General features: G+C 40.0%; 3 protein-coding genes across 3 annotated transcripts in view; 1 reads left to right on the forward strand and 2 right to left on the reverse strand.

Moving 5' to 3' along the window:
- Positions 1-7,923, reverse strand: part of fam110b (family with sequence similarity 110 member B) — a 36,082-nt gene extending 28,159 nt beyond the window's left edge. Inside the window, exon 1 of the mRNA XM_078264922.1 lies at positions 7,829-7,923. The gene's annotated coding sequence lies outside the window, so the exon portion shown is untranslated. The remainder of the gene's footprint in view (positions 1-7,828) is intronic.
- A 19,197-nt stretch (positions 7,924-27,120) lies between these two features.
- On the forward strand, positions 27,121-36,760 carry LOC144527059 (tissue factor-like). Its single transcript, XM_078264923.1, has 7 exons — positions 27,121-27,350; positions 29,037-29,151; positions 30,893-30,982; positions 32,405-32,511; positions 33,186-33,364; positions 33,789-33,954; positions 35,981-36,760. Exons 1-7 carry the CDS (start codon positions 27,284-27,286, stop codon positions 36,112-36,114), a joined length of 858 nt encoding a protein of 285 aa, XP_078121049.1. The 5' UTR covers positions 27,121-27,283; the 3' UTR covers positions 36,115-36,760.
- Positions 36,761-37,987: 1,227 nt separating this feature from the next.
- Positions 37,988-57,816, reverse strand: LOC144527063 (uncharacterized). The gene is made up of 10 exons (XM_078264926.1): positions 57,611-57,816; positions 54,350-54,511; positions 52,637-52,834; positions 50,965-51,123; positions 49,772-49,852; positions 48,837-48,993; positions 48,167-48,211; positions 47,225-47,692; positions 45,055-46,577; positions 37,988-43,563 (listed from the first exon to the last, which is right to left on the reverse strand). The coding sequence occupies exons 1-10, from the start codon at positions 57,809-57,811 to the stop codon at positions 43,516-43,518; spliced, it is 3,042 nt and encodes a 1,013-aa protein (XP_078121052.1). The 5' UTR covers positions 57,812-57,816; the 3' UTR covers positions 37,988-43,515.
- Between the last annotated feature and the right edge of the window lie 14,273 nt (positions 57,817-72,089).

Genomic DNA, 72,089 nt, shown 5'->3' on the forward strand with positions numbered 1-72,089 from the left:
TTTTATCTTTTGGATGTTGTCCTCACTGGTGTGTATTTGTCTGTGTGCATGGGCCTGTGTTGTTTGTCCCCGTCTGGTTTGGACCTGATCTGGGTTGGTTTGCGGGTGGGTAAGGGACTTGAGGGGAATTGACATACGTTCTCAACTATGCTTTGTTCACCATGGCCTCCGCTGTATGGCATTTATTGTGAAATTCAAATAAAAAGAGTTGAAAAAAAAGAAGGAAAAAAAAAAAAAAGTACTTCATCACATTACTGCAAATAATTTGAAAGTCTTGCTCCTTAATTTGTAAAAATGCCCACAATGGCCTAATACACCAAGAGATATGAAAGGGATGGATACCAGGGTTTTGCCTACCATTATAAGGCTTGGCACCTAAGCCGTTTTGTTGGCATAACCTAAGCCGAATGAATTTAAAATCCATGTGAGCATCCTTATTTATTATGAACAAACCATTTATAACTATGTGAACAAATGCTTTACTGATGATGAATTATGTATGAACACTAAATTAATAATGATGAACAAACCATTAACTAATAGGCTTATTTACTATGAACAAACCATTTATAACTGTGTGAACAAATCCTTTACTCATGATGAACTATGTATGAACAATTAATAAGTAATCATGAACAAACCATTAACTAATAGTTAACTAATGCTTAATAAATTATGGATAGTTATTATAAAGTGCTACCCTCAGATCTAATGACTGTAGTTCCCAGTGGACTCTTTTAGCAAGTTTAGTCTTTAAGCTTTTTGAGTGTTATTATCTGCTCTAGCTTCTAATGTTTTAGACACACATACAGTATAGTTATAATAATGGTCTAAAATTATGTAAAATTGCATTTTATTTTTTATTTTTATTGAAAAACGTTAGAAAAATGTTTCTTGATGGAGGACCCCTAAACCCCCCACTAAATACATGCACCTAAGTCTTCCACAAACCATCCAGGAAAACACTGGATACCATGGTATGGATGATACGGCAGACTCTCTGATAGAAGACACATTTATATTGTATCACAGTATATAAAAATCATATCACACAACCCTAGCTGACAAAAAAAATGTTCCCCCATGTTATCATACATAATTGATATTTAAATAGAATGAAAGAATGAAATGAAATATAATAAAGGGACTGTTGTCATCATCAACAACTATAGCCTGGCAGGCTAAAATGTACTTTTATATTACAGGAGATAAAGATGAGGTTATGTTCTGTATTATCGTAAAAAAAAATAATAATATCTGTTTTTAAGCAAACAATTGATTTCAGGTAAGTGATACTAGTAAAGCAAAGTGTTTTCTTTGAAAGAATACTGTAATTTTGCATTGCCTTTTGTATAGAAGGTATGGCCTGTCACACATTATGTCAGTTTATTTAGTCTGATTTGTAACTCGGTAAATACAGAGGCCATAACACAGAACCTCTGTGCAAGCAGCAGGAAGACCCAACTGTGCTCCTTCCAAAAACCATCTGCATGTCATAGACCTCACATCTCTAGTTCCCTGCAATGCAGACAGCATCACATGGAGCTTGGACCAACTAATGCACCAGTTCACTGTTGATTAGAAGATGTTTTTCAACAATCCATTCCTCCTAAAATCCAATCTCCAGGAAACACGACAGTGCAGTTGCTTACGTAAACGATGGCAGAGATTGTCTGAAGTCTAAAAATCGGATCCTCTCTGCAGCCTCAGTACCCTCACTGTACAGCAGATGTCACTGAAAAAAATAATTGCTCTTATGCAACGTTATTATCCCGCCACATAAACGGCACTAACACGCTCTGCTGAACTCATACATTTCAGTGATCCCTGTCTGGAAGTCACAGCTTGTGGATGATCCAGCAGCATCCATCACCGCTGAGGTTAGGATTTTGCCAGCCATGTTTAGGTGGATCAAAACACAGACACTGCATTCACTGTCCCATGTGTCCACGCAGAAAAGGCTTCTATGAGCTTATTTACAGGCTTCCGAAAGCGGTTGTCTCCTACTAATGTTTTCACATTGTGGCAAAGTAGTAATGATAGCTTTGTGGATGTTCGCTTACCGCTGTCTGCTAATGACTGGAACGGAACAAAAAAACCCAATCTAAGATACAGATAATAAGATACTGGATTTAGCGCTGTGACGCCATCTGCACAGGTTGCTGATGGAGGCTACTTTGTAATTTGCCAAAACGTGTCATAATGACAAATGACGGTTCAGCCGATTTGCATAAAATCACTCCGGTTTAAGCTCATACACCAGATCAGATCAGAAAAACAAAAATCAACCCAACTATTAACAGGCATTTTGTTTTCATTTCCTATGAATACATCAGAAGATTGTATCAAAAGTTACATTGCACCACTTTAAAGTCATAGAATGGAAGCTAAATGCCCGAGCATCACACGAGCAGAGATGCTGTTGACCTGATGTAATGTAGGCCAGTGGCTTTGAAGACTGAGAGGGGGGGGGGCGTAGCTTTTCTTATGTCTCAAACAATGACTATTTGCAGCATTTGTTGATTAATTAATCTCAAGGAAGGAGAATTACTGTAACCATTTGGTGCCCCACTTCAGTGTCGAACAGAACGATGACAACATACGCCTTTGTTTTCAGGGTTGGCAAAGTAGAAAGGTTTAAAATCTCTAATCTGGTTGGGCCAGCCATCTGGAAGACCACCCCCCTCTACATACACACACACACACACACACACACACACACACACACACACTTTTATCGAAATCGCAGGCGCAATATTTGTTAAAGGCAAAACTGGTGTCTAACCATTCTGAATGAAGTTTTGTGGGCCAGCAGAGACGTCCCAGCCTACAATCCTATCCTACAGACTAAAGGAAAACATCTTTGTTTGGTACATATTCTTGCAGAAATCACACTACATGACTATAGTACATTTGTATTTGTGTTTCAATGAAAATGATGATCCAAAAAATGAATCATTCCCTCCAATATTGCAATCGCAACATCAGTCAAAATAATTTGACATTTTCCTCATATCGTGCAACACGCACGCACACACACCAATAGCCTCTACCTTACAGTAACAGTTGCTAAGGCCCAAACAACTCAGTGATGTTAGTAATATGACTGAATAATGTTTTTTGCAGAGCACAGAGGTACCAAGCTCCATCTGGTGTGGTAGGGTGGAAGGTGGTAGGTGGATGTACTGAAGCACAGCAGAGTTTCTTTTTTTTCTTATATTTTTTATTTTACATAAACAGCGTAAAGATATTTCAAACATACGTCTCATTATTCCTATTCCAGATCCTTCACACTAGGACACCGCAGACAAGAAATGCCATAAACATATTAAAATAAAACAAACTAAATAAAGACACAAAACTACAAAACATACAAATCAAACAACATCATAAATGCACTCAGATAACACTTTTGTCGCAATTAATGTAAACATTTATAAAATCAAATTCTCTATGAGACTGCCACATCTTCAAAAAGTCTGAGGACTATCGCTGGGGGTTTGGAAGCCTTCCATTTTAAAGCTATGCATTTCCTAGCTGCCTTCAAAGCAAGATCTATGTACATACTTTCATATTTATTCCACTTGTCAGACATATTGGTTCTCAAAAGACAAACGAGGTGAAAGGGGAACCGATACATTTAAACACTGAGATATCCACTTGGTAACAAATTTCCAAAATAACAAAAGTTGTTCACATGACCAAAGTAGAGAGTTTCTTAAGGAGCAACAGATGAAAGTGCCTCATCATCACAGACAGAAGACCTCTAGAAAGACATCATTTGGATGGGGGGAAATCGACTTCAGTGGACCACCCCAACAAAGTCTATACTGTACATGGGGAGCTGTGTGCTTTATTACCCAGCCAAGTATAACATATAATAATAGTCAATATATATTTCCCTCCGATACTGCATAGATTTGATCAAATCCCTCTCAAGTGTTCCTGGACACTGCAGCCCTGGGCCTTACGCCGAAGCTCCAGTCAGAGCCAGGAAAAACCCTGAGTGTCGGTGTTTGCATAGACTCAATTATCCAGCATTACTCATCAAGACTGCAGACAGAAGCAGTGCACTGTCAGCATTCAAGGTTCTCACTGTGGCCCTGATGTAAAATTCCATTACTTTTCCTCGACTCTGTAACTAGGTCGAAGGGCCTCAATAACCAAACAACTCTGCAGATCAGACGGCAAGGCAAGGTAATGTCACTCCCATCTGAGTGCAAACAACATGGAAAACTGAAGAAATGGTGCTGTTGTGCAATCGACTGCGCAGAAGGATTGAGAAAGAATTCAGAAAGAGTTCATTTCATTCAAGTTTTCTTTACAGACTGCCAAAGAGTGAAGAGAAGACAGGCTTGAAGAACTTAACCAGGTTTTCTGAGCTAGGTTATACGAAAAAAAAGCATGTATTTAAAAAACTAAACAAAATGTGGCTAAATAAATCCTGCTTTTAAAAGTAGGACCTCTTTATGCTTTTACACTTTTGTTTAATTTAACGTATTTAACGAATGCTGGATCAAATATTTGGTTCAAGTTTCTTGACCAGTCACCATGACAGAATTACTGACTGGGCAAAGTGGGCAACTGCCCTGGGGCCCCAAAACTCCAGTGGCTTCAAAAGCTCCAGGCTTACTGTCTGTCAACTGGTTTGTGCTGATTTCATTGAACATTTGTTTAGAAGTATGCAGCACTACAGCACAATTAACTGATATGATAAGGCGGGTAAGGCCTCTATTATATAAAGGCATAATATGATAAGATGGGTCCTCAATTATTATCATGAGGCCTCTCTCGTATAGAGGCCCTGTGTCAAAATGTATTTTTCATTATTTCAGTTTTGTGCTTAGGTGTTGAATATTCCTGAATCTAAGCCTATGTGTTTAAATACATTGTTATACAGCAAATCCGGCGACAGGTAGTTTTCCAGAAAAGAAAAATGTAGGCCTACACAAGAAACAGAATGTGGAAGGAGCTTGGTTAGTAGCACCCCCCCCCCCACCCCACCCTTACAGCAACCCTGGGACCCCCAGCAGGTTAATCTAGCCATGCTGAGCAAAAACATGTTTTGGATACACACTGTGCACTCTCCATAATTTACCCAAAGTTGTCACTGACTGGAAAGGTGCATTACAAAATGATATGTTTTCCAGAACATGTAGGGAGCAAGCAACATGAAAAAGTGATGCACATGAAAAGTTTGGAAAAAAATGGGGGTTTTTTTTGTCAAAAACGTAGGGGTGTGTTATCGCCCCGAACGGTTATATAGACGTTTTGCTGCGGGTTGTCTGTGTCTATGGTTTGTTGGCACTGGGCGCCCTGAATGCGTTGAACGCCCCCTGAAGGTTTATGGTCACTGGGTTGTTCCCTGCGTGAGGTGCGCGAGCCAGAAAATTACCTGCTTTCTGTTTCAACACAGTCAGGAAGAAGGGCCGAGCAGGTTCGCATCCGTATGATTCTTCATGCACAGACCAGAAGGGAGTCAAATGGCCTTAAATATGTGGTCAGAGAGAGCCACCACATTGGGAAAAGAAGAAACATTTTGCAGGAGAGTGCGGAAAAACATGAGAGATCGTTTTGTCAAAGCTAGAAACCGGCCTCATGGAAAGAGTGTTGGTAACATCGAGGGGCAGACAGTAATTACGACTTTGAGATAAACAACAGTCAAGTAAATAATTAGAGTACAGAAATGCTATGTTTTGGGTACATCTTTGTTTACAATGTGTTTCCTACTGTTGCCAGGCAGCCTGCTTTCCGTTAACTTCCGCTGTCTTCTTCTTCTCTCCTACTTCTTGCTTACTGACAGATTATTTTGTTTTTACGCCCCCCCCCTGGGGTTTTCGGAGAAATGCGATGAGCATAAACGTTTCTGTGCATGCACGCCATTCAGGAGGCCCGTACGATGGGTGTCAAGCGCAAGTATAAACACAGCTTGAAGCAGATGCCCCGTGGCCGGAGCTGATCGCAAGCCACTCTAAAAGGGTCCGTTATGACCAAACGTAGCAACGCTCTGAAACCCATTGCGCCCTATTTTAACGATTTAAGCGTACGGCGTGAAGCGCCTGGCGCAGGTGCGTTTAGGGTGTGTACAAATCTACTTTTGCTTTTAATGGCGGAAAAAAGGGCCCGAAAAAATGGGCGCACAGATGGGCGCAGGTGCTGGACGGGAAATTGACAAAGTTGTGTTGGTCTTAAAGGTCCCATGGCATGAAAATTGTCACTTTATGAGGTTTTTTTAACATTAATATGCGTTCCCCCAGCCTGCCTATGGTCCCCCAGTGGCTAGAAATGGTGATAGGTGTAAACCGAGCCCTGGGTATCCTGCTCTGCCTTTGAGTAAATGAAAGCTCAGATGGGCCGATCTGGAATCTCCTCCTTATGACGTCATAAGGAGGAAGGTTACCTCCCCTTTCTCTGCTTTGCCCGCCCAGAGAATTTTGCGCGCCCATGAGAAAGAGCGAGACATCATGGCTTGCAAACAAGCGAAGCATGGCAGTTGGTCAAGGCCACACCCCCCCCCTCCTCTCCTCCTCAATAGCATTTAAAGCTACAGACACAGAAATGGCACGTCCTAAGTAAAGCTCATTGTGGGACTGGCTCTAGTGGCTGTAATTCTGCACCAAGGCTGAATTTTGGGAAAGATACAGTATTAGTGGATCACTAGGGCCTAAATAAAAGCATCCAAAAAGCAGCATGTCATGGGACCTTTAAACTAGCAAAGACACTTGCGTCGGGCTTTGCGCTACGCTGCATCGCATGCAAGATAGGGCCCATTATTTCAATGGCTTGCGCCGCACCACAATGTTTGTTTTTTTTGCTGCGTAAAGCGAGCTGTAGATGTGGCTTACCCATCGGCAAGTGCAGGTCAAACTGCATTTGGTCTAAAAGGCTCTTAAAGGACAGATTTCTGTAGTGATACATATATTTTGTAGGCTACATAAAAGGTTTACGCCTAAAAAGTAATTAGTTTTTCCCGTTTTCCCATTAATATATTTCTCGGGAAACAGGAAATAGTTTACTTAGCGTACACAAAGTAAGTTATCTATACAAGAAATAATTTTGGTATTGAAACTTAGATATCATATTGGGACCAATAGGGCTTTGGAAACATTTCAAAACTATATCCAGCACTGGCCACAACCAAATACAAAAAAATAACTGTCACATCAAGACTAAAAAGTAGGATGTACACAGGATTATATAAAAACTTAAGACAAAAAAAGTCAAAAAAGCACTTAATATGTCAGACACCCCTTTAAATTGCAAACATGAATTCCTTACACAAGAGAATCAATTGCCACAGTTCACCAGTTGGTAAGTGCAGATTGCACGTGCCAGGGGCTGCACACGAGCAGTTGACACAAACACCAACTACACCTGCGTGCAAGCGTGCGTGCGTGCGTTCGTGTGCGCTCGCGCGCGCTGGTGGTGGTGGTGGTGCAATGAAATGCCAGACCCCCACCGAGACAGCAGCACAACCATGGATGTATTAAAGTACGGAATGTCTGTGTGTTCCTGAGCTGGAAGCTACCTCTGTAACGCCACACCAAAAACTCAAACAGCGGTTTATACAACACAATGCCACACACAAAACACTTAGGCTACATTACCTCTTCAGCTAAACAGACAAACGCTGAAATAAAATGAATTTGTCTATGCTGGTGCCTTTATGACAGCATGCCTAACAATAGCCCTCTTTTCGACATGACTTGAAATGAAGAAGAAAAAACGGCTCCTGCGTATCGTCAACGGCTTCAGTCGCGTTTCAGTCATTTTAGATATGACAGGCAGCCAGGTTAGCATCACAACTAAGCTAGTACGCCGACCTTACCTGGATATCCAGCTCCAGAAAACAAAGGATGCTGCTGCGGTTTCTCTACATTAGGTTGATGCGTCTATTCGGCCTGACAGCATCCTGTTCCTAGCCAGCAGCAGCAGCCAGGTCAGACTGCACGGCAATAAAACTGGAGCTTCCGGTCACAACTTTCACAATAATGGCCGATTTCTGACTAAAATGTACTTAAATCTTGATTATGATAACTTCGCCGACGTTTATATGGGGAAAGATGTTGCTAACATAACAGACCAAAAGCCTGCCTTTGTTCTTTCCTATGTCAAACAAAAAGGGAAAATATATGTTCATTTCGAACCAGATATAATTAAGTGAGACACAAACAAGTGTTCATAGTTGTTTGTTGTTTCAATGTAAGAACACAGAAAAATGTGTTGCCACCTCTAATGAATACAATGTAACAGTAGAGTCAAATTATGCTGTAATTATAAATCTGTCTATATATATATATATATATATATATATATATATATATATATATATATATATATATATATATATATACACACACACATACAATAGTAACCTTCAAACAGGTTCCAAAATGTATGCAAAGTAAAATAATAATATTTATAAATAAAAAATGTTGTCTGAAAATAAGGGAGTCAACGATCGAGAATTTAGGGTATAGAGTGAATGGAAATATGGGCACGTCTGATACACAGCAGCAGTCGTTTAGTAGCAGACTGTTTTACAGTATATGGTTGCCTACCAAAAAGCTCATGATTTTATTTCGAAGGTAAAAATCACATATTTTCCGGTTATAATTCCACTAATGCTGGCTACCTTGACACAGCTGCCAGCAGCTCAGTCTCTGCAATGAGACAGATAGATGCAGCTGACCGGGAGGACATACTCGGCCTGACTGCTCTGTACTGCATTTTACATCGACTGTAAGCATTTACACTCTGATGTCTACATTTTCAATGCAATTTCCTTTTGTATATCCCTATTACCCTTTGTATTTTTTATTAACTTTTAGTACATCTAATTGTTAGTCGGTCAGTTCTCCCCTTTGAACATGAATGGAGCGGTCCAGCCATTAAAGGGCCAGTGCGTGTCTTGTCTTTGACAGCTCGTCAGACCACATTGACAGCTTCAAACGTATCATAGCATATTCTGTTTACTGGCTGTGAAGACACCAAATAAACAAAGCCTTTATGTTATTTTTTTTCTTTTCACATTTTTAATCAAGAGCATACATTTTGGCTGTGTTTGTATTTTCATGTCATGTTTTGGGCGTGATGAGGACCAAGAGAGAAATGTGTTATTCAAATTATATTACATTTTGTCAAAGGGTATTTACTTTTCCTCTGGGGTTGTTTTTCATGGTTTGCGCGAGGCCCTAATGCTCCAATTAAAGTGTTCTCCAGGTGTAGTATTGCACACAAAATTGGTGGACTTACACAAGACAAGATATCCCAATTTTTTGTCCCCAATATAGGTCAAGCTAGGAAAAACAAGCTCCATCCAATTCAACAGTGCATGACGCAGCTCATTAGCCCTCCCTGTGTGGTACACGCCCGCATCTTTCAAAACTCCACCATCAGTTTGTAATGAAGACCTTCTAGAAATTTCAGTTGTGTGGAGGTACAACCGCACCAGCCATGACAGGTAAGCAGAATGGAACGGCATCCCAGGTGTGCAGTAAAGATAGGCAGTCTGGAGGAGAGGCAGTGAAACTGCATTTTATTATATATATGAGCCGCCCAGCTGGGTGATTTGATATGAAATGTGGTGAAAAATAGGAATCTCATCTGATCAAGAGCGCTTAAACACAGCGAGTTTGTACTTTCCTTTTGGAAATTGATGCACGAAACAAGGACACAAGCTACCACTCAGATGTGTGCTGGCTCGGTTGTAGGACAGTTCTGGAGTGGTTTTATTCTCTGAGATCTAAAACTTTTTTTAAAGAAAAAGCTCACAGCCTTGTTGAAGTGAGAAAAACCCAATCGATGCTATGGCAAGGTTCCATTTGGTTCTTTCAACTGCACAACAATGCTCAACTTTTCCCTGTGCCTGCAAGAATGAATTTGGCCTAAATATAGGCCTAATTTGTTGTAGGCCATAGCTCCATGTTTTCCCCAAGAAAAAAGCACCCACAAAAACTCTTCCCTAAAAATCTTAAACACCTAAACTGGCCAGGGTGGTTTCCACAGACGGAGAGGAGGAAACACGTTGAGAGTCCGTAAGTGTGTGCTCGCTTCACTGAAAGACAGTGCTGTTTCCCTGCCATGACACACACACCCATACACACCCTTACAAAGCTTCTGAGGCGCTATGTTGTCATGTGGGCAAACCCCCACACTGTTACCTAGCAACGGTGAAAAACCAGGCTACAGAGACAGCGTCCTTGTCATCACAGACTCTCACACAAAATCAGGATGTGGATGGTTGTTTTGGAAACAAAGTGTAAAAGCCTGTGAGGCCGAGGTGGATGTATCTCCAGACAGACACTGCTGCTACTACAGGCCAGGCCACATCAGGACAAGGGGCCAGGAGCTTATTTATTCATCTTAAAACTTTGCCATATCGCATGCACAGACACAGGATCTTGCTCTGATATAATCCTACAGGCTTCCCACATGACGCGCAAGAGACAAAAGACAGGGCCAGCCCAAGCCTTTTTTGGCCCAGAGCAGAATTTGATCCTTTCGTTTACCCTCTCCTGTCCTCACTGACGACTACTGTGTATATCATCTGTGTAAAAACCAAAACACTGTACCAGCTAATCATTCTCATGCTTGGTTTATTATTCTTATTCCTATTATTGTGAATTATACTGAAAACACTGCACGGCATTAGGAATGTAGTGCACCAATAAGTAGTCTATTTTGACACAACAAGCTAGAGCAGTGGTTCCCAAAATGATCATATCAAGGACCCTTAAACTGATACAAATTAGACCAGGGACCCATTCGTCCCAGGGTCCCCAATCTGATCCATGTCTTACTTATGGATGGAATTATAGTGAAAATAAGTTATTCCCCTTTTTGCTGGGGACTCCCTGGAACCCCCTCAAGGAACGCTGGGGGTCCCCAGACCCCACTTTGGGAACCACTGAGCATAATCATAGAGTATAAACCAAAAGACATTTACCACTCTAATAAGGTGCAGTTTATAAAGAGATAGCAGTTTGACAAAATAATTGTAATACAAGCCCTTATACTCTGCTTCTGACTGGCTAGTAGTCCTTACCTAGCTACTGCGCATGTGTGACTCCCAACAAAGATGGAACAGAAGTGTGATGCCTCACTCGGTAGCTAAAACAGAGAGCTCAACACACAGGGTGAAAAGAGGAGCTGCAGCAATGTGCAGTACAACAAAAATATGGTGTTTTATGAAAATTAAACCATGTAAACCTATTCTGATATAACCTATAAATACAATTATGAACCTGAAAATGAGCATAATCTGAGAACTTTAACATAACCCTGTGTCTTTAGCTGCATGCTACCAGCCGGTAAGCTACGCTGTGTCTGTTTTTTTTTTTTCTTCTTCAGACGTGCGCAAGTAGACGGGGGTGGAGAGAGAAAAAATGACTGAGGGAATCGCCGATCCTGCTTTTGATTTCGACAGTCGATTTGAAATCTAAATCGTGACGCCCCTATAGTGGCTGGTAAGCAAAGGCTTAGGCATAATTGACAATCTGGCTCGGAATGAGTGGAAATGGGCTGGTTATACTGCACGGCTGGTGAGGGGAAGTTGAAACAGGTGAGCAGTTGGAAGTGAGAGACGAGGCAGGTGACTTGGGACAGGTAGGAGAGTCTGAGGACATCTGGTGGATGGATGGAAAATGGCAACGCAGGGGCCTGGGGAAGTGGCAGGACACAGAGATTTTGACACAGACAGCTGATGTTGTCTGTTTCTGGTGTTCATTCAGCTTCTTGTCCAGAGTCCTTGCTGTTTCATTGACATACTGTTCCCCCTAGCTGTCACATGTGATATCATGATGATGTCATACACCACTCCAGTCCTCCTCTCTTAGCAGGGGTCCTGTATTTAGGTGCACAGTACCAGCAGAGATCTTAAGGTGTTGAGATGGTTTATGGCATAGGCCCAAGTGCTGACTGCTTGTGACTTGAAGACTTGTAAAGGAGTCCCACTGGGATGTTCCTGGTGGTCTCTGCCGAGTTAGCAGTGTCAGTCCTGATCTTAAGTCAGGGTTGGATTCTTATCATCAACTCCCTAAACCTGCTGCCCCTCCCTTTCTATCCTCGTCCTCATTGATAAGATGCTGTGTTCTGTTTAAGGACCACTCAACTTAACAATTAACCACCTCAAGTTGTAACTTTGGCTTTAGTAATGTTAATAATAAAAATGCACTGATGTTTTTATATTAGTAATAAGCAATAAGAACAACTATTTGGTTGCCTGGTGGTGACAAATCCCTCTGGCTGTTTAAGGCTCTCCTCTAATAAGATACCTGCCCTGTCTTTTTAGCTACGTACTATAGCATCAGGACTGTAAAAAAGGCCATAATAACACATAATAACAAAATCTGTAAATCTGCAGATCTCCAACTCAGCTCTAAATTCAAGGAAACAATAGCAACAGCAGGGCTTCTTATAGATTTAAAAGAGTACATGTTAATTCATATTAAATGACTTGCATGTATGTATTCAGGGAGCTCAGTTTGTGCTGATGGAATCACACGGATGACTGAAGCTGGTCCTCTGTCAATGACTTTAGGGAACAGGAACAGTGATCAATTCCATTACATATATGATTGGTGTTGGTAATGGGTCATTGACTGTTCAATAATGTCTACTTTATTACATCCTGACAGCTCTCTGACAAGCACAATAACAATCTCTACTGACAAAATACTGACAACCTCATGTTTAACTCCATGGTGTTGCCCACATACAGTATCAACATCACACAAAACAGCAGAAGTGTTGTAAAATCAGTTATTTAAGAAAGGCATAACACCATTCTATATAGAAGGATAAAGGCCTGAAAATGTATTCAAAATGAATTAGCCAGCATCTCCATTATGGGTACATATTTACATTAAAACTCCTGCTTTAAGGCTGCTTTTGTAATTGAGTTTTTGGACACTTTGGGGCAGCGCAACAAACTGAAAACACACTCCTGGACAGATATGTATGTATATGTATGAGATATGGTGCCCATTTGGGCTATAGGTTTTTGAAAGAACCGCAAAACAAAATAATGGACTTAGCTTGAAACGTTGACATTTACGTATGGTACCAGTGTTGTGTGTTTGTTTGATTTTTACCTGATGATGGTCTGAGGTTCAGACTGAAATATCTTAAAAAATATTGGATAGGTTGCCACAAAATGTTTCAGACCTCTGTGGTCATGATGAATACAATTTTAAATTCCAGTTCTGTAGGTCAGAACAATGTTTGACTGTACAGCATGACCACCGGTGTGTCAGTGATGTTTTTCATTTGAAATAAAAAGCAAGACCCATATTTTAGCATTTTTACACTGGTTATAATATGTTATAATATAATATTACCCAGAGTTTTTTAATATTACAGGCAATTTGATTTGAGTGGCAAGATTATAACAACAAGATTAATCAAAATAGGTCAAGGCTGTTTCACAGAATGGACTAGTATGATTTTGAATGTGTACTTACCTGTGTGTGTATGTTTTGTGTTTGAGTCTGTGTGTGTGTGTGTGTGTGTGTGTGTGTGTGTGTGTGTGTGTGTGTGTGTGTGTGTGTGTGTTTCTTAGAGAGACAAACACAGAGAGACAGAGATGGCTCATACATCTCGACTGCTCCTCCATAAATGTTTCTTGTTGCCGGGGGATATAGCTCAAGATTAATGTGGTGGCAGGGTTTTATGGTAGCCATGGAAACCAAAGGCTACTGGCACACTTACCCGATTGAAGAAGGCACACAGGGTTACTGTGTATGTGTGTGTTTGAGAAAAAGAGACAGAGAGGCTATAAGCCTGACTGAAGCTGAAATGTAACAACACATTAAGTAGCATTGACCTGTGAGTGTTAATTGGCACCCTGACACAGATCCTTGCACTCGCCACCCAATCAGGTGGTAGCAAACACACGCTATAAAAAAACAGCACACCCGCCTTTTATCTCCTTTTTGAACTCAGCAACGGGAATTGAACAGGGGCCAGCCGGGCCTGTAGTTAGAGGGCTACACATATGCCAGTGTTCCCCTTTATGCAGTAAACAGCTGCTGCTAAATGATAAAAATCTCCCCGAACGAGCAAAGAGAGAAAGAGCAAACCAAAACAATTTACTAAAATAGGCTAAAAAGCTGCATAGATCCTCACTGCAATGACACCTTTCACATTACACAAAGTGATTTGATCATTTGTTTATATACAGTAAAAAGACTGATTAGTGCAGCTGGAAACATTTTTAATTCGCATTCAATACTCAATGCAAGTTCAAGGTACTTTCGGGGGTCAGCAGCAGTTTTGTCAATTGTGATTGGTTGAGCAGATGTGCTGTCACATCAAAACTAGAACGACTACAACAAACATATAACATATAACAACGTCTATATAGACAACGTTCCACTCCAACGCCAGAAATTCCACAGAATGTCCCTCATTTCGGCCAGATGGCCGTCACCTTCCGCTTTCTTTGTGTTGGCGTTCTAACCTCCGGTGGATTTCTGAGGACTATGGTTAACTGCTCCTCAGATCTCTGCAGGGTAAATTCAGACAGCTAGCTAGACTATCTGTCCAATCTGAGTTTTCTGTTGCACAACTAAAACAACTTTTGAACGTACACATGTTCCACCAAAACAAGTTCCTTCCCGAGGCTATTTTGCAGAGGCGCCATTGCTCCGTACTGCACCTAGCGCCGCCCAAGATGATTTGATCGGTTTAAAGAAATGGCAATAAACCAGAGCACGTTTTTCTCCCATCCCGGAATGCTGTGTGGACTAGCCAGACCCTCCTCCGCAGGGCTGTGGAGGAAGGTCTGGCAAAGCGAGACTATAACAAACACAACAGTAACCACCAGCAGGACAACCAACACAAAAAGGAACAGTGGTGAACGCTTGTTTGACAACCCGGGAGAAAGTGAGAAACCAAAAGGTGGACCAGATGTTTACAGAGATACAACTAAACAACTAAATTCTCTATAACTAAAGATTATATTACATTACACGCAGCGCCAATAGGATGAAATGGTACGCACTTCCTGTCTCCTAAATGGGCATGGCCTCATTTAAAAGTGTAGTGAACGTCGTGTGGATGGATGAAAAGTTATATTTGCATAATTTATTAATACTTAAAAAAATATTTATACAGCTATAATGAGTATTTAGCATTATGACATTTTTTGTTAGGGCGTTCGCGAACGTTAGCTTATCCGTGTTGCCAGATCTGGCGAGAGTTTGTTCCTTAGACAGAAACAAGTTTTGAACATTTTCTCCTGATTTGTCCGTCTGAAAAAGGCCATTATAGTGTCAGAATGTTGTGCAAATATGTGGCTTGTTAAAAATGGGATCAATATTTACTTTGCTGACTATGGGTCGAAAGAACTGGTCATAATCTGTGTTCACGTTCACTTCACCCATTGGAATCAACACACTCAGGACCTGAGAGACGAAACCCAACGTGACACAGATACAGGAAATGACTGTGAGTTGGGGCGTCTCGGTTCTAAACCGTCTCTGACACATCACACAGTCATGCAGTGCAGGGGAAATTAAAACAATGAAACAAGATCATAGAAAAATAAAGCATCACAATGTGTTCATTGGAGCAAACCAAAACAATACCAAGTGGTTTGGGACGCGGGGCATTGTCTTAGGCAACTGAGCAATTTGAGTGTATCCGATAATGTGACTGTATGATTCACATAATAATTCAACGAGCAGCCACAAGAGTGTAGCAAACACAGAGAAACAGTCTCACATGCTCGGTAGATCAGAACTAAAAACATGAGATGGCAGATTCTGCCCATCTTTTTTCAAAAAGTGGACCTATTTGCAGTTTTTCCCTCATTTTGTATTCATTTATCAAGTTCAAAGTGCAGATTTTGGTGACGTTTTATGCACTAATTAGTCTTCACGAGGACACTTTTTGATGCACCAGAAATATTTACTACAAAGTTGTCAAATTGCTAAGCTAGATCATGTAGCTCCCTTTTTCAATCCAAACACACACACACACACACACACACACACACACACACACACACACACACACACACACACACACACACAAACAGTTCACAAGTTTGAAGACGACACTAACAAACTCGTTTATTACAAAAAAACAAAAAAAAACAGTAAAAAAGACCTTGTCCACCCCTGTCTACGGGCCTGTTGAGCTAGTTTTTTTTACTAACAAATGCAGATGGAAATGAGCCTCATTCTGTTTTTCTAAATGGTAGTACGACGAGTTGACTCTTCCAGTCTTTAATCTGTGTTTAATGATTTGTATGCTCTTTATTAAACCACTCATAAATATTGGTCTCAGAAGTTTGATGAATAGTGTATGGGCCCCGAGCTTCAACAGTAATGAGAAAGTAGCTCCAACTGAAACTTTGGTGTTTTAAGATGGTAATGTGCACGCCACCATACCATGTCACAGTGCGATCTGCACAAATATTCAGTGGCTTTAAACAGAGAGGAGTGTTTTTTTATGTAAGTGTAACATAGTCTGGAGGCATCTTCCTCACACACATTTTTCACAAAGACATCATGTTATTCTTGTGTTGTGGAGCAGATGTCTGATGTTGAAGTTGGACTGGAGCGTTGTTTAGACAAGATGAGCTTTCATAACATCCTGACTATCTTGGGAGTGTGTTACTGTTGGATTTTTTTCTTGTTCCATTTCCCCCCCTCTGATATGCAGAGAATCATCAGAAAAGGAAGACCAAGGCCAACATCTAATGTATGCGCCACTGAATGTCTTCATTCAAGAGTAAGTAGCTCTTCATACTCTTCATCCTGCACATACACTTATTCTTACTACTCTTATAATGTTACTGCTTCTGCACTAGAATGGTACTGCTACCACACTGCACATAGCTGTACATACTGTACATACTGTATGTGTCTATATGGTTCATACTGAACATCCATATTTATTCTGTTTTTCTTATAATATATTTTGCTAATACACTGCATATATCTATATTATTCTTAATACTATTATAATGTTACTGCTACTACATTGCATCTGTACATGTTGTTCATACATTGTTCATATTACATAGCCATATTTTGTCTGCTCTTATACGGTAACTGCTAATACACTGTATACATTTATATTACTCTAAACCACCTTCTGTAAATCAACTGTATACTACTGTCTACACTGCACTATATTTCTTGTCCTGTCTATACTTTGTATATCACATTGCACTTTTCTGCTTTTTTGCACTTCTGGTTAGATGCAAACTGCATTTCGTTGTCTTTGTACTTGTACTCTGCACAATGACAATAAATCTAATCTAATCTAATCAAAGTGTTGACACGTTTACATTTTGAAACAGTGAAACCATTATACATATTGTAAAGTGAGATTGATTTGGAGAACAGCACTTACAGATAATTATGTGAAACAAAAAAATACACTGTAAAAACTTTACATTCATCATATATATTTACATACACAGGAAGTAGATATGAGCACAGGAAGCATAGTGAGTTAATTTGTTAAAAATCTATTTTTCTATTGGCAGTTTGCATTTCACGATGAATTTAATTTAGAGACGGGTGTCTTTCATTTAGTGTTTCCCAACCAGGGGGTTATGATAAATCTGAGGGGCCACAAGATTTCTAATAGGAAGGAAGTATTTCTCAGGAAAATACTGCACACTTACTGTAAACAGCTTAAGGCCTCTGAAAAATCTTGAAAAGAAGCAATCTGAGAAGAAATAAAAAGCTCATTTGTCGATCTGTGTAGGAATCAAGTCCAGCTAAAAGGTAATTATGGAGGCTTTATTATTATTATTATTATTAATATAATGTACATTATTGTTCTGGCTAGAGAACAAAATGTTAGACTTTGTCTGGGAGAAAGGGTGTACCTCCGTAGCTGTAACTATAAACTAGTTGTGTATGTTTTTAAAAAAAAAATGATGATAGAATACTGGGAAACAGTACTGAAGTTTTTGGGAACCAGTGTCAGATCCATCTTGGAATCAACAGCTAGAACCTCAGCTAAATGAGCTTTTTTTCTCCTATCGATTCAGATGATAAACAATTCAGGAGCCAAATACATATACTCGCAGAAAGGACTTTAGAGGCTGAGTACTCTTCAACTCTGTGGGGAGAATTCCAAAAAACAAGTGAAAAATAACAGCAATAAAAGCTCTGTGTCTAAGGGACCTAGACAAGGACCCCCCCACCCCCCTTTTCTGTAAAGTCACGGTTCATGAAGACCCCAAAATGTTGTTATCCACACCTCTGATGGGGCCCCTTTCATCATATAAAATTGGCCAATCAGCTGCGAAGCCATGCAGAACATTCTTTGCAAAGCAGGGCGAGATATTTAAGGGGGTGCTAAGAGATCTGCTTGCTGAAGAATGCTCTTTAAAAAAGTATACATGCCATATCACCTACATTTCTATTTTTGTTGTGATGTATCACCTGTCTGTATGCTCCTTTAAATATGATTTAGTGTTAGTTGAATGTATTTGTAAAGTCACAGACATAAGCTTTATAGGGGCATAACACAAAAAAAATCACAATACATAACGAGAACATGATACACAATCGTATTACACAATAATACTGAAAGTGCAGACAAGGTGCATACTGGTCAACCAAACGCCTGTCTAGACAGGCATGTCTTTATCTGATTTAAAAAAAAGAATCCACAGATACAGCAGACTGTAACGGTATAAGGGTGGAGGCAGAGCATTTCATAGTTTAGGTGTTTGGCCTTAACTGGGAGAAGTAAGGTTCCTTACACAAACATTGAACACTATTTTGAATAGTTTATAGGTGGCCACCTCTTGCAAAAATCAGGGTATGCCCTATTTATCAACATTGTTAAGCCTTGTTTCCTTTTTCAGGAAAGAGAAGCTTGTGTGGGCTACAAATGCCCATTCCCATTAGATTAATGGGTATAACAACAGGTCAATAGAGGGCAGCCAATTTAGTAATTGTGCTGTTGGACCCATTGTCTCATAATCTGCCTATAATGCCACCAAACAAAGCTGTGCTCTAACAGTAGCCACAAGAATTTACATGCATTCAGTTGGTGTTGCAGAAAATCTGAGTAAGATTACTGTTTTATTTTATTTGCAAGGTTGTTCTGGTTCTCACTAAAGTACTGAATATGTTTGTGTTCTGGTGATGTGATTTATAGACAAGCATCATCTCTTAACTCTTAAATCTCTGGACTCTATCACTCCGCCTTGAGATTCATAACCGGTCATGTCTATGGTACACATCATTGTATTTTATATGAAAGTATTGGATGGTCTTCGCTCCAAGAAAGACGTGATACTCACTGGTATCTCTTTATCTATAAGGTTCTTATTGGAAAACTAGCACAGTACCTTACAGAACTTCTCTGTTACTCAGACATATCAGACTCGCTCTGCCGACTGGATTTTGCTTCATGTTCCACGACCTCGGTCTGAACTTGGACAAACTGCTTTTAGTTTTAATGCACCCGACTCCTGGTAGAAATTACAGCACTTTCTTAAAATCAACTCAATTGAGCCTCTTGGACAATTTAGAAATGTGATTTTAAACCTGCAAACGTCTACTTGTAACTGCTTTACATAATTATATTTTCTCTTGCACCCTATTATCCTAATTTATTTATCGAATCGTTTTCCAATTCCGAATGTTTTATTGTCTTTCTATATTTCTTAGGATTGTACTTTCTGTGTTGGTGTTCTGTATTTGTCTTTGCAATCTGACTCGATGGCATTGAAAATGAGGGTCGCCCCTCAATGATCTCTCGCGTCTCTGGGTCTCTGGTTCATAGGGGAGCAGCAATTCAGCACTATAACTTGGAGCTAAACCATTAAGTGCTTGAAAGGTAATCAGTGAAATCTTAAAAATCAATTCCTAAACTGACTGGCAAACAGTGGAAAGGCTCAGACAGCGCTGAGTTCTTAGGCGTCACACTCTAGCCCTCATGGCAGGTAAATAGGTCATTGATCTGAAGGCTGCAGAATCAGATTTAACAGTCAACGTGAGACAAATATGGCTGTTGTCAGGTACTGTACATATCTCAAACGTCAACTTTTGAAACTTTTAAAACAGCCTCGTTTCAGCTTGATTACATAATGACTCTTCCTCCACCCTAGCCTGACAAGCCAGACCGCTAGGATGTGTCTACATTTCTAGGCCACGTCCACCCATGAGTCTCTCTTTATCTGGGAACACTTTTGAAGAAGCACAGCTTCACAAAGTGCTTGGTCATGTTTATCCGATGCTCTCATGAGATGGTTTCTTATTACTCTCCCTCCCTCTCTCTCCCATTTTGGACTAAAAGCAAAGGTTACAATCTAACACGCTCAAAGGGGCAAAAGAGAACAGAACAGAAGAGTTTCTTTCCCATGTTTAGAAAAACATGATCACATTTGTGGCCAAGGCTCATCTCTGGTAAAATAAGCCATGACTAGTCTCCATCCTTCAGTTTGCTGTGGGGTGTAAGGAGAAGGACCCAAATGCGGACAACCAGGCAGACAGGAACAGTTCAGGGATTTTCAGGGCGAGTGGAGGACAAAGGAGCCTCTTAAAGAAGAAGTTACAGGTCTGTGAGAGCCAGAAATCTTGTAGGTGACCAAATACTTATTTTCCCGAGGAATTTGCAAATAAATTCATTAAAAATCCTACAATGTGATTTTCTGGATTTTTTTTCTCATTTTGTCTCTCATAGTTGAAGTGTACCTATGATGACAATGACAGGCCTCTCTCATCTTTTTAAGTGGGAGAACTTGCACAATTGGTGGCTGACTAAATACTTTTTTGCCCCACTGTAGTTGTTTCAGACTAACAGACTCCAGTGGGTGTGACTCTCATAAATACAATTCAAACTCCTAGCACAACAATGTAAGATGGCTACCCATTTTTCAAAAGGTGACATGAATATATTGTGATGCGATGTTTACAAAACAAAACAGCAGTTTAAGATAGGGCTTGTTAAGATGACAAAGCTAACTACCCACAACTAAAGTCTCAAAGATTAAAAATAGTTACAATTTGGTGCAAAAGACAATGTCGAACAGTTGAGGCAGCCACTTTTTCCACTATTTGTGGTCTGTGTGCTCCTTTCTTATCTTTATTGGCGGATTACAAGTGAGTGTGACTCTTACAGCTCATAGTCAGAAAACAATTTGCAATACAAATATCATCAATATAAATACCAGGTTAAAATCAAAGACCAGAGATAATACTTAAAGGAAAGGCACGATTTTAAAGTCCTCATTTAGTCCATATGTCTCCGTTTGGAGATCCATTTATTCACGGTGCCTCTGATGCCGCACTAAATGACAAGCTAACCTCACAGAGGCAACACACAGCGGCTTTCATTCACATTTATTTTTTTATATTTGGTGTCAATCCTAAATGTTTCCACACATAATACATAAAACACATTGGTTCCTTCCTATGCACACTATGATCTGGGTTAAGTAATAAAAATGCCACGCCTGATGAACCGTAAAACATTTGGGGCTTTGCTTTAAATATTTAACATTGAACTCCCATCAGTGGATTTACGTTACACTTGTGTGCTAATGAAAGAACAATTCAGCAGGGATGCAGATGTTCCAGCTGCAGCTGACAGTCATTAATGACTATAAGGTTACAGAAAATCCCACAGGGCTGTGACTAAGAAGTGCGTGTATAAATGTCTACACATCTGATGCAATCCAACAAAATCTGAGTATTCAGTTTTTCAGTGTGTGAGTCAGAAGCATGAGTGAAATGCGTTAAAAAGCATGAATGATTGGGATGGTCAGATATTAGATACACTCTAGTTGGCTTATGAGACAGCACACTGCCAGGAAACTGGCATTCCATACACGTAGTATCACCAGTGAGTTTTCAACACCCACAGATAGGGAGGACGTTCTGCTGAATAATTTACTTTGCGTAATCATAAAAAAGTCAGAGTTTCTACAGACTTGCTGTTTTACAGTCATGTGAAAACATTAGGACACCCATGCTAAAGTTAACTAAAAAGAGGAATAAAAAAATCATCTTTTGGAAATTGATCTTAATGCCTTAATTAAAAAAATGAGGAAAAATCCAATCTTTAAGGACACCAATTTTGTTTGTGAATGAATAATGTATCGTAAATAAATAAATGTTATTCCTTAAAATACAGGGGGCATAAGTAAGAACACCCCTATGTTAAATTCCCATAGAGGCAGGCAGATTTGTATTTTTAAAGGCCAGTTATTTCATGGATCCAGGATACTATGATCCTGATAAAGTTCCCTTGGCCCCCACATCATCACATACCCTTCACCATACCTAGAGATTGGCATGGTTTTATTTCAGTTAGCCTAATAGCTGGTTTGATTTGCATTGAGAGATGATTTTATGGAAAGTACCCCATGCCAATCTCTAGGTATGGTGAAAGGGTATGTGATGATGCAATCCCTATAATGTAACATTCCAGACAGAGGCCCTGCTTAAATCCCACAGGAAACACTTGGCCGAGTGCAGAACAAAACAGAACAGATTTCTGGACAAACATGTCCAAAACTGCTTCACGGTCAGGTCGGATATTATTGTTTTTGTAAACGTAGCTTATTGAGATCAAGAAGCTTAATTAAAAAAAACTATATCTAATAAAATAAAATAAAAAGTTTTTAGACAAAGCAAAAGATGATCTGTACAATATGCAGGAGCATATTAGACATATTACATAATATTTGGAGCTCGGTGCACTTCCTTAGGTGGCATTAAGGGCCAATCGCACTGAAGAATACATTTCTTAGGTTTATTAGAAGAAGTGTTTGCATCTTAGAATCTGGTAACTCACTGTATATTCCTCATATAAGAAATTAAATGTCTGTGGTACACTGATCCAAATCACGAGGAAGAGTCCGTGGGCTGTAAGAGCTGGCTTTTTAATTGATTTTACAAAATGTTCTAGAACAATAGCCGTGGGACTGGCAGAACCTCAATGCTTTGCTCATTTTGTGTGTGTGTGTGTGTGTGTGTGCGTTTGTGTTCTTTCTCTCAGTGATCAAAAACAGCTGTCTCTGGTTTCATCTTATTTACAGTGAAACTCACAGTAATCTCAGTTATAGCCTCAGTGTAGCGTGGGGCAAGGGTTGTTTACAAAAAGTGAATGTTTATGAGGATTCAGCTTGCCCATTTGACTCCATGTCAACATAAGGTGCTATGAAGTGTGTTTGACATAAGGGACAATAAATGCACAGATGTTGGGTCAACCCATCACTGAATGATCATGCTTGTGCAGCCGCTCCCAGTGTCAGATAAATAATGTTTTTCTCTGTTTGTAGCCAGTGAGGCAGTAATATCAGTCATCTTATCGATCCGTCAGTCAGTTCACTTTGATCCAGACTAATGACTTTGGTGGTCTCCTGACCTTTTCCCTAGCCCCACTGGGAAGTGGCAATGTTTTGATTCAGAGTGGAACTATTGCCATGAAACTAAGCTCAGACCCTCTGGATGGATTGTTAAGTTTGTTGATCCCTTCACTTGTCATCTCGCACCATCGTCAGGGAAAAAATGTGACGTGTTCGTGAGACACAATATTAGAAAGCAAGTCCTGGATTTTCAAGAGTAACATAAAGTGCTCATATTTTGCTCATTTTCAGATTCATAATTGTATTTAGATGTTGTACCAGAATAGGTTTATGTGGTTTAATTTTCAAAAAAATCATATTTTTGTTGTACTGCACATTGCTGCAGCTCCTCTTTTCACCCTGTGTGTTGAGCTCTCTGTTTTAGCTACAGAGTGAGGCATCTCACTTCTGTTCCATCTTTGTTGGGAGTCGTACATGTGCAGTACCTCGGTAAGGACTACTAGCCTGTCAGAAGCAGAGTATGAGGGCGTGCCCTGACAGTAACTAGGTAAGGACTACTAGCCAGTCAGAAGCAGAGTATGAGGGCGTGTCGCTAGCAGCTAGGCGAGCATTATAACGTGTTTTACAAAGTGACGCACGCTCGTCTCTGAAAGTAAAGGCTGGACTACAACAGAGCTGTTTGGAGCAGTTTGTGAACAGTGTTTTCTGTTGGAGATGGTAAGTCCCTTTGGGGTGGACTTTGGGCTTTTTCACTTTGTAAACCTATAACGTGCACAAAAAGATATATAACACAATAAAGGAAAGGGAAAAGCCAAAAAGCCAACCCGTTCTCACTCGAACTCGTAAAATACGGACGTTTGGACAGTGGCTGTCCTTCAGGGGGGAGAGCAGGCAGCTACACGGGGTTTAGCGAGTAGTATGTAAGGCTGACATTAAAAATAAAAAAACACAGGACTTTCACCCAGGAGACCGGGGTTCATGTCGCACTTGTCATGTTTCCTAAAGTCGCTTTCTTCTTTAACCGTCCCGTTATTCACGCGTGTCACGGAAGTGTAAGCCCATCTACAACCTTGTCCCTAACATAACTGCGTCAAAAGGGACGCCAATTGTCCCGACCAAGCGTGTTTAGTTAAAGTGCGTTATATGACGCTAAAGGAGACTTTTAGCGCCAATAACGACAAAGGCACCTGACCAAGCGTCCGTATTTTACGAGATGGGAGTGAGAACCTGTTGAAAAAGCATAATATGAGCACTTTAACACTCTTTAATGTTTTTTTTTAATTCAGTGCATTTTATTTAATTAATAAATTGTATTTACGGTAACTGTATTACTATTTTTGATTACTATCAATTGATCCTGGTCCCATTTTAAAGTGTTCATTACAACAGACGTTTCCAGAGGAAACTGTCCTCAAGACACTCTGCCCTCGAACTGAACATAACCATTAAAAATGTGAATGATGCTTTAGTTGCAAGAGGCAGATATTGCACTAATGAAATGTTGACAGTGAATGACAGAATGTTTTAAAGATATGTTTAATATGAAATGTTTCCAATATAGGCAACTGTAACTGTTTCCTCATTGTGTTGATTAAAATACATAATCCAGGCAGCATTGTTTCCTGTAAAAAATAAGTTGTATATAAGTGTAATTTATAGGAAACAGGGTTGAGTAATACAAACATATTGTCTTAGTGTGTGTGTGTTTCTCAGAGTTTCTGTCTACGTGTGTGGAGGCGAGGTCTAATTACATTCACATGGTTTCTAATTGCTACCAGGAGATTTTCCCCCAAATGACACAGACACACACACACACACACACATGGTATAGAGCAACTGTGTGGGAAGATTGCAGCGTATCCGTCTAAACAGGTCGCAAAGTTGTACTGCAAATGGTCGATCAACATAAATTCCATTACCTTAAATAGATGAAATCACTGTCATCGCAGCTTCTCACAAGAATCCAAAAATACCCGCTGCTTGATCTTTGTAAAAAGTATATTGCCACTTTTCAGTCCAACATTCCTGGCTGCTCTCCTGTCCCAGGGGGCAAATAGGAAGGCAGCTTAGGGCTGTTTCACATATGCAACACAATTTTTTAACTCATAAGTTTTTAATGGGTTGTCGTTATTCAAGACTGTCCTCCCCTTAAAAACAACCAAATAGGTTGTTTGTTCTGCATATTATGCATATTCTGCGTATTATGACCCATATTTATGTTTATTAGGCAGTGACTTATTGGCCGTGATTATGACGGGAGCAAAGGTGTATGGTTGTGATGTCACAACTATACTACAGTATATATAGGTATAACGTGCCGCTACTGTGCCGTTACAGTCATTCCCCGGCTGCAATGACAGTGCAGAGATGCCAAGAGCGCAGATGCTTAAGACCCAGAAACGCTGACCAATCAGAGCAGACTTGGCTTTTTTGGGAGGGGGGCTTCAAGAGACAGGTGCCAAAACTGAGTGATTCAGACAGATGGTGAACACCGGTATATTTAGACGGAAAGTATGAGAAAAAAGGATATGTTTTTTTTTTTTTTTTAACATTAAAGCATGTAAACATGTTCTAGTAGAAACTCAAAGTACAAGTATGAACCTAAAAATGAACATGATATTTCCCCTTTAGAAGAAATACTTAAACTTAAATACTTTTCTTGGATTCACAGCTGTCATTCATGTTTCCAGAAACAGATATTACACTACTTAGACACACTTCAGTGCTCTGATTGTTATCCGCAACAATCCTACTTAACCATATATGGTGGTACTCATATATGGTTAAAATGGCTCAGTAATTTCCTAAAACAGCTGGCCACTGTAGTTTATATATGTGAATAATTGATGTGTTTGTAATAGGTTTTGTAAGAATGGAGCTCTGTGGCACAGAGGAATACGATATATCAGGCTCCGATACACACACTGGTCATCACTAGCATCAAGACGAGAACTACATTCTATCATTGTTATTCTATTCATCTTCCACTACTTTTCACCTTATAAATCAAATGAATTACAGAGGATTTTAAACTTTTAAACTAGAAATCTTTTTAGTGATATTTGTGATTGTCTCTGATGTTGAATGTGCCTTTGTTTGTCTGGATATGTTGGACCATAGAGCTGGCACACCTGAAAGAAATGCAGCCATAATTTACGGTATGCTATTGGCTCCATTATAGAATAAAATAGAATACACTTTATTGTCCCCGAGGGGAAATCTTTCTTGGACATAGTGCTTCAATCTGTTGCTTCACAGAAAGCCGCTCAGTCTCTCTTTACCTATACTCAACTAAAGAAATTTTTTACATAAACAATAACAAAGGCGGCAATATGTTCATATATCAGTTATAATAAGGATTAGGATCAAGGAAATGTTAATCCTAAAAAGTATTAGCATTGCCTTCATATTAAAGACTAGATTTCCATGTTCTGAGTCTCTAGTGTTGCTGTGCGTGTTTAGAAACAGATGAATAAGTTTACTAATGAACTTGAACTGGGTCACTTGGGACAAAGTCTTTCAGCCAACCAGGCAACAGGGCATTCCGATGTTTGGCTTTCACAGAAACACAGTTGAATACATGAGCAGCATGATGCCAGAAATCTTCGTCGAACAAAGAAAGAATCAACTATTTGGTTCTAGTCAGGGTGGGTGTTAACTATTGCTAAATATTCCTGACGTTTCATGTGTCAGCCCACGGAACGTCATGTTCTTACAGTCGTCTGTGTTATGTTATGTTATGGTGAAAGGAGGAGTTCAAACTGAGCAAATCGTTGTAGAATCCCCCATCAGCAGGCAGGCATGTGGGCGGGATCAGCAGGCAGAACGAAGCAGAACCCTGAATCGCCCCCCCAGTTCCCCCATTCAAAGCTCCCACACTCTCTGTCCTGTTGACCTGAAAACAACAGTCTTCAGTTCTTCTCCTGGGTTCAGACAGTTTTTACAAGATCAAGCATTGAAGGAAAAAGGATTTTGGGTTGTGCTAACATGGCATCTCTGAAAACTGTGCTTTGTCTGGGAGTCTGTCTGTCTGCTTGGATCATCACTACTGCAGGTAAAACCACAGGATTACATAGATAGATAGATAGATAGATAGATAGATAGATAGATAGATAGATAGATAGATAGAAAGATAGATAGATAGATAGATAGAAAGATAGATAGATAGATAGATAGATAGATAGATAGATAGATAGAAAGATAGATAGATGATAGATAGAAAGATAGATAGATAGATAGATAGATAGATAGATAGATAGATAGAAGTTGAAAGTTTATGTAACATGTCTCCAACATTCCCATTCACCTGCATTGTGTAGTCAGATTTAAGTATCTGGTGCCATGGTAACCACTGGTCACCCCCAAAAGTAGTTTAGCTCAACAAATATGCTAAAATGCCGTGTTCCAACATGATGCTGCTTATTTCACAGCCGAGCTTCACTGTTTGTGATAGAGAACGGACAGAGAGGAGTTTTACATCTGGGAAGATACCAATTATTATTATTGGTATTATGAGTATAGATTACATGTTCTACTGCAGTAAAATGTTACAGGTACACTGCAGATAAAACAAAAAACACATGTTTGAGGATATACATATTCATATTTGAGAGAAAAAATGATGTTCAAATTATGGAAATGTTCATGTAGTAAGTCACGCCAATTGCGTAAAGCCAGGATGTTCATGAGGTTGATAGAACAAGAACTTTGTAACTTTTGTAACATTCTCCAGTTTTTCTGAAACCAGTTAATGTTCCATGATGATATTTACCGACTGAATCATGATGCCTTTTTGTTTAGACAGAAACGTTAAAGCAACTAATAAACCAAACAAAATGTTCAACAACATTCTTTAGATGTTGCAATAAATGAACAAATGGAATGTTACAAGATTGAGCTGGGATTACAGTATCTCAAACTTGTTGCTGCAATGTAACAGTCTCACTTTGGGCTGATATTCAGCTTTTCTTACTGGCAAAGTCTGACTTTAATTATGGTCTGGTTAAATCTTTAGTGCGTAACTTTTCTTTTTATATTAATGAACGTCTGTTACATTCAAGCCATTGCCAAATGAGTTGCTACAAAGCTAATTAAGCTAATTAAGAAAGCTAATTATTAATCAGCACCACACAACTCTCTCTGTATTTCTCAGTATGGCTATGTTCAGAAGATTGTGGCGTCCGGTTACTTTCACGCACAGAAACTCAAGTGAAGATAATGACCTCTTCTGAAGAGTCCATCATGTTTTTTTAATCCTCCGTGTCCTCCTTGGCTACTAGCAACTGTGTGGAGGAGGGGGGGTGATTACGTAAGGCTTGTATCATGTGGACGCGCCGACAGTTTTGTTGTCATTACATAGAATTCCTCACGGGGGCGGAAGAAACTACACACTATAGCTTTAAGAGAAAGAAGAGGATGGGGAGGTGGATGTCAAAGTTTTTCTCCAAGTGATTTACAGTAACAATAGTTGATATACGTATGGTATATGATATATATATATATATATATATATATATATATATATATATATATATATAGACAGGCATACAGACAAACATATAGATAGATCAATAGATAGATAGATGGAAAGATGGAAAGATGGATGGATATTTTATTGATCCAGAGGGAAACTTAGGATGACAAAATGAGTGTTACACTAACGAAAACAAAAACAGGAATGGAAAACATTTTTAGATCTTGGATGCCTGAAAACTAATGTTGTGTTACATTTTATTCATAGATGAGACTGTTATGTTCAGAGCAGAGAACGTACGCTGGTTTTCTCTGGACTTTAAAACCATCCTCAGCTGGACTACCAAACCATCTGACCACAAATACACAGTATCCTACTCTAGGTGAGTCCAGCCTACAGTATTACTTTTTTTACATGGTCACTTTAAATAAACAATAAATTAATATTAAGAAGGCAATTCAAACTGGTTGATTTTTTTCTTTCTATTTGTTAAAAGTAAAAGTAAGCTTACATTTTAGCCTTTTAAGGATTTTGTTTTCCATCTAGCTTTTTAGTTGCTTTATGTATCTGACAGCTTTTTCTGTTGGGAAAAGGTTGAGCATGGATCAGATGATGTGCTGGACAACCTTTCTGCAGCAGCAATCTCATCTCAATGAAATGAGTCAGATGCTGTGTTAGTTGAGTCGGCGCTAATGTGGACAAAAACAGCCTGTTCTCATAGACCATACGTTCGAAAAGCTACGAAAAGATAAGCACTGCAATTCGTATGATTGCCACGTTGTTGTTTTTTGCTGTGAGCACCACATTGACTGCTGCTGTATTAGAACGCGGCATTGAACTTCATTTAAATTTTTGCTAGGGCTGCCGATTACAATAATTCTTAAGTCGACTAACTTAACTCATACGATTTTGGCGACTAATCGATTAGTGGATTTAATCGACACATCTCTAAAGCTGTTAAATCTTTAAATCTTGTGTTTACAAGATGTGCTCATAAGTTTTTTTTGGAAATAAGTCATTCATCATGAAGACTGCATAACAAATGATGATAATCGTCGTCGATATATATATATATATATATATCACAGCATGTTTATATCTGAATATTTAGGGACATAAACTGCTGTCAATGTCTTAAAGGTACACTGTGTAGGAATTTCTCCCATCTAGTGGTGAAATTGTTTTTTTTGCATTCAAATGAATAGTGCTCTCTTTTTCAAATGCGTGTCGCAACTACGGTAGCCGTTATGTACCAAGAAGCTATGACAACATGTCTTCCAATTTTCCACCTTTTTGGCGACGAGGATTCCTTCTCCTGCGGCTCGGCGTAAGTATGATCCTCCATTATGAACTAAAGTGCAGTGCAGGCTTTCAAAGTTGCTGTGGTAGTGACAAGCGCCTCTCACTGATCTCCTTCTCCGTTTCAGCTGGTTTCAGTCACGTGACGCTGGCTCTGAACGTAAAGCTCGTTGATGTTTTAAGCCTCCAACGTCGCCTTCCAGGCAGCTAACCCTAACCTTAACTCTAAACATAACCTTTGCCGCGCTGCCTGGAAGGAGAAGATGGGGGCTTAAAACACCAAACACGGAACGAAAACGCGTCGTGGATTAGCTAGACAGGTAGGCTAGTGCTTTATGTCCCTCTCAGCGATTACAGTTTTTCAAAATGGCGGAACGACATGGAAGCTTCCTTGGACTTGCCCGTCCAATGTAAATACAGATAAGAAATTCCTCGCTTACGAGGATAAGTCAGATCATTGGCAGAGGTCATTTTACACCAATGAAGACATGTTTATGAATGAAGACACTGATTTTAGCTAATGCAATACTTTAAACACTACACAGTGTACCTTTAAACAATGGCAGTAATAAAAGTGTTTTTAAGGTTCTGTCTTTGGTTCTCAAATGGCAAGGCCTTTTTATCCTAATGTGTGTAATGTGCTCCAGTTCTACAGTGATCTCACACCACTGTGTTCCTTTGTCTCGGGCCAGGACTCGACTTTTAATCTGTATTTTAAAAGTCACTTGAGTGACACAAAGTGTCAGAATGTCAGCAGTCTGTGTTTAAAAAAAATGTTGGGCATTATTCTCCCTTTTTTGTGTGTTTTGTCATGTGCCTATCAGGGATGGCGGTGACTGGATAGGTTGTCGTGACTGCTTCAAGGTGTCAGAATCAGAATGTGATCTGACCACCTACCTCCAACCCTATGACAGGTGGGAACCACACACCTCAATCCCTTCATGCCTTCAATAATACTGTATCTCTATAATATTTCATTAGTTATCTGGTAGGTTTAGTTACTCACTGTAACAAAACTTCACATTCATTTGCATTTTCTAACGCCACTTATATTTAAAATATTCCTACAGAAACTTAGATTTCTCTGTTGTCAGCATTATTTATGCCTGTGACCTTACCCATCTCTATCTTTATTTGATTTATCATATGAAGTAACATACATTTTAATGAGGCTATTCAACTGTGAGTTTATGACTTTTTAAAATATGATATTAAAGCATAAGCATATCAGGATCATCACACTCAGTTCGACAGGGTGGACCAGTGGAAATTGGGTTTTATCTTCTACATGCAGAAACATTTTGCCTATATCTAAGTAGAACCTAAATACAGAAGAAACAATTAATTCAATTGACCTTTTATGAACAGAGCTGTATTATTGGTAAGGCAATTGTTTGTGCAGCTAAAAGAAACGATTTGGCATCCCTATTTGATACCCCACTTAAAAGGGAATCTGACGAAGTTTACAGAACTGTGGCAAGTCGTGTATAGTGTCTCATGACTTATTTGAAGCCAATCAAGTCCAACGTTTGAAACATAAAACTGTGAACCACTTAAAGGCTCTACAAACATCAACAAACAAAATCTATTACAATGTCCACTGTGATCATTTAGACCTAAATTAACAAGCCATTAGCATTAAACAACACAAGAGGGATCACTTTCCCAGGACGGACAGACATGCCATAGATGTCATGTGTAAAAATAGACCAACATGGTTAACACTATGGACAATCAGGATGAAAAACATTTGGATAGATTGTAAACATATATAAAAGAATATGAATCTGGGAGACCTGAGACACACAACTATAGAAGCCGAGTCAAAGAGAGGACAGGCAGAATAAATTAGGGCTACTATGTAGAGCTGTGATGAGAGAATGTAAATACATTGAATGGCTATTGCTAAAAAAAAATAAATCATCAAAATCTTAAGGATTATAACTTTGAAGATGACAATTTTTCATAGGTTCTTTTAAAATGTAATTGTCTTACATTGGAAAAATATATTGTTTTATTATCTGTTATCCATTTGTTTTCCTCATGGCCCGGATTGTAGCTCTTCCGAATTCAGAAATCCTTTCTAGTTTCAGTTTCAGTAAACAGATTTTTAATCGTATTCTTGTCCTTCTCACATCTAATTGTAGGAATTGTAGAAATCTCCTCAACAGTCTTTGAGGACAGTCTTTTTTTACTTTTATATTACTCTTAGTATTTACTGTATTGCTTGAGAGTTTTGGCTTCTTTCCAACACTTTTGTGCACAATCTAAACACCATGCATGTTGAATGCTTATCACATATCTCAAACCCATTTTTATGTTTCCCTGTTTGACAGGACCTACTCTGCTAAAGTCCAAACATATCCTTTGAGCGATGACGATTACGATGACCCGGAAGAGTTCCCTCACACTAATTCCCAGCCCTTCAACCCCTATAAAGAGAGTAGGCATCACCTGCACACGCAACACACACAACTCCACACATAACACACATTACAGTTGTCAGTGAGACATAAGGTAACATATAAATGTCTTCAATTTCCAATATGGCCCTGAGAGAAAATATGTTGACAGTCGAGTGGCATTGTCGGTAATGGCACCAGGTTTTCCTTGTTTCTTCTGCATTGATTTTGATCCTTTTCGTCAATGAGTGTGTCCATTAACGGTCCATTATTACGTTGACGTTATTGGAGTGCAATAGTAAATTGGTGGAGTTCTCTTTTAAAGAAACAGAGTGTACACAGGCAAATCAAATATATAGTGTATCTATCTATTGTCTAATCTATAGTACACCCATGTGGCAACATTTTGCCTTCCCCGTGAGTTATGTAAACAAATCACAAGCGGTAAAGCGTGTCGGCACCAATGGGACTTCATGGTGTGTTCAGGTACACCTCGTTAAGTCATGATGCATTCAGGTGCAAATAATGCATGTTTTCAAAGTAATTGTTAGTCAAGTAACCGTAATGGTAATTATTAAGTACTCATATCGGTACTCGGTATCGCCAAGTACCCAAATGTAATTACTTGTACTTGTACTTAGTCTGAAACTTTCAATCCGCATGATTAAGTCTGACAGGTAGTCTCCTCATCAATGGTGATCTGTCCTCTCCTCAGGTAACATCAGTGCTGCGGTTTTCACTGTGAACACTGTAAATGAGAGCAGCGTAAATGTCAGCATCACAGATCCTCTGACCAGCATCCATCGGGGTGGGAAGCAGCTCAGCATCAGAGACATTCTCAAAAATGACCTCAAGTATAAGATCAGCTACCACAAGTCTGGTAGTACAGGCAAGGTACAGTATTCATGACGAAACAAACGAAAAAAAGAAAAGAAATCAGTGAGTTAATTCAAATATACACTACAATTTAAGTTGATTAAGACATTCAAGTTAGAATTGATAAATCGGAGCTCTATACCGGGTAAGCTAGAAAGATTGCTGAAAAAATCCGGTGAATAAAGTGAGGCAGCCTATGAGTTGTGCAATGTGTATACATTTAGATGAATTTGTCACTTCTGTCACTTGTCAATGGACAACAACAAAAACAGTATGGCTCTCTTGTGTATACTTCGTCACTGTGGGTACGCGCTCTGTGCTGCCCGCACGATCCGACATGCGCATGCGCAAGATGTTCGCGCATGCGCAGATGATAATCCTGTTTTACCAGTTAGATACATCTTTAAGTGAGTGATTTTAATATCTTTTTCTTACCTGATAGAAAGACATCACATCAGACTCCAGCACAGCACAGGTGTCGAAGCTGGATGCAGGCCAGAGTTATTGCTTCATGGTGGCAGCTTTCATCCCCTCTAGACCCTTAGCCACCCAGCAGGGGGCCTGGAGCATGCGGAAGTGTACACCTGGAGACGGTAACGTCCTTCAAGGTGAACGCAATCTGCATACACTCCACTACACATGGTAATGGATATGGTAGTCTCGCATTGCCAGACCTTCCTCCACAGCGCTGCGGACGAAGGTCTGGCTAGTCCACACAGCATCCTGAGATTGGAGAAAAACGTGCTCTGGTTTATTGGCATTTCTTTAAACCAATCGCAATTGTCTTAAGCACCGGACGCAATGACGGCGCCTCTGCAAAATAGCCTCGGGAAGGAACTTGTTTTGGTGAAACGCGCTCGTTCAGAAGTTGTTTTAATCGTGCAAGAGAAAACTCAGATTGGACAGATAGTCTAGCTAGCTGTCTGGATTTACCCTGCAGAGATCTGAGGAGCAGTTAACCGTAGTCCTCAGAAATCCATCGGAGTTTAGAACGCCTACACAAAGAAAGCGGAAGGTAACGGACATCGAGCCGATAAATAAAGGACATCTGGCGGATCTTCCGGCGGTACTGGAGCAATTACCTTAATGAATCGTAGTCGATATAGACTATGGACATGGAGATCTAGAGAGTAACATTAGCAGCACATTAGGGACATAGCCAAGTCATGCTTGTTGCTTTTATAGATAATAAGGCGTCAGATTTATGTCATATGTCGCAATTGCAATAAAACACGCTCACGAGCAAATTATAATATTTCACACACAGAAATATTAACTGCCAGTGTTGTGACCAAGTCATCTTTGCTCACGTCCCAAGTAAGTCTCAAGTCATTTGGTCCAAGTCTCAAGCAAGTCTCGGGCAAATCAAGTCCAGTCACAGGTTATGTCAAGTCACGTCAAGTCCTAAGTTTAGGCGAGTCAAGTCCCAAAATCAAGTCACTTTTTCAATGTAGCAACCTTTGAATCTGGTAACGCAACGTTACTGGCTGTGCGGACAAACTATTGCTGACTAACGTTTTCCAATTCAGTTCTAGATATTTGCATATCGGTCTAACATTAGTTGTGAGTGAACAGATTGTATCAGGCTAATGTTAGCTAACATCAGACCTCGTGGCCGACACTCAAAATGAGTCTTCAAATGATGAACAAAGTTTGAGATTGTAGTCGGGCTCTCCCAAATATTTGATGAGCAGGTCTTGCATTCAGCAGTTTGCTTTTTTCCTTCTTGCTCAACATTTTTAAATCCGAAAGTGATTACTCGGACCAGTGATGATCTGGTCCGACTAATGAGACTTCATCAGGGGTCTTTGATGTTATGTGTTGCCATAGCGAGAGTTTTGACTGACAGCCAGTTATCCATTCATGGCAATCAAATACTGGGGAGCTTTTAGAGTCATCCAATCATGATGATACATGTTTATCATGTGAATACTTTGTCTGTAAAAGGTGCTATATCAAATAAACTTATTATATTATTATTAGGATTCGCAGTTTGCGCTGCTGCCGTATGTGCAATGCTTTTGAAATGTCGCTTAAGTCATTTCAAATAAGCCTATCTGTGCTGATGTACCCAAAGACGCCATAATAAGTTCTTTCGTCTGATGTGCTTATAGAGACCTTTCCAGTTGATGTACTTTGCTGTCACAAAAGTTCCCTATAAGCCACTAAGTGCTTTCACGTAAACCAACATGGTTTTGGTCACCTTCACTGTGACTCACCCAAACACACTGCGTATCCCTAAAGCCTGACAAACAGAAATTTCCTGCCTCATAAAACATCTGCTAAGCTCGCTTTGAAAAACTGTGAAACTAGGTACAAATCCACCCGTGTGGATGCTACATTTGTGCACAACAACAAAAGACAAAAGTGGAACCGAAAAGAAAAAAAGCTATAAATATATCTATAGCAATATCACAAAAACATTTTTAGGTTTGGTCTCAGTGGTCTCTTAAATGTTTTCTGTGTTGGGTTAGATTTCGATATGGCATGGGATATTCGTGATAAAAACAATACAGGGACCTGCACATCGAAACAATGCTGAGCCATTAGTGGTTAAAAACTATACTCTGTGAGTGAGTGACGAATGATGAAACAGATCTGTCAGTCTAACTGTGCCTCTCATTGTCCCTGCAGAGTTGAGTCTTGGAACATGGGTCGGCATAACCTTCATCCTGCTCACAGTCCTCATCACCATCGTCACGGTGACGGTCCTCTGCTGCAGATGCTGCCGACAGAGAAACACATCTCAATTATCGGCACCTGTTTAGTGTGTGTGTGTTTGTGTGTCTGTATCTGTGTGTGTATGTGTGTGTGTGATTGTGTGTGTTTGTGTGTCTGTGTGTGTGTCTGTCTGTTTGTGTGTGTGTGTGTGTGTGTAGTTGTGTGTGTTTGTGTGTCTGTGTGTGTGTCTGTCTGTTTGTGTGTGTGTGTGTGTGTGTAGGTGTCTTTCAAACACAGGGAGCTGGTCTCCCTTTTCTATCTCAGCTCTATTTCTAGGAAAACCTTTTTTTTAATATTGATATGATCTCTTTTTTTTACAGACTGCTACTGTAACATTCCCTTACAACTTTAGTCCCAAATTTTACCTTATCTTCTTCTAACCTTTTAACCTTCTTCTTTTAACCCATCTTGTGAATTCTGTTGCTCTAATTCTCACATATTTTTCATAATTTATCGTTCTTTCAGTTTAACTTTCTTTAAAAGTTCTGTCAGGACCAAACAAATAACCACTAAAAGTACAGTAAATGAAGCTCTTTAATAGCAACTAGCTGCTGCCCTTGAAACTACAACATAGGTTACTTTTAGCCTTATGGGTGGAACTCATTCAGATTCTTTATTCTTTCATTTTTTGTTTCACAAGGGTAACTTTTGTTGATCAAAAGGATGGAAAAGCAATAAAGCATTACAAAAAAATGAAAATGTTCTTCAGATTCTGTTATTTTCCACATGATTAATAATCATATTGCACAGTGACATCCATCATGCTTTATTTTAACATATAGTTTCAATAGTTATTAACAGCGTTCTGAAGTTTGGAGAGGCAGTGAGCCATGATATAGCTGAACATTTGCTGACCGGTCCGTTCTGTGTCTGGGCTGAAACAACTAATGAGAGGTGTTGCTCGTAGTGACAACTACCACCACCAAATTTGGGGTTTGAAATCAGCTCGGGTGAAATCACCTGAGACTGAACCCCCACACTGAGTCTCACTCCACCTGGTCTCCAGTACATCCTCCCAGAACAACCAACCAGGCGACATCTCTTTTCAATCTAACCCACCATCCAAAACTATTCCTATGCTCTTTACATTCAATATAATCAAGCATTCATTAAATCTTTCAATTACATATTGTTGTGGTGTGGGCCTTGCTAGTGAAATGAATATTGGATTAGCATTCATCAGGTGGACACAAACCACCTCCGAATGAATGATAATGTTGCTCTGCATCTGCTGGATGTGAAAATAAGCAACATGTTTGCAGTAGATACACAGTGATATGTTGTTTCAGGGTGTTCCACTGCCCCCGAGTGGTCAAAGAAATTAGCTTTAAATTTTAGGTGCTGAGTTCCAAATCCATACTTTTAACATATATACTTTTAATACATACTGGAGCTGCCCTTATAAAGTAGGTACTGTTGATTGCAGTATGCATAAAATCAGGACATAGTACTTCTCCATAACATTGCACCTTAAACTTTGACTTTTTGTGTGCTTATAAATGCTGCGCAAAGGATTGTGGGTCAGAATAGCAAGAAAAGCATGCTGGCTTGCATACTGCAAAATCTGACCGGATGCTACTGCAGGGCATCCGGATATTTTTGGCATACTGCATTTGACATACTGTGTACGGGGACATACTTTTTCTGTCATATTAAATAGTATGGTAGTATGGGTATTTGAACACAGGGACATTCTGACAACTTTCCTCCTTTCCTGATGGTTTGTTGGTCTGAGAATGGAAGTTCATTCTGTTGCCCATTGCTGCTCATTGACATTATCTGAGAGTTTAAACTCCAGTCCTGTTTCTGCATAGACATCATGTACATTACATAACACAAATAAAAAACAAAACAAATGAAGTAAAAACTGGCTATATTCCCCTGAGACAGTGGTCTCTTAAAGACAAACCAGACCCCATGTTGGAATTTAAGATTACTTTTATTTTCTTAATTTTGCAAACACAGAACCTCACATTTAGACGGCAACACGTAAAACATCACACATAAATGTATTATCATAACCATGGCTTCACCAAGGCAAAACCCAGAAGTTCTTTTGAATATCATTTCACTCAACCAACCATGGCTTTCAAAGTGCATACATCATAGAAAACACACGCACACACACTGCAATGGCAATGAATGGATGAAAAGCTCCAGAAGCAACATTATCTTCTCTTACCAATATTACTACTCTGACAACAGCTTTCAATAATATTCTAATCATGTCATGTGTCTTGAACACGTAGGAGTTATAAGCAGCCTGTACATAAATAAATACAAAAATCGATCAATACAAAAATAAATAAATATGTCAGCAACAACAAATAATTCAACTGCCCTTTGTGTAAATAATAAAATAACCTGGTCATTTTTACAGTGTTACCGCATGAGATGATTACTGTGCTACATGTGCCATTTTGACATTTAAGGAAACCAAAAGCTTGGAGAGTGGAAGGTTGGTCTTACTTAATTCAGAAGAGCTCACACGTGCATTAAAAGTAAACTCCAGGTAGAAAATTAGGAAATGTTCTTAAATACTTTGTACAGTTCTCTTAAGAACAAATCTAGCCATACGAGTGGTTCTTTTAACGACTGTCAATCTGTAATTTTGCGATGAATTCATGTTATTTTGATGTGTATCAGTTTTTGTATAGTCAGTTCTTAAAACAAAAAAAACTGGGTGAAACAGGAAGAGGCACCGAATGTGTCTGGTTTGCATGGATAATTAATGAAATAAAGAATTATTAGTAGTTATGGTAACATGGGCAGTGGAGGGACCATCTACAGACACTTTATCCCAGATGAGCCAAAGATTTGATACATCATGTGATTGAAAGATGAACACAAAAGGTTCAGAAGTACTGAAAACAAACAAACAAACAAACGAGTGATATTTGGTCATCATCATGGACAGATGCTGTTAAATAGTGAGGGAATACATTTGAAATCGAAGAATACAGCAGAAACGAGCGAAAACCATTTCTCTGTAAGGTTTGATACTTCCAGCTTTCACCACCTTATGGCTGTAATAATCAACATTATTACAGCCATAAGGTATTACGTACTCATCATTAGTATTGTGCACAAGAACAATATTATTAAGTCTTGTGTCAGAGGAACTTTTCTAAGCACTGCCAGCCTAACAAATTCCTCTTTTTTGGGTTTTCACACTTCCAGGACAAGCATATGAGACGAGAGGCTTATTGTATCATACAAACTATTAAACATACTCAAATAACCCTTGGCACAGGCACTAAGGATAGCAATAAGGGTATCTATTACTGTTACAAACTAATTTCTTCTTCCTATAAAGCCAGCACAATGTCAGATCTGTCTCACTGGCGCCTCTCATACACGTCATGGCTTGGTTATACGATGTATACATAAATTTGCCTTGTCTTGACTGCATGTTTACAAAGTGTCAAAAATCACAGAATGTTTGCTCTTACAGTATTCACAGTGTTGTCATGCAATCATGGCAAAGTAGTAATGAGGTAGGCGTAAACTGAAACCTAATATTAACGTAAATGTTGCTTCAGAGCCTGCTAAGTCTGTTCCAGTGTGAAGGTAGACTGTCATCTGGGATACATATTCAGCATGTGCATAGGACACAGCAATATTCACTTTGTTGACTTGATACAAGGATAATTCTATATATGAATTGGGTACATGGTATATTGAATGTACAGTGCTTTGCAGCTCAGAGGATAAAATGTATTGGTTACACAGTACTTGTAGAGTTTCTTACAGCAAGCAGAAACAGAGCTTTATTGTGAGTTTTAGATACTTTTTTTCCCAGCTGCAACTTTACTGTTTTTGTTCACTCTCACAGCTCTCATAGCTTCAAACAGCAGACAGACAGATAGAGACTAGCTGGGGAACATAGCGGAGCATTCAGGAGCTAAAGAGCCAGATATTTCCCTCAGGAGTTGGTGGAGACCAAACCAGAGCTAACAGAGAGTGAATACTGGACTAACATTCATCAGTTGGATGCACACATTAGACTCTAAATGAATGATAACCGTTGCTCTGTGTCTGCTGGATGTGTAAATAGGCAACTTTTAGCTAACAACTTCACCATATCATCTTAAAAGGTAATGTTCTGCTGCCTCTCAGTGGCAAACAAAAGCAAGAAGCCAAACACTTCTTTTAGGTTTAACAAAAGAACTTCATGCAGTTTGATCCGACACCATTCAACCAGCAGGACTAACCACTCTCCTCACCCAGAGCCATACATAGACAGATAGACTGGACATCGCAGTCTTCGGGGCAGCCAACACTGAGCCCATGGTGTTGGAGCAGTATCTGTGCTCGCTCCCCCCTCTCTGATGTCTTTGGTTTGATGAGGGTAAACATGTTGGAAGTGATGGACTATCACATCTTCCTTTAAGCACCTGCCTGTAAAAATCTTGGATAAGCGTTTGGTCCGTTTTGTCTTGGCGAACAGCGCTGTAAAGCAATGAAACGCTGCTCGTGCCAAATCCTGCCTGGTGACTGTTTCTTACGGTGTCCCAATTCCATACTTCATACTAACTCTAAGCAGGTTTAGAGTATGTAGTGAGTTTGCCCTAAATTATTGTAAATATGCTTAAAAGGTGTCAGGATGCTTACTAAACCTGCTTGATTGTTGAGTGTGCTGTTGATGGAAACTATTGTCCCACGATACAATTCCCAACTCACAACTGAAACAGGTCAGTAGTGTTACCGCCAATTTCCACCAAATGCGGAACGTCTGCGGATCCGCTCCGGAACGGTGGCGGAGTCAATAGGTTTCCATTAAAGTCAACGTGTGTATTTCCACTGACTGGGGAACGGCTGCGTTCCGACTCCGTCCCAGCTCCGGCGATCCGCAGCCCTCCGGGAGCAGATACGCAGAGCTTCTATTTTTGATGGATGCCGGAGAGCTCCGCAGCAATTCGGCACACGACAGATTGTGCGGGACAGGAAGTCGAGCACAGAAACAAAATAAAACATCCGGTTAATTTTCATAATAAAATACACCGTGCTCACGGCGGATCATATTTCCCTGCACTACACCTTGAAAATGTCATAAGACAGGCCTGAAGTCAAGTTTGTGGTTCTGTTTATGGAAACTACATCCTGTTATATATATTGCGCGATCATACGTGAATTCGCGAGATCTCGTGGGTCCTCGTGACTTCAGCTGTCAGTCATGGCCGCAGCCGTTCCGCAACAAATCCAGACCTGGTGGGTAATGAAGGACGGCGGAGCACGGAGCCGACACGCAGCGGAGCCGACACGCAGCGGAGCCGGTCCGCAGCCGTTCCGCAGTTGGTGGAAATTGCGGGTAACGGCTCCAAAACACCCCAGAAAACCAAACAAAGTGTGGAAACTGTGTTGCTTTGTTTGTACAGTTTCTTGACAGTGGCATTCCTGTTAGTGAATGCTGTGAGTTAAAGTTCCAAGTGCAAAAACAGTAACCTATGACAATTAGTATAGTACTATAGTGCAATTGATACTGGATCTTTTAGGCCGGTTCTGAAATTCAGAGTTTAAAAACTGATGTTTAGACCATACATTTTTTTTTTTTTTATATATAAATGCACAATTTAAATGAACATATTTGATAGGGATCACATATGTAGTGAGTGGGACATTTTACAATGTAAAAATAAAGTTGTCAGTGCTCTCTGGTGGACACACTATTCTTGACTATCTAAAACAATATCCGTGGCATTTCTGTCTTTTTTGATACTAATCGGCTGCTGTATTTGCCGATACCTATATTATATTTAGAGAAAAAGATAAACCAGCTCTAGTTACCACTAAATCTACATGGGTTTTGGTGTAGTCACGCTAAAATAAATGGAAAAAAAACATTACATGATAAAAACAGAGACACTTGGTTGTCGTTTCTAATGTTTTGAGAGTTCTTTTGATGGGACTATTTTGACCCACATTGCAGCATAAAATAGTTTTTTTCACATCCGAAAAATCTGAAAAATGCAGACAGAGGTATGAAGACACCAGTGGCAGCTAAGAAAACAGATTTGTCCATTTTCCAATCATTTTTGCATTTTTTGCTTGCTGTTTTTTTTGTCCTTATTTGAAATCGGCAGTATAGAAGTCTTCACATCACTCTGCACATACTTTCACACCTATCCTTTTTTTTTGTTAGTACCAAACAGTTTGGAAAATCTCTGTCTTGTATACTAACTGTGAAAATGCACAGTCAACCTTAGTGCATAGTTTTTACTTTGTAGTATTAGTATATCATATGGAACTGGGACACTGATGTAGTGAAATGCAGTGTAGAGGCCATTTAACGCTGAAAGTTTTCAGTGATGGTCCATTTGTATAGTGCTACTGATTATAATGTTCAAATATGAAGTGCAGCGGCTAAAATGCTTTAAAAAGTAATTTAACACCCTCTGTAGATGTTGTCTTTGCTGAGCTCCAGTGGTTTAACATCTCACCTTTCGGCAGTGATGTGCAGGCGTACTCTGGGATGCCAGGTGTGGTTACAGGTGCAACAAAGCCCACTTCTGACCACATGCTGAGAGGTGAAACAGGTGAAAGGGGGCTTGAAACTCTAAGCCAGAGATGGCAGTGAAACACTGCTTCTAAGTCAGCTGTTAAGCTCTTTAAGGAGCACCTAGTAGTAACTGATGATTGAAAACACTGTGCATTTTATTATGCTGACGGTATAGATATGCACTCACTGTACAACCCGAACAAACTCTTAATACAGCTCTCGTCCAACTTAGACCTAAAACTACTAATTGACTATATAATCTGAAAACCACAATATCTGAGTATATCACTTGTATATACATGTTCATCTATGTGACAAAGTCACACACAGTCAATTTACACATGCTCCAACATTAAGCTCAAATCAAAAAAAGGAGAGATTATCTTTACTTTGGACTAATTAGGCTCTGTCAAAACAGGAAAGTCGGAAACGATGGGAAGCTTAACTAAGAGACTTGGAGGACACAGGAGAGAGTTGGCAGCTGATATAGTGAATAAATAACAGATAATATCAACCTTATGATTGATCGACAAGCATCACAAAAACACAAGGAATAAGCCTACCCTCAAAGAATGTTCATTTTCATATAGTTGTTTCCAACCCTGACTTAAATAAATTCCTCACAGTGGACTGAAGCCACGAGCCAATCAGATTTCCTTAATGGTAACAGTCAGTTGACTTCTTATCTTCCCATTCTGACTTTAATTTGTCCCTTTGAAACATAAAAAACACATCTGAAACAATAATTATTGCAATATATATAACAGCAGAATGACCTCTCCCTCCTGTCTATTTAATCATCCCTCCTTCATACCATCCCCCTCCGTATCCATTTTGTCACCCGTCCGCTTACTTCTCTCCTCATTCACTTCATCTCTTGTGTTGCCGTTGTGGTCATGGGATCCCTGCTGACATGGTAACCCCCCCATGAGTGTTGGTTGGTGAGAGATCACTTCAGGTCGACGCCCTGAGTCTGCGACTGAGCCTTCTCCTTGGCCTAAAACACACATAAAAGACAAGGGATAGGATGATGATGAATACAATTAAAATCTATTAGAAATGACAACTAGGAATTTTATGCGGAAGGAACATCACATCTATCAGAACCTTCTCCAAGTCTATTAAACATTGGGTATTGACTAATCAAATATGCTGCCATAATCCGTAATAATGTGTTTGTCTTTGTCGCTATAGTAGTGTCTCTGTATGTGCTTCTGCGTTGTTGATGTGTCTTAATGTGTGTCTATGCACTTTTACACTGTCTACTGCATATGCTACGTGCGTTATGTTTTTCTCATGCCATTAACCTGCCAGCTGTCATGATCTGGAATAGTGGTTGTGTCATTTTACTTGTCTGTGCTTATGTGTTCTTGTTTTATGTTTATGTGTTGTATTTTTGTAGCTTATCTAATGTTGTAAGCCATCAACCTGCTAGGGACTGCAGATAAAAATTTGTCTGCATGGCTAAATCTGGCACATTTACATGTCAGGTCTTTGTGCTCATGTTGATTAATGTGTGTTGTCCCTTTTAAATAAAGAAATCTAAAAAAAACAAAAAACATAATCTATGCCATGCTATTTGACCGATAAAGTTGTTAAAGGTCACATCTACAATGTTATAATGTTGGATTTTCATGTTAAACTTGGCCAAAACCTTAAACAATGAGGTAAGCGTATTTTAGAGATTTCCAACTATTCTGAACACTTTTTCTACTCTTGGCTAAGTGTTACGCAACTCTAAGCCGGCCTTCTATGATTGGTCATCCAGGTAGGCAGGACTGGAGTGTTTTTTATAAGCCACTGCAGTGTTAACATTGTCCCATGTAACTACATGCTAACAGCAGTAAACAATGTCACCTTGGCTGCCAGTGTCGTTAAATTCTCCCCAATTCTGGGTCACATTACTCCTGAAACATTTTCTTTTTAGTAGTATTTGATTTAAAAACCTTTATTTGTGATTTTTCACCATAGAAATTGCTGCTATATTCTATTAGTGTCAACTGCTAACTAAAGTAGCTACAAGGCTAACGGCAGTAAACAAATGAATGTGGTTGTAGGCTTTATAATGCTTGTGTTGCACTGAAACTAAAGATCACAAAGTGTGACAAGGAGGAACCAACTTCTACAAAACAATGAAATCAGCCAGTTCTAACCCTAACCCATGCAAAGGAATGCATTCATTAAGCATGATATATCAACTCACTATAGTCCATCTGTACCACTTGTTTTCAATTTAGGAGAGGGGGCCAGAGGGGGGTCAAGGCTTAATATGACACAGGCACTGGCCACCCTTGCCACCCCAGAACTGCCAATGATCCAAAATGCAGAACCAAATACAACGGGACCCTATCGAACCCATTAGAACAAATATAATCTGGATGTGGCCCGAATCGGTCCAGGGTTGGCTCTTGGACACTAAGAACTGAGTGGACCGATAAACTCAGAAGATTACCATATGTGAGTTGCATCTGTGTGGTTTCCAACTCACCATGAGCGAGGGCCGAGGAGGCCTAACTGGTCTGACTGGTCGTACTGGTTCTGCTACTGGGTTTGCCGGCCTTCGCTCCAGAGGCTCGAGGTCGTCAGCTACATCAGGACAACCGATGTATCCTCCGGCTCCAAACACGGAGCCCAGATCACCTTCTAACAAGTTGCGGCTGGTGGGAGCATTGGCTGGTGCAATGTCCTGGTTGGCAGACATGTTGCTGACGGCCATGTTGGGGGTGTCGGCAGTACTGGTGTTAGTTTTGTTGGTAGTGCAGATACTGGAGTAACTGAGTTCGAGTCCCAGCAGGTCTTCTGATGCCACATCACTGTCTGAGCTGTTGGTGGTGGAACTGACATCAAGCTCTGGTTCCACTATGCATTGGTTATTGTTCGCTTCAGGGAAAACGTCCTTACTCAACAAATCCAGCACCTCCTGGTTGTCATGGCTACCTAAGTCTAGCAATTCCTGATTTTCATTGCTTCCGAGATCAAGGAGTTCCTGGTTGCCGTGGCTACCTGAAACTAGCACTTCTTCATTTTCTTTGCTACCAAAATCCACTAAGTCTTGGTCGCCATGGCTATCTAAATCCAGGACTTCCAGATTTTCAGGACTGGAGAAATCCAGCAGTTCCCTATTGCCATGGCGACAAGGTTCCAGCACTTCTTGGTTATCATAGTTACAAGGCTCAAGTAGTTCTTCGCTGGTTATATTGCAATGGGGTTCCACCACCTCCTGGTTGTCATGACTACAGAGATCCAGGAATTCATGGTTTTCATTGCTAACCAACCCTGCGTTGTCAAGACTAGAAGGTTCCAGCAATTCTTGGTTTCCATTGTTACATAAATCCAGCAGTCCCTCATTATTGTGGCTACAATGTTCAAGCACTTCTTGGTTTTCATAGGTATGCGGTTCTAGTACTTCCTGGTTGCTATAGTAACAGGGTTCTATTTGCTCGTTATTGTCATAGGTGCAAAGGTCCATTGCCTCCTGGTTATCATGGCCACAGAGGTCTAGTACCTCTTGGTTCTCTTCCTCAGGACTGAGTTTAAAGCCATAAGGGTCAGAGTCCCGTACCATTTGGGAGGAAGTGATGTCAAACCCATAGCAATCAATGTTTAGTTGGTCTGATTGAGAAGAGGAAGGCTCAGGGTCAAAGTTTAGATCGTTTCCAGAAGGTTCTGGGCTCAGTTCAACTTCATCAGGGTCTAAGAGGGTGTGACTTGAATGTTCTGGACTGAGTTTAAAGCCGTATGGGTCAAAGGAAGACTGACTGGTTTGTTCATAGCTCAACTCAAAACTAAGCTCTTTGTTGTGATCTGTGTCGGGCTGGATGAAGAGGTCTTGGGAGTCTAGTGAGTTTTGGGGAGTTGCAGGGTTTTGGGGTTCTTCTTCGATGTTGCCAACCGACTCGGCCCTCTGACTGGAGGTAACATAACAGGAAACAGTTTGCTCTATGTCGCCTGCCCAATTTGGTTTCATCAGGACTTCTTTGTCAAGCTCAGGGACAGAACCAGAACCCAGACCTAGGAGAAGAGAACAATGAGGGGTCAAGGCCAGAAGTATCAGGGGCAAGACTTGCCTGAATAGACATGTTTGTTGCAAATTTGAGAAAGGGTTTCAAATCAAAATCGGCGGGACCATCAGAGCAGCATTTATTGGCTGGTCTTTAAGCTACCTAATACCTCACAAAGTCTGGGGGAACAAAACTTCAAAAGTGTGGTTTTGAACAAGTCAAAGACGATCCACAAAAAAGTCAGATGCAAGTTGTTTTACCAGCTTCTGTCATACCACTCCACAACAAGTAACTTGACCTACCACTTAAAATTGGTAGTAGCCTATAGGCTTGTCAACTTTATTTAAGAACACTATTCTCTGAGAAAAAAAAGAAAGAAATTTCAGACAAAGCACGCTCTTTAGCTAGGATACACTGTTCCCAAAAGAGAAATGGCCATGCATGAGGTGAAAGCCAAATACACATCCAGAAGGGCAGAGATTTACCACAGATATTCTGACTTTGCTGTAAATGGAGGAGTATTTGATAACTACTACATGCTTCATTACTGAAGACTGGCGACTGAAATGGTGCGTAATTGCCCCATAGGATTACATTGCAGCCCGTTTTGTGGTAGCCAGGCTGCAGGGTGTGTGTATGGATTTAAATATAAATTACCTTGTTCCAGTCCTGCTGTTGCCTCGGTGGTAGCCCCTCCAGCTAGGGATCCCAGACTCTGTTCTTCTATGTCAGAGGGAGGGGAGACGGTGCCAAGGTCCAGCTCATACCCATTAGGGTCCGATTCTATAGAATACTGACCGTGGGACCTCCAACCCTGGATGGGCTCCGGCCCCAGCTCTTCTGACGAGCTCTGAATGGGTTTAAATCCGCAAGGATCGTCAACTACAGCGATGGCGTCCAGGTCCTCTCGGCTGTAGCTTATTTCTATGTCGCTGTCTTCATCTGGGAACTCAGATTCAAAGCACTGAGTTCCTGTTGAGGCTTTGTTTTCAGCACAGGACAGACTAGTGTCTGCCTCATCACCAACATATCCTGCCCCATCATCAGTGCCTATGTTCGCATCTGGGAACAAAATATCTGCTGCAAAGGGGTCACTGCCTTTGAAAGGGTCCGAAGCGAATCCACCTGGCAAACAGGGTAAGACACTGCAGTAAGTCTTTACACTGTATTAATCTGGAGATACTGAAAGACATAAACCGTGTAGTTTGCTGTCGACATCGCCTACCTCTCTATAACAATGCATATTGCAAAATGTACAATTTCCCCTCTAAATTCCAGTGAATTAGAAGTATAAAGTACCATAAAATGGAAATACACAAGTATAGTACAAGTACTTTAAAATTGTACTAGAGTAAATGAACTTGGTTACATGCCACCACATTTGTGGCAGTAAATAAAACAGCAGTACATAAATCCAATAAATTATGATAAACTTGCATTCAGAGTTTTAAACAACAACATAATTACAGTATATGGTGAATAAAACTTTGACTTGTCATATACCTGATCTCCAATAAAAACATGTCCAGGACAAGAACCTTAACTCATCTTTAAGTTCCAAATAAAATAAAGTGTAGTAACTGGTGTATTATTACTCACCGGATGAGTCAGTTTTAGGAAACAGGTCTTCATTGAAGAGGTCATCTACAAATCAAGTCAGAGAAATTGGAAAATCATTTTATACAACCAATGAGACACGTGGTATGATATAAAGACTGGACAAACCACACATGACGATTGTTTCCACCAACTTGCACAGATGTTTTAGTCTTTGACAGTCAGGAAGGAGCATAGAGTTTATGACTAAGTAAATACACAAGACAACACACAAAACCACTGGCACAGAGTTTGGGTGAGATCCTTGATGGATGTGTAGGTTTCTCTAGCCTACAGAGGGAATTGGAGGCGAATGAATTTTGTAAAACCAAGCTCAGGTATAAAAGTTGGTTTATTGCTTTGTCTCCCTCGGCCGTCGCCATCAGTCGCCAATGTCAGTCACAAATATCAAAGACCAGTATCAAAGACCTGCATTCTTTTCTTGTTGATTGACGACCAAATGCATCTCTCTTATGTGTGGTCTGGTAGTAGTTGATACAGCTGGAAGACTTAATGGGAGACTTCAAAACAAACCATTTTACAAGTTGAACCTGTTTTGTGACATATGGATGACCAAATCCATCTTAATATCAAACTTAATGATGCTACCAAGTCATTCAGTGAAAGGTATTATCAGCCTGACAGTAGCTTAGGCTCCATTTCTGATACATACGGTCACTCTGACAGTGGGCGAAGGGATCGGCCTGGTAGAAGTCCAGTTGGCTGAGAGGGTTTGGGTTCACAGTGGACTCTTCCATCTCTCTCTCTTTTTCCCCTTCATTGTTGATCACTCCCTCCTCTAGGTCATCCTCTATGTCAGATCTATCCATCTGTGAACCATGACAACACAGTGTTTGCATCCCAAACCAAGGAGGAAATGCTATTTGAAGGGTGACCCCTGCTGGTTGATGTGCTACATTAGACTAATGTACTACATTGGGTGTTCATAAATTCATAAATTGTGATAAAGTAAAAAACCATGCTATTAAATGACTGTGTAACTTCTCAAAACCATATTAGCTTTTATGATTTCAGTCTGCAAACCAGCCAAAGTTTTGTTGCCATACACTCTGCTCCTGCAGTTAAATGTTGCCTCAACTAGGGCTGGGCGATAATCAGATATCACGACATTCCTGACCAAATACATCGATATCGATATTGCGACGATATTGTAGGGTTGACAATTGGTGCGTTCACAAAATATTTTTTAACAATGAGATTTTAGAAAAATAATCATCAATAATGTGGTAAACAGTTTCAAGTGAAATTAAAGAGAATTTGTTTTTCCAGCTATACACTGACTATGTTTACATGTATGCACAAAGGTAGTGTGATGTTAAAACAAATCTGCAATTCTTCAAATGATATTCCCTCATAATGTTTCACAACAGATTTTCTGAGAAAAGTTAGTATGGGCTTGTTATTATCAATTTAAACAACGTGATTGTATATGACTATATCTCGATATACGATTTCATCACGATATGATTCCGTTGAAAGACGATAAAATATAATTTTGAATTTTTGCCCAGCCCTAGCGTCCACACTGTTGCATGTATCACATAATTATTGTTGTGCATGATGAGAGGTGTTCTGTGGGAGTGAAACCTTTGGGGAGCTGGTCCCACTGTCGTCTGCTTCTTCTCTGGTATTGGCTAGGTTATTGCAGAAAGACGAGCCACTGGCCCTCTGGTCACCCACACAGACAGAGAGGAAAAGACAGTGAGAGAGTTGTAACATGAACAATATTTCTAAATAATGTTCATTCACAGTAAATAAAATGCAACTGGATCAATTGGATAAAGGTAGTCACACCACACAGGTATTATATTAAAGGGATACTTTGCCGATATTCAACCAGCTTTGTATCACAATAATGTTGGTAGTACGTGTAAATAAACTATGTTAAACTTCCCTCCATCTTACTAGCGCCCAGATCTGTCTCAGATCTATGAAATTATGCAATTATGCAAAAGATCACACTCTGCACTCACCCTTAGTATTACATTTACAAATAGGTGTGGGGACTTGCACGAGGCATATAACAAAAGAATGGTCTAAATCAGGGGTGTCAACCTCAACTTCACTAAGGGCCACAGTGAAAAAATAAGAATCACATGATGGGCTAGACATGCATGGTTTATTTTTGACTGGATTTTTCTCAGTCTCATATAGTCTTCTCATTTACAGTTTGGTCAACACAAGGCCCTAAAAAAAAGTCCTCAGCCATCATTGAGAAAAGCGGCAAGAATGGCAAATAAGATCGAAAAAAAGTGGAGAAAAAGTCGCAGAAAGTGCCAAAAACATCGGAATAAGTAACAACAACTTTGGGAAAAGTAACAACAACTTCGGAAAAAGTGACAAAACCTTCAGAAAAAGTGACAAAAACGTTGACAAAGCAACCGAAACTAGGTGGGCCAAAATTGATTGTGAATCAAAATCTGCGAGGGGCCGGATTTGGCCTGCGGGCCTTGAGTTTGACACATGTGGTCTAAATCAAAGCAGCAGGCCATTTTTTTTTCAAGTCCTTACTCCCTTGTATGGGTCAAGATCCAAAACACTGAATCATACACTTCCTTTATTGTCTGGTAAATGTCAATGTCTTTCAAAACCCCTATCCCCAGTCTGTGGCAGAGAAATAACTAGTCTGCAAGCCCAAACTCAGATTACTCCAGTAATGTCACTTCAGGTACCTGCTAATAGTGTAACTACGTGGAACCACAACATTACACAACCAATTATTTTACAGTGTTGGCTCAAAAAGGCTTTAGATAGTACTCCGCATCATTACTGTGATTTACCATTATCAGGTCAGCATAGGCAGGCAGTGATTGGCTCCTTCCCCAAGGCCTCATAGGCAGCGGGTCATCTTCAGTGGTGTCTGCAGGAGATGTTGACTCCTCCAGCTGGCTTTCTGGAGTGACTGCGCCTCCTGACAGAGAATACAGAGTGTGCTCCTCCTACAAGGAAGGGAAGAGTAAGGAGTCAGTTACCAAAGAAAGCACTTGCTAACATTTCATTCTAAGTATGAGAATGAAAGTCAAAACCTGTTTTTGTGAATAATTGCGATCTTCCCCCACTGCAGGACTTTCCCTGGGTGGTCATGCTTTTAAATAAGGAAATAGTAGAGAGGTTGAGTCTCTCTAGATGGAAGTATATATATATTATATTCATTAATTATATTATATTAATACTTTAATGGCTGTGGTTACATGCAGTAGTTTTCTTGTGCCTTCACATCTGATTGACAGTACCAGATAAGTGTAATGCTGCACCATTGTTAACATGCTCTCAACAGGCAGTTGGGTAGTATACAAAATATACTACTGCTGGAGCTGTTGAGCAGAAGTCGTGTCCTCCCTTAGCTGGGGACAAACCAACCCGACGTCGGAGAACAAGTGGCAACGAAGCAAATACGTTATGCGCCTGTGTGAGAGGAAATAGAGCTCAACAGTGGCCGCCGACTTTTTGAACTCGCTGTGGTTCTGGAAGTGATTTCCCCCATTCAATTGTTCCACTGACGTTTCAGAAAATGCTTACATAAAGAGTTTAAAGCCTGGAACCAAGCCAACCAGCTTCGAGATGATTTTATACCAATACTAGAGAACTTTTCCAGCTTCGGCCCCCCTACAGGTTGGAAGCGGAATTGTCCATTACATTACATTGTCCAGTTCATTCGAACTACAGATCCGCTACCCGATCTGGCAAACTTGCATCATGTAATGTAATGGACAATTCTGCTTCCAACCTGTAGGGGGGCCGAAGCGGGAAAAGTTCTCTAGTGTTGCTTTAAACTGTGAATTTCTTTCAGAATAAGACACTTTTATCAGATAAAGGTGTTGCCTGAGCTTTAACTCTGATTGTTAGTGAATTACAGGCTCTATGTTAACATATGACAAATGGTAGTTTACTTTCTCTGAATTTAAGCTCCTCCTCTTCCTCCTACTAATTCTATCCAGCAAATGTAACAAAAACATAAAACACAAACACATTATAATCAGGAAACAGCCCAGGTTCCCTCAGATTTTACATATGAAGTGATGAAAATGCACATTTAGACTATATATAATTACCAGGGTTTCCCCCAGTGTATTGCAAGCTTGGCCTAAGTTGCCCCCCACCAGGCCTAAGCCCGATTGGAAACTTAGACATGGTCATATTTATTTTTAAATTTACATTTACATTTTAGCACTGACTTAATGTGGGGCCATATGGAATCTGTCTTACAGCTTTTTTAAATCATTAGTTTCTGTGATTCTGTAATCACAGAAACTATTGGGCTCTACATTAATGCCGCCATCAGTCTGTGACTGGCCCCAGCCAAATAAAAGACCCCTGCCGCCGGGCCTAAAACCTTTCTGAGGGAAACCCTGATTGATTACTGATACTATTGATTTTGTTCAAGCCTACTGCTGCTATCACAGATACACACAAACACTACACACATATGACAACATGCACGTCCTCTTGTACCTGCAGGATCTCTTCATAAGACTGCCTGATGGAGTCTTGCAGAGGAGTGTCCCTCTCTCCGGCCTCCTCCACCTTCCTCTTGGCCAGCTTCACCTCATCTCTGAGCCTCTTCAGCCTCCACCTGACTCTGGCAAGTTCCCTCTCATACTCCTCCACCTGGCTCTCTTTTTGCACCTCCTCCGCCTGCAGAGACAGGATCTGGCAAGAAAGGACAGAGAGTCAATGATTGTTAATCATTATAGGGTAACCAGCGTTTTTTTTTCAACCTGGACCCTATTTTCCGATGTTTTTGTGTGTATGTGGGAAGGAACAAAATCTTTGAAACTGGTCCAGTATTAAGCTTGAACACTGTAACTGGCAGCCACACACCGGGCTGCAATGTAACCCTATGGGGCAAATGTGCATCGTCAATTTGGTCCACTAAAAGTGCTTTATTTTGCCACTGACATGCTCAGATTATTATTCTAAGTGTCTGACAACATTATGGAAAGAATCTTAACAGAGATAGGCCTTTTTTAAAACCTACGTAAGACCTTTCTGTTTAACCAGAAACAGCTCTGACGTCGCTAGCGCTAAACCCACCAGACTCCATTTAAAAAAACTATACTTTTAGCGTGTATAGAGCCAACGTATTTTCACATGTAAATCGGTAAACTATGTGTTTATTTCAAACAAAACTAGAGTTGTGATGGTTGGAAAAGTGGAAAGACGACCCAAAACGTCTTTTCATAGTTTTATTTTGTTTCTGTTGACTTTGAATATTGACTATTTCACGATGCTGAAATTACTGTTTATTTACATGGAGTCTGGTTGGCTATAGCGAATGCAATTTCTTGATGTTTAAAAAAAGGATCTCACTCTTTAACAGAAAGGTCGACCTCCTTAGAAATCATTTCCATAGTGTTGTCAGACACTTAGAATATTAATCTGAGCCTGTCAGTGGCAAAACGAGCACTTTTGTGAAGGTAAATACAAGCTGCACAATTGCCCTTTTAACTTACATTGTAGCTTGCAGCGATCTTGCTTAATACTGGACCAGTGTCAAAGATTGTTGTTCCCATCAGTCACTTAGACACAAAAACATAGGAAAATAGGGTTGAAAAAAACGGTAGTTACCCTTTTAGTAGTCTTACAGTGCCAGAACTGGCTCCACCATTTATCTAGCTTGGGATAGGGGGAAAAAAAAACTCTGGATTGTTTGTATTTTTTTTTTCTTTTTAAACCAATCACAACCATCCTGGGCAGCGCTAAGCACCAGATGCAGCGACAGTGCCCTTGCAAAATAGATAGCGGAAGGGAAGGTACTTTATCCCAGCACTGTACATCCGGTGAGCCAGACTAGTCATTTAGCAATTATAATTATCAGCATATGATTTTCTGTCACATACACTATACTGGTAATATGAACCATGATAGAGATGAACAGAACTGTCCAGTGAAATGCAATTTTATACTGTTATAAAATAATATCAACAGCATTACACATAGATTTGAATGATTAAGAATGATTTCTTCGTTGTAAAAATCTGCTCTGACCATAGAAGTGCATCACAGACTGAAACAAAACCGGTAGCATTATTATTTTACCTGCACATCAGATATAACAGCTTATTTAGATATATATACATACATACTGTATTCAATTAATCTAATAAGTATCCATGCAGTTCACAGTGAGAGATAAGTAGCTGAACAGTAGCAGTTCATCATTACCTGTTGACTCTCTTCATAGCACAGCTGTCTCGTTGCCTTTATTTGCTGCAACAGCGTTTCTTTGTGTGTCTCTAATTTAACAAGAGTCTCCTCCAGCTCCTTGCGGTCCGACTGCTGCTCCTGGAGCTCCAAGTTCTCCACCGCCACTGCATTCTCCAGCTCCTACACACACACACACACACACACACACACACACACACACACACACACACAAACACACACCATTTAAGATGTAAGAATGATTCAACATGCATGAGGAATGATAAAACATGCATGGAAATGCGCACACACACACACACACACACACACACACAGAGGCGAAATGTTCTTTCACAACATCCAAAGGATCCTATGGAGGTAGAATAGTTTGATTCGCCTGCTGTTATTAAAAGTGAACAGAAATAACCACCTCATCGAATGCTTGATCACATTAACATGTACGTTTGGCTCAACATGTGATCGACGGCAGCTTTCTTTACCAAAGAAACACTGCTTGTTGATTTACCTTCCTTTTCATCTCTGTGTGTCCACCGAACAAATTAGCATTGTTGTTTAGCCTAATTCGGCTCAAAGACTGGAAGAGGGGAGACTCTGCTAGCTTAGCTCCAAAATACGCAGATAAATATGCCTTTAAAGCTTTAGTGCGTAACTTTTTGATATTAATGAACGTCCGTTACATTCAAGCCGTTGCCAAATGAGTTGCTACAAAGCTAATTAAGACTATCAGCTCCACACAACTCTCTCTGTGTTTCTCAGTATGGCTATGTTCAGAAGATTGTGGTGTCCGGTGACTTTCCCGCGGTATCAGGTGGACGTGCCACAGTTTTGTTGTCATTACTTAGAATTCCTCATTAGGGCACAGAAACTACGCACTACAGCTTTAAACAACTTTATTCCTGTCTTGTACCTTGTTAGCTAGTACGCTTGTCACCAATCCCAGTGGTGGAAGAAGTATTGAGATCTTTTACTTAAGTAAAAGTACTTATACCACACTTTAAAAATACTCTACAAGTAAAAGTCCTGCATTGAAAATGTTACTAATGTAAAAGGTATGTAAGTATCATCAGGAAAATGTACTTAATTCCAGTACTGGCAGCTTCATTATAGTTTAAACCAACAAGTGTCCTTCATGCTGGGATTAGGGCTGGGTATTGTTAAAAAATATTCAATACCGGTACCGATACCGTGACTTCGATACCGGTTCCTAAACAATACTTTTTTCGATACCAATATTATAAAAGAAAAATAAATTACAACATTACACGTTACAGCACAAATCTTTTTATTTATATTTCAGCTTCTACTACATGAGTCCTGTCTCTGTGTTTAACGTAGAGTTTTTCCTGCATGTCTCTACGAAGTGTAACATTAGACAGCCAATCACAGACATTATTAGATCTTGGTAGAAGTATGCTGTGTGCTTATTGGCTCACTGACACTGATGAGATTTCCTCTTAGGTATTGAAATTGGGTATTGAATGACGAGGCATTTTTCGATACACGATACTTTAGAGGCAATTCGGTCGGTGCCTAAAAAGTATTGAATTTGTTACCCAGCCCTAGCTGGGATACTGCCCGCCACAGACTTGCTGTGTGCCAGTTAGTTTGTGCTGATTTGATGAACCCTGTGAACCTGATTGACACATTTTGTGTCAAAATGTGCATCTCTTTTCCTCAGACCAAAAACTCAAACTCTAAAAGTCAGATATGAGCAAACAAACGTTCCAGTGTTATCATTATTGTATCGTGTACAGGTCCATCTAAGGCAGAGGTCCAACAATCTGCTCGGAAACTCAATACACAGGCGCTCAAACGATTGATCAACTAGTTGGTCAATAGAAAACACTTTCGATGATTGCTAAATAATTAAAGACGTTTTCTTCTATCGGAGAAAATAAATGGGAGATCGATCTATAGTGAAAATAATCAGTTGCAGCCCTGTTCCCTGTCACGTCAGATCTTCATCATAATCACTGATGTTAGACTTCTTCTTTAGTATCAAAGTAATCCGGTGCTCGGTATCTGAACATCCATGGTTCCAGTGCAGACAGGGACTGCTGGTAGCTCATGCAGCATCACTTTTCATGTGGCAGATTCACCAACATGTAAAAAGGTATAGGCTATAAAAAGCTGAGCTGTTTTTGTTTTACACTTGCCATACCTGTTTTGACAGAACTAAGGCTCAGCATGTCCCATCAATTTGGCTCTTATATCTGTTATATATCTGTACATTCATATACAGATAGTTACTGTGTTTTTGAAAACCTGTAGACGTACAAGCAAACTGCATCATAATTACTGTCCAACATGTATAGTACCACTGACATGCCGAATTATGGCTTTCTGAGTAGCCAAACGTATCCTCAGAATAACAATGACTATGTTTACATGCACATAATATTCAGTTGTTTGCCCTTTTTACTAAGCTGTTTACATGGCTAATGAAAGTGAATATTCATCTAATATTCCACTTTACATGCAGGCTTTTTTCTAAGTTTTCTACAAGTAGCAGACTTGCTCAACCATGCCAACACTGTTGGCTGGTTGGTTTGTGCACAGCAACCATAGCAACGCTCAGAGCTGACCGTAAAGAAAAGAAAAACCAGAATAATACCGGCGCATTTCTCACCTCTTAATCGGAAAATGCTATAACTGGGAAAAGGCCTTATTCAGAATGTCCAAACTGAATATACTGTTTACAAGAACTATTTCAAATTTGGAATATTGTCATAGGAATCAAATTGTGAGGTGCCAAGAGATTCCCACCCCTGATATGGACCTGGCTACAAGACAGTGGCTCAAAATAAGGTAGAAATGCAGAAGCTGCCTAGAAGTGATCACTGGTACAATGAGCATTGCCGTGTTAATAAATTGAAATAAAAAGTATCAAATAACAACAAACCAGAAAGTAAAGCTGGGGCCTTCAGGGCCCCTGAGGGTCTGAGCTTTGCCCAGTTGGTAACCCAGACTTGTACTCAGCCCATGTGTATCTACAGCTTCGTCCAGCCTGTGGCTAGTTTTACAGCATCACGACATCACATGGAAGCATCATGGGAAATGCAGTGATGGAGGAGTCTCAAACTGGAAACACCATACATACGCACAAACATACGTCTGATTTATGTCCTGCCCACATCATTTATATTAACAAAAAAAATGTGATACCAACACAAAACCCACTCACACAGATGTATGAAAACCTGACGTACAGTACACACACAAACATGCACACACCAGCGCTAGGTGCTGCGGTCTTCTTACTCTGATCTCGGTTGCCTTGGCGAGGACTCTCTCATCCGTTTCCACGACGTCGGTGTTCCTGGGAGACGACCAGCAGAGAAGACAGGAGTGTTTAAGGAGGGAGGAGAGGGAGCACTCATTCTTCCAGTCTGCCTTCCCCGCATCATGCCCTCCTTCCCATGATCCCTCTATTTTTTCCTGCTGCACTGCTCGCTCCTCCATTGCTGCCCTCACTAGCTGTCGTTACACTGCAGAGGAGGCGGAGCTGCCTCTCTAAACGTGTCTGTGCGTGTGTGGGTGTGTGCCCAGGGTGATGGAAGCATACAGGCAGAATGCACCAATGTGAGAATGGGAAGGGAGAGGGGGGATGAGTCAGAGTTAAAGCAGTAGAGTAGGGTTATCAATCCATAGGAGAATGTATTTCCTCTCCTCTAGTCTCCTCCCTTAATGTCTTTCCTCCTCCTTTCTTTTTCCCTCCTACCCTTGTCATGCTGCTTCTCTAGTCCTCACACATCTCTCACCTTCTCTATTTCCTCCTCCCCCTCCATCACCATCACTGGCCACTGCAGTATGCATCACTTACACGCATGCACGAACGCAACACGCACACACACACACACACACACACACACACACACACACACACACACACACACACACACACACACACACACACACACACACACACACACACAGAGCCATTCATAAAAATCCTAGAGGGCGCAGAGCAGCTGTCTGCACAGGCATACCTTACCAATCAATCAATAATCATTCACAAATGTATTTTAAATATGTAAGGTTTATGATTTTACCACAATTACTACTACACTATTCATCACTGTATACTGTAATCTAATCTAATCAAATCGCGTAAAATATGTAAAATTATAATAATAGGAATACATTTAAGCACTTCTTTAGACACTCAACGACGCTGTAGAGCAGAATAGGTAAGATAAAAAAAATGAAAACTGGCGTGTTAAACACAAATCATACTTTTCACATCTGCCTAGTTGTAAAAGTCTGTTTTGTTGTTAGCAGCCATTTTTGACTATATCCAACACTTTTTCAGAGCAGAGTGTGCACTGTTTATCTGTCGGTAAGTAATGCTACAACTCCTCACGAGCCAAGCCAATGTCCCGTGTCTTGCTTGTTACCTGCTGGTTAAAGTGAAGGGGGTTAACCCAAGGGGGTAAGCCTCTCCCCAGAACGCATAGCTCCTATGGCGCCATTTTGATGCTACCAAGCCATCACCTCTCGTTAGCATTCCTTTGACTGCCATTCATTTTGACGACACTTTGACAGCGAATAACTTCACATCTGAAGCGTGTAAAGACTTTATTTGTCCATTGTTTATTTCTAAAGAAACGCGACAATGTATAAAAGGCTCCATTACCTTGTACCTCACGTTATGGCTCCGTAGTAGACGTTTTTGTAAAAATAGGCTTATGATTGTGTCATAACCACGCGACTTACTGTCGCATAGTAGATGAATTACCGTATAGTACAGGAGAAGCTCACAGACAGTTTCGACTTACATTAGCTGTTTACGTTTATACTAATGTTAACTAGCATTTTAGTTAGCAATAATTAGCCTGTGCCCATGTTATCTCCTTACATATACCTACGCTCTCCGTCTCTGCAAGATTGGGAATGATTGAGATTTGTCTTGGCACAGCTACCAGAAGACTTACAACTTTCAGACAGGTTGCTCACGTCACATTTACGTCGTCTCTCTCAGTTGGAGGCTGCGCAGTAACGCTCAGCGCTCACCGGAAAAGTGATTCTAAAGGCCTTCACTGGTCTCCGTCCAGAGCAACGGGATCTGTTGATCCATTCTATAATGTCTATGGGTTAACCACACAGCTAGCGACATCTTCAGCACACGCTCACTTACTTAAGGTGGACTGGCTTTAAGGTGGACAAGCTATTCTCATTATAGTGACAACCTGCTCCTCCATGTTTTGCTTCAGTGATCTCTCCCTCGCTGCAACCGACAACCACTAAGCTTTATGCAAATAATTGCATGAGGATGTCACTAATATGCAAATGAGCCTATGATGTCATGTGTTCTAAAAACCCAGGGACAACCCTGCTGGTATTGGGCATGCATGCTCGCTGTCACACTCACTGGAACACTTGAATAGAACAGAGCCACGCTTCTCCTATGACAAGTCAAAAAGTCTGCAAAAGCAGCAAAACTTTGTGTTTAAGAAGCAGGAACCAGCTTGAAAAATGAATCAAACGAGGAATCCATGGAAATATTTTGTAGTGAATAACTCAATGATTAAGCAACTAATCATTTTTAGCTCTAAAATGTATGCAAATGAATTGTAATGAACTATATTACACCTCATTGGGGTTTTAAAGACAGCTCACAAATTAAACATGTGATTAGTCATGAGCATGTCATTTTTTTCCCCATTTGAGTCTGAGCTTGACACTGTGAGCAATTTCTACTGCACAGCTACGGTGTCACTATGATTTGGGCTGCTGTCCATGACTGTAACACAAGCCTGCAGAACTGTGCTGACGTTAACCCAGTTACTGACAGGGAGCAAGGGCTTCTTTATGTGTTCACTCATTCATACATAGATGCTTCAGTTGTTAAGTATGCCGATTCAACTGTTCTTATCTGTTAAAAGAAACAATTGGATCTGAATCACTTCATCAATCAATATAAAATGCTTTAATTTGAAATATGCATGACTATTTGAAATAGGCATTTTATTTTCACAAATAGTCTGTAATACATTTAACTCAGCAGCTAGGCCTGCTGCTACTGCCACTGACACTACTGACTTCCAAGCCAAGTTGTAAGACAATATTGTTTAAGCATGTTCAGATTGGAAAATTCTTGCTGATACTGTAAATAATGTATTGTCCATAACAGAATATTGTGTGATAGAACACTAATTCTGTCGAATTAAAAAAGACATTCCATTTCAGTTGAACTCTAACTTTGAGTACAATGACTGTGTGATGTGAAAGTGCTAGCTTGTACTTTCAAAGCCAAAGAGAATTATCAGCTAAATGCAACTCTGCGGAGCTTTTTAGTCCCTTTTAATCAATTGTCCTGGCACATTTACTGAACACTGCGCTCTAGACCATCTTGCAGCTACTTTTCTCAGAAGTTAGTGGATTACTACAATTCCATCCATAAGTAACACAATGCCAGAATGTTAGCTGTATTGGTCATGGGTTTCATATACTTTCTGTAATTAAAAAAGATAAATGCAAAAATCTTACCAGATGGGGGACCCTGGGACGAAATCTTATCAAATGGGGGTCTGTGGTCTAATTTCTGTCAGCTTAGGGGTCCTTTACGTGAAAAAAGTTTGGAAACCATAGCTTTAAACCAATCACAATCGTCTTGGGCGGCGTTAAGCCCAGGATGCACCGACGGTGCCCTTGCAAATTAGATCAAGTGTGTCTATCTACGCGTGCACAGTACTACAGGACACGCCTACTACAGGACACACCCTAAAAACCGGGCACCACAACTACTTAGTTGGGTATACGTGCCTAAACTATGTGGTTAGGTTTAGGAAAAGATCATGGTTTGGGTTTAAAGCTTTAGTGCGTAACTTTTACTTATTTTAATAAATGCCCATTACATTCAAGCCATTGCAGGGGTTGTGACGCTCAAAAAGATTAATCCACTGATATACAGACGTCTCTTTTGCCATGTAAGTCTATGGGAAAATGTCTTTTTGGGCCCCATGGCATCACGTGACGGAAACAGCAGTTGCAATTCCACCGTTTGGCACTGTTAAATCAGCGTCAAAGCCCAGCACACTTCCTAGGGGTCTGGTTTAAATAAGTATGTTAAATCCACAAAGTAATCTCAGCGGGCGTGTTGCGTACATAGACAGTATATAAGAATGGACCAACAGATCCCGTTGCTCTGGACGACCAGTGAAGGCCATTAGAAGCACTTTTCCGGTGAGCGCCGAGCGTTACTGCGCAGCCTCCAACTGAGAGAGACGACGTAAATGTGACGTGAGCAACCTGTCTGAAAGTTGTAAGTCTTCTGGTAGCTGTGCCAAGAGAAATCTCAATCATTCCCAATCTTGCAGAGACGGAGAGCGTAGGTATATGTAAGGAGATAACATGGACACAGGCTAATTATTGCTAACTAAAATGCTAGTTAACATTAATAATTAAACTTAAACAGCTAATGTAAGTCCAAACTGTGTGCGAGCTTCTCCTGTACTACGGTAATTCCTCTACTATGCGACAGTAAGTCGCGTGGTTATGACACAATCGTTAGCCTATTTTTACAAAAACGTCTGCTACGGAGCCATAATGTGAGATACAAGGTAATGGAGCCTTTTATACATTGTCGTGTTTCTTTAGAAATAAACAATGGACAAATAGAGTCTTTAAACGCTTCAGATGTAAAGTTATTCGCTGTCAAAGTGACGTCAAAATGAATGGCAGTCAATGGAATGCTAACGGGGGGTGAGTGCTTATTAGCATCAAAATGGCGCCATAGGAGGTTCGAGTTGTGAGGAGACGCTTACCCCCTTGGTTGCGTAGTCAAGCAGACATTCTTTGTTGTAAAGTGGGCGTGTCATGTAACCTGCAAGACTGCAGTTAGACCTTCATACAGTCTATGAGTTAGACCCTTCTCAAATAGATAGTGAAGATTACGGAAGCAGAGAACAGTGCGTGAAGTACACGGCCAATGGCAGGCTTATACCCACAGTCTACATCCAGTGAGTCACACTAGCTGATAAATAACAACAAACACAGTAACGTTACAGAAATGCCAACACATTCTCACTTTCAACTTGTCAATTACTGACGCTTGGTCAGGACCTCTTGGCGTCACTTTTTTAACACTCTTGGCGTTATTTTTCATTATGTGTTTATGTTTCAAAGAATTACTATTGGCTGATATATTGTTATAAGATTATTTTAACGCTCAAATATTGATATCAGTATAAGCTTTTAGCCAGGCTATATTTTATATTATATTATTTGCTTGGTATTGCAAATACATGTATGTGTCAGCAACATTGTAGCTGACTGAAGTGAAGGTCATTTCAAATGAGTTCTCTCTGAAATGTTGCGGAGTAGCATAAAATGGGAATGGGATCAAGTAAAGAAAAAGCACCTCAAAATTGTATTTACTTGAATACGTGTACTCAGTGGTGTAGTCTATGTGATACGCAGGTGTACGCAGTATACCCACTAAGAAAGCTCCAGGATTTCCATATACCCACTTAAAAATGCCCAATAACCCACAACAACATACTTTCCATTATATTTTTGGATATATTTTTAATTGTGATCTGTGCTTTTCTTCTTCACATAGGCTAAATAAAGGTATTTCCATTATAAATTGGTGCATAAAAGTGTATCAGAATACAGGAAATTAAGTCGTTGATGCTCCAAGCTTCCCTGGGGGAGGAGACCCAGACAGAAAAGGCAGATTCTGGCCGATATACACAGTATACCCACTACAATACATTAGACTACACCACTGCGTGTACTTGGTTACTACGCCACTGTAGGTAGGATTAGTGAACGTAATATTTGGCACACACATCCCATACCAATGCATGTAAGGTTCATGACATGTAATTAAGCTCGTCTGTTGAAACCTCCCACAAACCTCGGACAGGCCCTGAGTTGCTGTAGCCTGAACTATTTTACTTTAATCCTGAATCTGTTCTCAATTTAAAAGACAGCCCCCGTTTACATTTACATCTGTGTTTGTTAAAAGTTTAAAACCGCCTTAAAATTATGATACCCTGCTACTCGTGCAAATGTAGCTAGAAAATAGCCTGCTTTTGTCATTATTTCTGGAAGAGCGTTAACGGTAATTTTACCCTTCATCCTTCGGGTTTCTCGCTCTCGGTGTCCTCAGGCAGTCCAGAATAAAACGCATCATTACTGCAGTGCTCGCGCTCTCATCCTCCGACTGTCGCCTCCGTTACCGAGGGGACTCGTGCTGCAGCAGCAGTACCCGTAAATCTACCTACCAGCAGATAACTGGACCGTCCTTCAACTCTCAGCTTTGTCTCTGTTAACTAGAGATAGTAACCAAGCGGAGTGTAGAGTGAAAACACGTTAGCTCTGACAGCTCAGACAGTCAAACCAGCTGCGATTACAGCGCCAAACTAGAAGATAAACATGACTTCCTGTCTCACCTTTCAAAATAAGACCAGGCCGTATGACGGCGTTATAGTCTACCATTTACTTGTCAGCGAATTTAACAAAATAAGTGACAGACATAAAATGCCATGCACCAATATGTGATATTTCTTTGTCCTTTTAGCATGGGGCATCACTGTTCTGCCCACTCATTAAAATGTTGCTTTTACCGTTAAAGGAAAATCCTAACTGTTTCCAGTTGTATCTCTCTGCTGTGCTTGACGCAGGTCTCGCGCCGCTCTTCTGCTGCATCCCTGTTGTAAACTAATTGCATCATTTATCTACCAGTTCAGTTTGATTTATGAAAAACAAAAAATGATTGAAGTCATGCTACACTTTTTTACGAACAGACTGAATACAGACACATTAGCCACAGGCTACATTAGCCGATAATACACTGGTATATTTGATAGCTTTCTTTTTTTCCTGATTCTCACCATTGTGTGTTCCAGCAGTCCTGATAAACAAACCAACCATATGTCAGCCTTAACATCCCCAGAATGTCAGAACGAAAGTAAATCCCTTTCCACTGATTAATTTAATTACCGTCACATATTTGCATAAAGCCTGCAGCTCAGGGTCAAAACTCTGACAATATGGCACACCATTTGGTCTAAAATACATCTGTCTGTCTCACCCTTTTTCATGATTATCTTATTAGTAATATTCGTTTGGTTTGATTTAAATAATTAAATCCAGCATTTTTCTAGAATAGTGTGACAAACATATAGTAGAGGTGTTGAAAACCTTTTATAATAACTTCAATTTTATTTAGGCCCCATGTTTTTTTTTTTTTTTTAAATTAATTTCAATATTAGCCCATCTATAAATATGTATGTATATCATGTTAAATACCATACAGTAGCCCTGTATGTATTACAGAAGTGTTGGATTGTGTAAAATTGGTGATGTAAGCTTCACACACACACACACACACACACACACACACACACACACACACACACACACACACACACACACACACACACACACACACATACTTATTATTAAGTATTGTAGTAATGTCAGTGTCTCAGTATGCAGTAGTCCCTTATATACACTAGAGGGAGACATACAACGGCTAACAAAAACACTAATGTACTAAAAGGCTTCTACAGAGGGGAGCTGACACTGCAAAAAAAACCTCATGAACCATGAAGCCATAAGGATGAACAGACAGTCTTTTCCTGTCTGTCTGTCTGTCTGTCTGTCTGTCTGTCTGTCTGTCTGTCTCTCTCTCTCTCTCTCTCTCTCTCTCTCTCTCTCTCTCTCTCTCTTTCTCCCTACCTGTCTATCTATTCTCTCTGTTGATCATGCCACTGACAGTCTCTCCCTCTCCCGGACTCTCCTCACTCCCCTTCCCTCTCCCCCTCATGCCCTTCACCCCTGCCTGACTCTCTCTCTTTCCCCCCTTCATCTGACATTACTATTGTTCATGATCACAGATGGTCTATTGTTCTCTGCCAGTGTGGTCTGAACATATCTGTACCCTGACTACTGACAATAAAAACAACACACAGCCATATTCCCTGCAAAACACAACACAGACACATGCACAGAGAAGCTAAAACAGATACTTTGCAGTATCTAAGTGGGCTTTTATCAGTGTTGAATCCTGATAGTTTTCTGTTAATTACTTTCCATTTTGTTTGGCTGTAGTGCCTCCACAGTGACTAATGGAATTGTATTTCATCCTTTAATTGTTTGGCTTTAGTGTATTAAGATTTTATATATAATCACTATTAACCTGCTTTAAATTCAGTCTCCTAACCTTCAATTGTGACGGCAACTAAGTAGCATATAATGCCTAATGATGCACATATTCTATCATATAGTCATATAAATGATATAGGGACTACCTAAACCTAAATTACATGTGGGCCACTAGCCCAGTTGTTCTCTTAGCTGGGCACTTGAATTAACTAACAAAATAAACATGTTTTTTCTATTTCAAATAATTTTAACTATACACTCTGAAGCTGAACATTTCCCTCTCCTTTCACATCTTCTACACATCCCTTCAAGTTTAGTAGAGTAATGTTGCTTGCACTTGTGTTCCTGCTGCCATCTTACAGGTAAAACAGAAAGACGTCTCATTAAACTCTCTTGTTACTATCAGTGCTCAGGTCATCCTTACTGCTAGGTTTAGAAGGAGACATTTTGCTGTGAAGACAGTGCTTTCGGTCCTAGCTTAAATGCAGTGTTGTAATGTAACGAAGTACAAATACTTTGTTACTGTACTTAAGTATAATTTTCACGTATCTGTACTTTACTTCATTATTTATATCTCCAGAAACTTTTACTTCTACTCCACTACATTTCCTCTGAGCATCTTAGTTACTCGTTACTACAAAATAAAATCAGAAGAAATCTGTTACACTGGAACAAAAAGGTTTGGCGAATCATTGCTCCTAGATTGCAAGTTAATGCACGATCCATTCCAGTTGGTGACGTGTTTGTTGAAAAAAAAAAAAAAACATAGGCCAAAACTAAAGAAGAGCAGGAAGCATGATGACTGATAGTGTCATGGAAGCACCTGCTGCAGGCTCTGCCGCCATGGTAACAGACAATGACCACCCCGGCGACAGTGGTGATGAAGATAACGTTACACACCTTTGGCCATAATCAAAAGTTTTTTTTACTTTTACTTTAACTTCTAATACTTAAGTAAATGTAATATTAGAAAATTACTTTTGATACTTGAGTACCGTAAACATCAGATACTTTAAGACTTGTACTCAAGTAATATTCTAAAAAGCGACTTTAACTTCTGCCAAAGTTATTTTCTGGTAAGATACTTGTACTTTTACTCCAGTATTGCTTTTAAGTACTTTATACAAGATTGCTTAAATGTTTAGCTTGACATTGCACAGTTTGGTGCAACTTGCTAAATGCTTAAAGTGAAATCGTTTCTTTCTGATTCTGCAACCTGCATTTTTAAATTAAAGAGACTGTACAAAAAAAGACAAATCAAGAAAAAACAAAATGGCAAAACACAACAATGCATTTTTACCTTGAGATTTTGGAATGGCCTAACCTGATCACTGGGCAGGTTATTAGAGAACCATTATATGGAGGGTCAACAATAAGGGGAATGATGGTCAACTCTAATATTGCCAGCAGAGGGTGCTCAAAGTGCATGAAATGCACAGTGATTTGCCAAAAAAAAAGGGAGACTGACACAGAATCCCCATGTATGTCTAACTAAGTCATTTTCAGAGGATATTTCTTCTTGTGTTGAGAGTGTTTATAGAGTGAGCAGAAAAAAAGGATAAGTCCATAGTCATCGGAGGGAGAGTTGTGAAAGTTTCTGTTAGTATGGCTTGGATATACAACTCTTGCAAAATAGGACCACATGTGATTAGTGTAAAGGTACAATTCATGATTAAAATGTGAGAAAAAGCTTAGCCCCACTGGCAGAATCTAAAACCCAGGACCGGCTGTCGGTCCCACATCGATTGACAGGTTGACTGAAAATGAATTGGCAACAATTTTTGATAATCAATTACAGTAAACTTTTATTTATCGAGCATTATTATGCTGGTTCCAACTTCTCTAATATGACTTGATTTATAATTTGCTGCCGTTTCTGAATCAAGCTAATTTGAATACGTTAGGGTTTAGGACTGATTGGACCATGTTGTTATTTTGTTTTAGTTTTTTTGTTTACATTTTATAGATTAAACAATGGACAGATGAATTGATTTATAAAAAATCAACAATGAATTCATTATTGCAGCCCTACTAGACAACAAGTCAATCTTAGTTGATAATGTTTTCTGATGCAGTTAAGAGTTGTTTTATGTCACTAATGTTAGTGAACACAGCAGTAAATCATGTCACCTAACAAACATACACAATGAACATTTATTTTTATTATTAAAATTAACTCTTTAATTACAATTATGTAAGTGACTTTTGTTCAAGTGCATGTGGCCGGAAAAAAACCCAAACTTTCCAGTCTGAATTAAGTTGGAGTACACACAACACACACACACACACACACACACACACACACACACACACACACACACACACACACACACACACACACACACACACACACACACACTGCTCAGAGTTGTCTGTTAATATGTGTCATTGATCCTCCATTCATTCCTGGACCGCCCCAGCTGTCAGTCACTTCCACGTCACTGCATCTCCAACGGCTGCACAGTGTCACAGTGAAGCTCCAGACGCCTATCTGGGCTCAGTTATGCAATTTGCCTGCTCACTGCTATGAGAGATCACGGGACAAAAAACACTGACCCCGAATCAGTTCCTCATGGGACACTTGGCCGCAGAAGAAGGAAGAAAGGACAGAGAGAGAGGGAAAGACGGGAGTGGGGGGTTAGGAGGGAAGGAAGAGGAAGAAGGTGAAGGGGACATGAAGGAGGAAAGGAAGGACAAAAGGGTAAACAATGAACAGGGAAAAGCCCTCAGCATCTCAGATCAACACCATCAGTCAGGCAGTGCAGATCTGCTCTCAGAGACACAGATTTAGGTTTTGATTAATTAAAAAAAATAGGGGCATATTGTTTAGCCCCCAGGGCAGACTCATACAGTAGAGAAGCTACGCCAGAAGAGATGGGGGTGGGGTCACATCTCCAGCCAGCAACGGAGATATCCAATAGAAGCTGGAGGGGCCGGGGGCCGGGGCCCGGGGCCGTACATTTCCTCATCCAGGGATTATGCAGCTCAATCAGACTCTGGCAGATTATGTCTGACCAAAACAGACTCCACCGGGGAGGGAGATTAACAACTATTTCCAAATAGTTTTGTTGGGTGAAAACAATCAGCTTTGTGATTAAGGGGAGAGCTACAGGCAGCAAATGGCCCACAGATGTAAAAGCGATGGATGGAAAATAAATCTGCCTCACAAATCCCCTCAGATCCATTGGTTTCAATATGTTTGGGAGGTTAGAGTGTAATTGGCTTGATTTTACTAATCCAAAAACTATTACCAGACAGCTTCCAAAACCCAATTAAAAGTATAATTAGAAATCCTCATAGTGTCATGAACACTAATCCAAGTCAAATGGATAAAATGCACAGATTAATTATTAATGCAAAGATAAAATAATGTATGGAATGAATAATAAATTGGCTGGATTTGTAATTATGCTGGTTAGATCAGATACATTGTTTTTCATGTGTAACTTTAGGACCTTTAGGAACAACAAACCAAAATGTATAGCACTGCATTAAATGACAGTTTTATTAATATTGAAAGGATAATTCATTTATAACAACGTGGGTCTTATTATAGTAGTTGTGGTGTCAGTTATGATAATAATGCACTCATCAAGTAATAGCTGAGATCTCGGAACACAGTCACATGAGCAGTCAGACCATCCATCCATCCATCCATCCATCCATTCATCCATTCATCCATTCATCCGTCCATCCGTCCGTCCATCCATCCATCCGTCTATCCATCCATCCATCCATCCATCCATCCATCCATCCATCCATCGATTCATCCATTCATCCGTCCATCCGTCCATCCATCCGTCCATCCATCCGTCCATCCGTCCGTCCATCCATCCATCCGTCTATCCATCTACCATCCATCCATCCATCCATCCATCCATGCATCCATCCATCCATCCATCCCTTACAAAATGCAAATGTAGCATTCACTTAAAAACAAATGTTGCCTCTGAACATTATCTAGCCAGCGATTATGTTATGACATCTCATCAACAATTATTAGCATAATTAGGGAAACAATTTACTATATAAATCGATTTCTAGAAGATTAAAGGTTGATGAAACCCAATTAAAAAAATGTTTTGTTGTAATTTGCTGGAAGTATTCAAGGTACTCATTATTTGAAATTACGCCAGGGATTTAATAATAATAATAATAATAATGATAATACTTTTTTTTTATAGCGCTTTCCTAAACATTCAAAGACGCTTTACAGTTTTGGTTACAAACAGACAAAAGGTACGTAGACAAGGTTACATGACAGACAAAATGAAAAGGAAAACACATAGGTGCATGGACAAGCACAGGCAAAGCAGGACAGGTGGGCAATGAAAAGGAGGGAAAAACTGGGAAAGCAGTAATATATTGCCTTTCCTTAAAGTTAGATGACTCGCAAGAGACAGGTTAAAAAAGAATGTCAAAATTGATGCAGCAAAGGTATTGTGAAACTACTCTTCCCATCATGCAATGTAATGGTTCCTTTTGTTAGAACCTCTCTGTCGTTAATACCCATGTCTTTCTCCCCCATATGATTTTGTTTGTGGTATGCATACAGTGCATCATTGTTTTTATGTTTATATATTTATATGTATTTAATTAATATTTCCCCCCATTTATATGTATTTAGGCTTCAGTGTTCTTCAAAAATGTGATTGTATAAACTGATTGTTTCAATCACAAATGCCCACCACACAATCCAACAGTAATTAATCCTAAAATAAACACTGAACACAAAATCACTTTTAAATCCTTCAAAACTCTAATGTTGTAGGCCATGCATTGATACCTCACTAACAAAAACTGCTTTGACCAACAAACAACAATGATCTTCTCATTAGGCATGTTTAATTCAAGTTATAATACTGAAATGAAATGAACCTCAAAGTGTTTAGTCCCTGTCAGCGGTGCAGTGTGGCCGTGGGGAGTGTGGAGTGGAGGTATAGGCTGGATGATGAGTGACACCCTGAATGTGCATTCCACTTGATTTGCTCTGTGTTTCAATTCACTGATGGTAGTCCTTTCATCCTATTAGCTCCAAATTCCTATAACTGGGTCTCTAAATGCGTGGGCCCCCATATCAGGGCCGGCTCCTGCTGGGAGGGCATATGGGCTGCTTTGTTGGCAGGAAGGGAGTGTGTGTGCAGGGTCCACCAATCACTGCCCTCGCCTGGGGAGTTAAACAAATTGATTGGCAGGCTAGTGGTGGCCAGTTCCAGACACTGTGGTCCCTATTCATCACAACACAGAGCACAGAAAGCTCTGCAGTGAACTAGCTGAAAGGCTTGGACTAAGAGGAGTCGTAAAAAGGGGTTAGCTTATTCTTTAAATATACACTTCCACATTTTGTTACAACACACAACAGAGCCTCAAATGCTCAAATTTACTCCCGGTTCAAAGTATGTTTGGAATTCAACTGTGAATGAGCTGGGTGCTATATAGTGCTCCATCTTGTGTTCCGGGCACATACTGCCTCATAGATGTACACCTTTACATCTAGTATTGTCTTCTAGTGTCCAATGGGAATAGCCCAGTACAACCACAGTGCTTTACTGGGTATGCTTCAATCCATGTGTTGCAAAGTTTTTATGTACTTTTCCAAAAAGTCAGAAAAAAATGTAGTTGAAGAAGAAATGCCCATAAGTCTATTGTAACTCACATGCACATGATTGCATTCCACAAATGGAATACAGGCTATATGAGATAAGACAGAGTATTTATTTTTATGTATTAAGTTTAATTCTCTGGCCTTTATGTTCAGTTAAATGGATAAAACGGCCCAATGAATATTGGTTTGTCTTGAAAGGATGCAACAGCTCTCTTTCTAGTGTAATTTAGAAAATCTATCAAAGCAAAAGACTCACAGAGGGACACTTAAAAAGCTAGAGATTTCATGTCATACCATTTAGGACTGTTGGTCATGGTTATTAAATAATAACAATATATCTTTATTTTCTCTTAACCTTTGAGACTGTAGGTATATTTAACAGGAATAGGCCCTGAATGATAAACAGGATTAAAGATCCCAAGATTTCCCCTGGACATTTAGGAAATGTGTGCAAGTGTTACTGGTTGGCAGAGCACTGTGGCTTAGGGAGGTTAGAGCTAACCTGCTGTAGGTGAGGTGTGTGCTCTGGTCCCATCATTGGTTTATTGGTCAATCAAACATGTGAATTGGACACCACATTGACGATCATTGACCAGTAGACAGGGCATCAGGTAGATTCATGTAAAACCCTTTTTGGTACCACTTTTCATTAAGGTACCATTTAAGAAGTTCATTAATTCTATGCAAGTTGCAGCTTATGGCTTTATTAATGTTGAAAAGCATGCCAGTGATCAGTTATTAGCATACATAAGAGCAAATTTGTGGTTGCTAGATGTTGAAAAATATTTATTTAGTATTTATTTTATTCAATGTATGATAATAGAGTCAAAATGTTAGTCATTTAGAAAGGTTTATTATAAATTACAATAATCCATCAAGTCTGCAGTTGTAGTCCCACATCAGCTAAAGAGCTAAAAAGAAAAAGCAGATACATGGTGGAGGAGAACCTGATCACCCAATAGTCATTAATGCTTGTTACAGATCTTAAAATATGGTAACAAAACCCTTACAGCAGGA

The sequence above is a fragment of the Sander vitreus genome, chromosome 12, assembly GCF_031162955.1.
Source record: "Sander vitreus isolate 19-12246 chromosome 12, sanVit1, whole genome shotgun sequence".
Classification (NCBI taxonomy): Eukaryota; Metazoa; Chordata; class Actinopteri; order Perciformes; family Percidae; genus Sander; species Sander vitreus.

Excerpts from the sequence above, each read along its gene's own strand:
- LOC144527063 (XM_078264926.1), bottom strand. The coding sequence starts at position 57,811 with ATGGAGGAGCGAGCAGTGCAGCAGGAAAAAATAGAGGGATCATGGGAA. Across the intron at positions 49,853-50,964 it reads CCTATGCTGACCTGATAATG|AGGGCCAGTGGCTCGTCTTT; the intron begins GTAAATCACAGT and ends GTGGGTGACCAG. Across the intron at positions 48,994-49,771 it reads GTGGGACCAGCTCCCCAAAG|ATGGATAGATCTGACATAGA; the intron begins GTTTCACTCCCA and ends CATGGTTCACAG.
- LOC144527059 (XM_078264923.1), top strand. The coding sequence starts at position 27,284 with ATGGCATCTCTGAAAACTGTGCTTTGTCTGGGAGTCTGTCTGTCTGCT. Across the intron at positions 27,351-29,036 it reads TTGGATCATCACTACTGCAG|ATGAGACTGTTATGTTCAGA; the intron begins GTAAAACCACAG and ends TTTTATTCATAG. Across the intron at positions 29,152-30,892 it reads TACACAGTATCCTACTCTAG|GGATGGCGGTGACTGGATAG; the intron begins GTGAGTCCAGCC and ends TGTGCCTATCAG.